The sequence below is a fragment of the Xenopus laevis genome, chromosome 6S (assembly GCF_017654675.1).
Source record: "Xenopus laevis strain J_2021 chromosome 6S, Xenopus_laevis_v10.1, whole genome shotgun sequence".
Lineage (NCBI taxonomy): Eukaryota > Metazoa > Chordata > Amphibia > Anura > Pipidae > Xenopus > Xenopus laevis.
In genome coordinates this window covers 104,415,175-104,487,263 of record NC_054382.1, presented here as the reverse complement: position 1 = coordinate 104,487,263, position 72,089 = coordinate 104,415,175, and the positions used below count along the sequence as shown (strand labels likewise).

Here is a 72,089-nt window from a genome sequence, read left to right as displayed (position 1 = left end):
GCTAGCGACTTTTTGCCAGCGTTGGCATCCACAGGGACATTGCCAATTTACTAACAGACGCCAATGCGATAGCAAACGGGACCGTTGCTAGCGGCCATTCGCAATTTATTGCCAGGTGACTTTTCGTTCTGCCATTTGTTTTCAGACATTTCCTAACATATGGAACATTAATTTTACATTGGGCTCATGTGTAGGGCATTATAATAACTCTATTGTCTTTATTAAGGTTCCCTGGACTTGTGTTTTAAAAAGTGGAATTTGTAAGTATTTGCACCAACATTTAACATAAAGTGCATACAAATTTAAATTTCCCACCCTATGCAAATTGACCTGAGCGCAAGATCGCTGGAGAGTTTTTCGCTAGGCAGAAATAAATCCTAGTGCATCTTCACTTTGAAATGCTCGCACTACCGAAGTAACGCTAGTGAAAAGTCGCCAGCATTCGGCGCTTAGGACGAAACTCCACACATAAGTGAATTGGCATAGTCTGAGTGCATTTGCGCCTGGCAAAGTGTTGCAATGGGTGCGAAATGAACGCTGGAGAAAAATCACCGGTTAGTGTATCTGCCCCTATGTCTCTTACCGCATACAGGTAGCACTTAAAAGGATCCTGTCATCAGAAAACATGTTTTTTTCAAAACACATCAGTTACCGTATGTACCCGTGTATAAGCGATGTTTTTCAGCATCCAAAATGAGCTGAAAAAGTCTACCTCGGCTTATACTCTGGTCAGCGGTACCCGACCCGAGTAGCTGAGATTGCAGTCACTTTTAATCATTTCTATACCAACAGAACACTTGGGGAGAGACTGCAATATCCCACAATGCCCTCTGTTGGTTATATGAAAGAATAACAGTGCACCCTCTGTTGGTTATATGAAAGAATAACAGTGACTGCAATATCACACAGCGCCATCTGTTGGTTGTATGAAAGAATAACAGTGACTGCAATATCACGCAGCGCCATCTGTTGGTTATATGAAAGAATAACAGTGACTGCAATATCACACAGCGCTCTCTGTTGGTTATACGAAAGATTTACAGTGATGGCAATATCAAACAGCACCCTCTGCACATGGTAGTGGGACAGTGGGACAATGCACACAGTAATCCGTTTGGCAATTCTCTGTCACCATGAACTTTGCAAAGAAGTCCGGTTCATCGCTGGGGGGGTCGCTTTGGCAGAATGTGTGCTGCTGGGCTGTAGTTGTGTCTAGGCTTATACTAGAGTCAATAAGTTTTCCCAGTTTTCGTAGGTAAAATTAGGTACCTCGGCTTATACTCGGGTCGGCTTATACTCGAGTATATACGGTAATAGTGCTACTCCAGCAGAATTCTGCACTGAAATCCATTTCTCAAAAGAGCAAACAGATTTTTTAATATTCAATTTTGAAATCTGACATGGGGCTAGACATTTTGTCAATTTCCCAGTTGCCCCCAGTCATGTGACTTGTGCCTGCACTTTAGGAGAGAAATGCTTTTTGGCAGGCTGCTGTTTTTCCTTCTCAATGTAACTGGATGTGTCTCAGTGGGACATGGGTTTTTACTATTGAGTGTTGTTCTTAGATCTACCAGGCAGCTGTTATCTTGTGTTAGGGAGCTGCTATCTGGTTACCTTCCCATTGTTCTTTTGTTTGGCTGCTGGGGGGGAAAAGGGAGGGGGTGATATGACTCCAACTTGCAGTACAGCAGTAAAGAGTGATTAAAGTTTATCAGAGCACAAGTCACATTACTTGGGGCAGCTGGGAAATTGACAATATGTCTAACCCCATGTCAGATTTCAAAATTTAATATAAAAAAATCTGTTTGCTCTTTTGAGAAATGGATTTCAGTGCAGAAGTCTAAAATAGAATAATGCTAGAAATGCTGTATTTTGTATACTAAATATAAACATGAACTTACTGCACCACAAAGCCTAATCAAACAAATAATTTATGCTTTCAAAGTTGGCTACAGGGGGTCACCATCTTGTAACTTTGTTAAACATCTTTGCAAAACTAAGACTGTGCACATGCTCAGTGTGGTCTGGGCTGCTTAGGGATCGTCATAAACAAAGCTGCTTGAGTTCTGCATGGCTGGGAAGTAAGGCGGGGGCTCTCCCTGCTGTTCATAAGTATGATTGTTTTCCTGTTCAGCAGTTAGGGACCGTATGACAATTCCTATCCACAGCAGTAAATGAAGGGAGAATTTTACTGCATACAGTCAGGTTTCTTATAAAAACGGTACACATTTTTTCATTAAAGTATATTGGAGATAGGTTTCATTTTCATTAAAGAAAGTAAAAATGGGATTTTATTTTTTTGCCTTTACATGCCCTTTAACCCTTTAAGTGCCAGCAGAATTTCACATTTTGGTTACGCGAAATGCCAGCCGTTTTTAAGCATTTTGTGCTCTCTCACTTTAGGGGCATTTTCTGAGGGGAAACCTATAGTTTACCTAGGAAAACTATACATTGTTTTTTTCGGTAGAAACTGAGCTTTCTAAATCTGCCTGAGTTTTCATGTATTTCCACCTGTGCAAAAAAATTTATAGTGCTAAATAACAAAAAAAAATGAAAAATTACCATTTTTCATTGTATATCAATTTATACCAGAAAAATATTTCATTTTACAGATGAAAATCCAACTGATTTGGAAAGCCTTATGTCTCTCGAACGTGCCAATACCAGATATGTATAGTTTTAGGGAGATTTAGGATTTCTGTACAGCAAAAACTCCCGGCAGTATATTACTGAATTTTGAAAGCACTAAGGCAGAAAACGGCATGCTTTAGATTCCAAGGCAAAAAATCCTGAAACCATAGGTTTACCCCAGAAAACCATACATTTTTGAAAAGTACACATTCTGCCGATTACAAAATGGGTAACTATGTCTCTCTACTCCCAACTACCAAACAGAAAAGCTTGTCTGAACATAGCGGTTTTTCAAAATAAAATTCAAAATTTTGAAAAATCATTTCAAAGGTTTTATTTTGCTGCTCCGCATATCCCAAACTATATTACGTACCAAGAAAAAGCACCTGAAATATGATTGCCAGGGGTCCACTGAACAGTTTGATATCCATTATGCATAGGTTTACCAAAGTATCTGGCATTTAGAGACACAAATATGAAGTTAGCGCATCCAAATTGTTCAGGACTTTACTTCAGCTACTGAGAAATCAACACATTGACTGCATTTTTTGTGGGGTAAAAACACAGAAATATATGTTTACCCCCCAAACCCATATATTTTTGGAAAGAACACATTCTACAGAATCTAAAATGGGTACCCATGCCTTTCTGCTCCAAACTACTGAGTCGCAAGGCTTTCCCAAAATTGTCGGTTTTGGTGAAATATCTGAAAATTGCCTCAAAACTTCAACTTCCCAGCACCATATCACCCATGTATCATTACGTACTAAGAAAAAGCACCCTAAATATGATTGCCAGGGTTCCTCTGAACATTTTGGTGGCCATTGTTCATAAGTTTACCAAAGTATCTGGCATTTAGAGGCCCCAAAATGAAGTTAGCGCATACAAACAGTCCCGTGAGTAACTTCATCTAATGAGAAATCAACACATTGACTGCATTTTTGTGGGGTAAAAACACAGAAATATATGTTTACCCCCCAAAACCCATATATTTTTGGAAAGTACACATTCTACAGAATCTAAAATGGGTACCCATGCCTTTCTGCTCCAAACTACTGAGTCGCAAGGCCTTCCCACAATTGTCGGTTTTGGTGAAATATCTGAAAATTGCCTCAAAGCTTCAACTTCTCAGCACCATATCACCCATGTATCATTACGTACTAAGAAAAAGCACCCTAAATATGATTGCCAGGGTTCCTCTGAACATTTTGGTGGCCATTGTTCATAAGTTTACCAAAGTATCTGGCATTTAGAGGCCCCAAAATGAAGTTAGCGCATACAAACAGTCCCGTGGGTAACTTCAGCTAATGAAAAATCAACACATTGACTGCATTTTTGTGGGGTAAAAACACAGAAATATATGTTTACCCCCCAAAACCCATATATTTTTGGAAAGTTCACATTCTACAGAATCTAAAATGGGTACCCATGCCTTTCTGTTCCAAACTACTGAGTCGCAAGGCTTTCCCACAATTGTCGGTTTTGGTGAAATATCTGAAAATTGCCTCAAAGCTTCAACTTCTCAGCACCATATCACCCATGTATCGTTACGCACCAAGAAAAAACACCCTAAATATGATTGCCAGGGTTCCTCCAAACAGTTTGGTGGCCATTGTTCATAGGTTTACCAAAGTATCTGGCAGTTAGAGGCCTCAAAATGAAGTTAGCGCATACAAATAGTCCTGTGGGTAACTTCATCTAATGAAAAATCAACACATTGACTGCATTTTTGTGGGGTAAAAACACAGAAATATATGTTTACCCCCCAAACCCATATATTTTTGGAAAGTACACATTCTACCGAATCTAAAATGGGTACCCATGCCTTTCTGCTCCAAACTACTGAGTCGCAAGGCTTTCCCACAATTGTCGGTTTTGGTGAAATATCTGAAAATTTCCTCAAAGCTTCAACTTCTCAGCACCATATCACCCATGTATCGTTACGCACCAAAAAAAAACACCCTAAATATGATTGCCAGGGGTCCTCCAAACAGTTTGGTGCCCACTGTGCATAGGTTTACCAAAGTATATGGCAGTTAGAGGCCCCAAAATGAAGTTAGCGCATACAAATAGTCCTGTGGGTAACTTCAGCTAATGAAAAATCAACACATTGACTGCATTTTTGTGGGGTAAAAACACAGAAATATATGTTTACCCCCCAAACCCATATATTTTTGGAAAGTACACATTCTACCGAATCTAAAATGGGTACCCATGCCTTTCTGCTCCAAACTACTGAGTCGCAAGGCTTTCCCACAATTGTCGGTTTTGGTGAAATATCTGAAAATTGCCTCAAAGCTTCAACTTCTCAGCACCATATCACCCATGTATCGTTACGCACCAAAAAAAAAACACCCTAAATATGATTGCCAGGGGTCCTCCAAACAGTTTGGTGCCCACTGTGCATAGGTTTACCAAAGTATATGGCAGTTAGAGGCCCCAAAATGAAGTTAGCGCATACAAATAGTCCTGTGGGTAACTTCAGCTAATGAAAAATCAACACATTGACTGCATTTTTGTGGGGTAAAAACACAGAAATATATGTTTACCCCCCAAACCCATATATTTTTGGAAAGTACACATTCTACCGAATCTAAAATGGGTACCCATGCCTTTCTGCTCCAAACTACTGAGTCGCAAGGCTTTCCCACAATTGTCGGTTTTGGTGAAATATCTGAAAATTGCCTCAAAGCTTCAACTTCTCAGCACCATATCACCCATGTATCGTTACGCACCAAAAAAAAACACCCTAAATATGATTGCCAGGGGTCCTCCAAACAGTTTGGTGCCCACTGTGCATAGGTTTACCAAAGTATATGGCAGTTAGAGGCCCCAAAATGAAGTTAGCGCATACAAATAGTCCTGTGGGTAACTTCAGCTAATGAAAAATCAACACATTGACTGCATTTTTGTGGGGTAAAAACACAGAAATATATGTTTACCCCCCAAACCCATATATTTTTGGAAAGTACACATTCTACCGAATCTAAAATGGGTACCCATGCCTTTCTGCTCCAAACTACTGAGTCGCAAGGCTTTCCCACAATTGTCGGTTTTGGTGAAATATCTGAAAATTGCCTCAAAGCTTCAACTTCTCAGCACCATATCACCCATGTATCGTTACGCACCAAAAAAAAACACCCTAAATATGATTGCCAGGGGTCCTCCAAACAGTTTGGTGCCCACTGTGCATAGGTTTACCAAAGTATATGGCAGTTAGAGGCCCCAAAATGAAGTTAGCGCATACAAATAGTCCTGTGGGTAACTTCAGCTAATGAAAAATCAACACATTGACTGCATTTTTGTGGGGTAAAAACACAGAAATATATGTTTACCCCCCAAACCCATATATTTTTGGAAAGTACACATTCTACCGAATCTAAAATGGGTACCCATGCCTTTCTGCTCCAAACTACTGAGTCGCAAGGCTTTCCCACAATTGTCGGTTTTGGTGAAATATCTGAAAATTGCCTCAAAGCTTCAACTTCTCAGCACCATATCACCCACGTATCGTTACGCACCAAAAAAAAACACCCTAAATATGATTGCCAGGGGTCTTCCAAACAGTTTGGTGCCCACTGTGCATAGGTTTACCAAAGTATATGGCAGTTAGAGGCCCCAAAATGAAGTTAGCGCATACAAATAGTCCTGTGGGTAACTTCAGCTAATGAAAAATCAACACATTGACTGCATTTTTGTGGGGTAAAAACACAGAAATATATGTTTACCCCCCAAACCCATATATTTTTGGAAAGTACACATTATACAGAATCTAAAATGGGTACCCATGCCTTTCTGCCCCAAACTACTGAGTCGCAAGGCTTTGCCAAATTTGGCGGTTTTGGTAAAATATTCTGAAAATTGCCTCAAAGCTTCAACTTTCCAGCATCGTATTGTCCATGTATCATTACCAGCATAAAGCATCCTAAATATAAACATAGGGGTCTACTAAACAGTTTGATGCCCAATGTGCATAGATATACCAAACTATGTGGGGCACAGAGACCCCCAAATGACAATATGTATAGACATTTTCACGGCTGACGCGCTGGCTGCTGCAATATAACCACCTGGTGTGTGTATTATGCGACATTAGACCACCTAACAGTACAGAGACCCCAGAAAACCATATATTTTCAGAAAGTACACATTCTGACGAATCCAATATGGGTAAATATGTGTTCCTACTGCAAACTGTCAAACTGCAAAGCAATGCTGAACGTAACGGTTTTTATCAAATTTCTGAAAATCGTCACAAAGCTTGAATTTTACCCCATTATATGCCCCACATTTCGTAACTTATCAGCATAAAACATCCTGAATATGAACGCCAGGGGTCTACTGAACACTTTGATGCCCAATATGCATAGATATACCAAACTATGTGGCGCACAGAGACCCCCAAATGACAATAGTGTATATACATTTTCACGGCTGACGCACGCTGGCTGCTGCAATATAAGCACCCGGTGTGTGTAATATGCGACATTAGACCCCCCTAACAGTACAGAGACCCCAGAAAACCATATATTTTCAGAAAGTACACATTCTGACGAATCCAAAATGGGTAAATATGTGTTCCTACTGCAAACTGTCAAACTGCAAAGCAATGCTGAACGTAACAGTTTTTATCAAATTTCTGAAAATCGTCACAAAGCTTGAAATTTATCCCATTATATGCCCCACATTTCGTAACTTATCAGCATAAAACATCCTAAATATGAGCGCCAGGGGTCTACTGAACACTTTGATGCCCAAAATGCATAGATATACCAAACTATGTGGCGCACAGAGACCCACAAATGACAATATGTATAGACATTTTCACGGCTGACACGCTGGCTGCAGCAATATAACCACCCGGTGTGTGTGTATTATGCGACATTAGACCACCTAACAGTACAGAGACCCCAGAAAACCATATATTTTCAGAAAGTACACATTCTGACGAATCCAATATGGGTAAATAAGTGTTTCTACTGCAAACTGCCAAACTGCAAAGCAATGCTGAACATAACGGTTTTTATCAAATTTCTGAAAATCGTCACAAAGCTTGAATTTTACCCCATTATATGCCCCACATTTCGTAACTTATCAGCATAAAACATCCTGAATATGAACGCCAGGGGTCTACTGAACACTTTGATGCCCAATATGCATAGATATACCAAACTATGTGGCGCACAGAGACCCCCAAATGACAATAGTGTATACATTTTCACGGCTGACGCGCGCTGGCTGCTGCAATATAAGCACCCGGTGTGTCTAATATGCGACATTAGACCCCCCTAACAGTACAGAGACCCCAGAAAACCATATATTTTCGGAAAGTACACATTCTGACGAATCCAATATGGGTAAATATGTGTTCCTACTGCATACTGTCAAACTGCAAAGCAATGCTGAACGTAACGGTTTTTATCAAATTTCTGAAAATCGTCACAAAGCTTGAATTTTACCCCATTATATGCCCCACATTTCGTAACTTATCAGCATAAAACATCCTGAATATGAACGCCAGGGGTCTACTAAACACTTTGATGCCCAATATGCATAGATATACCAAACTATGTGGCGCACAGAGACCCCCAAATGACAATAGTGTATACATTTTCACGGCTGATGCGCGCTGGCTGCTGCAATACAAGCACCTGGTGTGTGTAATATGCGACATTAGACCCCCCTAACAGTACAGAGACCCCAGAAAACCATATATTTTCAGAAAGTACACATTTTGACGAATCCAATATGGGTAAATATGTGTTCCTACTGCAAACTGTCAAACTGCAAAGCAATGCTGAACGTAACGGTTTTTATCAAATTTCTGAACATCGTCACAAAGCTTGAATTTTACCCCATTATATGCCCCACATTTCGTAACTTATCAGCATAAAACATCCTAAATATGAGCGCATGGGGTCTACTGAACACTTTGATGCCCAATATGCATAGATATACCAAACTATGTGGCGCACAGAGACCCCCAAATGACAATATGTATAGACATTTTCACGGCTGACGCGCTGGCTGCTGCAATATAACCACCCAGTGTGTGTATTATGCGACATTAGACCACCTAACAGCACAGAGACCCCAGAAAACCATATATTTTCAGAAAGTACACATTTTGACGAATCCAATATGGGTAAATAAGTGTTTCTACTGCAAACTGCCAAACTGCAAAGCAATGCTGAACATAACGGTTTTTATCAAATTTCTGAAAATCGTCACAAAGCTTGAATTCTACCCCATTATATGCCCCACATTTCGTAGCTTATCAGCATAAAACATCCTAAATATGAGCGCCAGGGGTCTACTGAACACTTTGATGCCCAATATGCATAGATATACCAAACTATGTTGCGCACAGAGACCCCCAAATGACAATATGTATAGACATTTTCACAGCTGACGCGCTGGCTGCTGCAATATAAGCACCTGGTGTGTGTATTATGCGACATTAGACCCCCCTAACAGTACAGAGACCCCAGAAAACCATATATTTTCAGAAAGTACACATTCTGACGAATCCAAAATGGGTAAATAAGTGTTTCTACAGCAAACTGCCAAACTGCAAAGCAATGCTGAACATAACGGTTTTTATCAAATTTCTGAAAATCGTCACAAAGCTTGAATTTTACCCCATTATGTGCCCCACATTTCGTAACGTATCAGCATAAAACATCCTAAATATGAATGACAGGGGTCTACTGAACACTTTGATGCCCAATATGCATAGATATACCAAACTATGTGGCGCACAGAGACCCCCAAATGGATATATAGTAGATAAAATTTACATAGGCAAAACAAAATAACACAGAACAGTGTGAAATGCAAATAAATCACCAAAAACTAATAAAACCACAAAAATCAATGCTTTTTTTTTTCACACTAGTGTAATCGGCCACCAGAATTACCGTTTGAATATTTTAGCTGGGCCAAATCGATTATACGGGCAGAAACAAGTGAACAACACAAATGCAGAGCTGAAAATGCAATAAAATGGCTAAAAATTCAATAAAATGGCTAAAAATGCACCAAAATACCCAAAATTGCAATATAACCACCAAAATAACATACAAAAGCTATTGCACAGTACGGTTAGCGAATACGCTATTCGGAACGGCAATAAAACATTTTTTTTAGCCCAAAAAGAGACGATGCGATAAGAAAAAAAAAAAAAAAAGCCACAAAGCCATATATGTACATATGCGTGTGCACAACGGGTAAATTGCATGTTATTTGCGCATGTGCGCGTGTGCAAGTGTACATGGGTGCTGTGAGTGTGTGTGACCCCCCCAATCCCCAAAAATCTATGTGTGAGTGTGTGTAAGTGTGAATGTAAGTGTATATTACTGTAATAAGTGTGTGTTGGTGTGTTTGTGTGTTTTTGTGTGTGTAAATGTTACACTTACCTGGGGTAGATGCTGCAGATCGATCAGAAAGGGTCCCACGCAGCAGATCTCCAGCTCCAACGATCATCAGCCATGTGGGGGCGGAGCTGGGCGGAAGTGCGGCGCAGGCAGCAGCAGGACGCATAGGAAACGCGTCCCTGCTGCTGCTTTGGGGCCCCTGGGCGATCGCGCCCCAGGGGCCACACGATCCCCTGCTCTGCTCGTTGTCTAGGGGCAGGGGATCGTGAAGGAGCGGAGCGAGCGGCTCTAACAGCCGCTCCTCCGCTCGCAAACCCGGAAGTGCTGCAGAACGTAGAATCTACGATCTGTGGCACTTTGGTCCTTTGATCCACAGAACGTAGATTCTACGTTCTGTGGCACTTAAAGGGTTAAGCTCTTTGTCCTGATATGGTTTCTGTGTATATTTATTATGTGATTTGTCTTCCCCGTGTACACTCTTAAATACATTGTACTTTGTACAGTGATGCGGCTCCTTAACAACGATTTACAAATAAAGTCATACATACAGACATACATACATACATTATGTGCCCTTTCCAGATTTAGCTTAAAGGGTATGTGCCCATGATCAAGCTGACACAAGTGTCCATTCATCACTGTTTGCCATATGGACCAAACATCAATACTGAAAATATGTTCTATCTTTTATTTTTCTCCATATTCACACTTTCTGTTTCAGGGTTTATGTTTGCTCCCACGGGTGCAGACCCATAAGCCAGACAGATCAGTCTACTTGCAGATACTTGCACTGCCAGTTAATACTTACACAAAAAAACACTGTATATCAACCAGAAGAATATACCCACTGGCACTTACGCTAATTATACCGCTGTTGTATAAGTAAGGTACCTTATCTAGCAAGCTCTAAATTACAGGAAGGCCATCTCTTATAGACTTCATTATAATCAAATCATTAACATTTTTGAAAATGATTTCCTTTTTCACTCTAATAGCAAAACAATGTTTTGTACTACATCCCAGCCAAGGTATAATTAAGATATAATTAATCCTTATTGTAGGTAAAACAATCCTATTGGTTTTAAGTGATTTTAGTAGGGGGTGTTTATTAAACTTGAATTTTTCTCATTATATTAAAAATAAAATAACCCAACCATGATTTGGCTTCATTTACATAAAAATCTAACCTACATGAAACTTCCCAACCACGATTTGAACGGAAAAATTGTTGAATTGTCGCCTAATAAAAAAAATCTAATTTTTCAAGTTTTTTAATGAAAACCAGCATCAAAAAGCCTGAAACTGAAGTTTGAAAGATTGAACTTCAAGATTCAGTTGTTAAAAACACGGACAGTTCAAAGGTACAATCCAAATTGTGATGGAGCCACATCTGCACAGTAGCAAAAGGGGAAGGATGTAGCATGTCCTAGTTCTGGGATCACATCACATCGATTGTCTGGAAGGAGTTTTTACAATGACAGTTTTGCATATTAAATAGAATACATTCTGGTTTTAAACAAGCACTGCCTCCATGTTAATAAGTAAATGGTGAATTAAATCCATTAAGCCAGTGTAAAACAGGGAAGAGCAACGCTTCCAGTGCCCGTGTGTAATATTATTGTATCATCGTTAAGACAGAAGACAAACACAAGGCAAGATCTTTTGCTCAATATTGGACTGATTTACACATTATCCCAGGGAATGAGACCTGGGAATGTGTAATAGGTAATTGCAGTTTTTGTTTTCCCAAATGAGACTTATTCCACAGAATGAATGATTATTATCAACTTGTCCTATAATATAATGGATGGGGTGCAATTTGAAAAAGCCAATCCCTCTTTGATGTCTGCTTAAAGAATGATTTATAAAAGCATCCTCATAAGGCTTAAACATTTTCACCATAAGGGCTTTTGCACGCTGCCTACTACAAAGTAACAGTGATTGAAATAAAGCCAATTGATTTTCAGCGACAGCAGCAGTAAGTGCTGTGAGCCATTTAGAACTGACAATTATTTTTTAAATAAACAACCTGGCACATTGTGGGTTATAAGCAGGCACACACGGCTAATTATGTTTCTTTCTATTGCCTATTACAGTTACGGGATCCATTATCCGTAAACCAATTATCCATAAAGCTCTGAATTACAGAAAGGCCGTCTCCCATAGACTCCATTAAAATCAAATAATCCACATTTATAAAAATAATTTCCTTTTTCTCTGTAATAATAAAACAGTACCTTGAGCTTGATTCAAACTAAGATATCATTTAATCCTTATTGGAAACAAATCATCTTATTTATACATGATTTTCTAGTAGACTTAAGGTATGAAGATCCAAATTACAGAAATATCCGTTATCTGGAAAACCCCAGGTTCCGAGCATTCTGGATAGGGGTCCCATACAAGTACTACTGCCTGGTGTCTGTGAAGGCATTTATCAGTAATGATTTGGTTTTCAAAGCAGGGAGCTGTTATCCAGAATGTTCAGAATCTAGGGGTTTCCAGATAAGGGATCTTTCTGTAATTTGGATCACCTTAGCTCAATTCTACTAAAAAATTATATAGGATTGTTTTGCCTCCAATCAGGTTTAATTGTATCTTAGTTGGGATAAAGTACAAGGTACTGTTTTATTATTAGAGAGAAAAAGGAAATAACTTTTAAAACTTTGGATTATTTGAATAAAATTGAGGCTATGGGAGACAGCCTTCCCATAGTTTGGAGCTTTCTGGTTAATGGGTTTCCGGATAACAGATCCCATACCAGTTCATTGATTTAAATGAATTACTAAGGGTTTTGCGTGATTCTGCAACAGAATCTGGCAGGGCAAAATGTAAAACATAAACATTGTGTAAAACATGTCACCCTATTAAAACTGACAAGCATAACACGTTCTTGCTGAAATCAACTCTGCAGTTTGTATGTGAGAATCTGCTGGTGCTGGTGTGGCTGGGGGCTTAATAAAAATATTATTTCTGCAAGCACTACCAGACGTATTAATACCACACCTTCTATACATCCATGGGGTTAAATATCTGCCTGCTTGACCTTTGGTAGTAAAAGGTCCCTTGGTGTTGCACGGCCCACATGGGAAACCTCATTCATGATTTCTTGTCAATGGGAGACTTGTGAACGTCACTTTCAGTTAAGGTGTCATTTACGTCACTAAAGAGGCAATAAATATCCGAGAACATAATTGGATGTAAGAGTCATTGTTGTAATAGCAAACTCTGCCCATTGCTCTGAAGAGCCATTATTTATTCATTGAGCAGAGGAGTTACACGCAACAGTTGTCAAGAAAGCGTCAGCTTATTAGGCAAGATCTGCGTGATCCCCGAAGAAAGTCTAAGCTATAAAACCTGGGTTCAAGACTTCTGTTTGTAGAGAATTATTTCACACTATGACAGCACCTTAAGGACGAAAAGCTAAAAACATCACAAGGAGGCACAACATCACTTACCTTTCATGCTACAGTGGGACATAACCCCAGCAGCAGCCAAGCACCTTCCCAGGGAGACTAGACGGTCTCTGCCTCTGTCAGCAAGTAAGATGAACTTTTTTGCTGTGTGCGTAAATCACATATTTATCATGTATTTATATCCATGTGACACTTCACAATATGCACACAGTAAGCAAATGCTTTATGAGTCCTTGTAAGAATTACTGATGTGCAGAACTTGTTGAATGTATTCTTTAGATACTGGGACCATATATTAACTATGCAGCGGAAATGGTAGTGACTTATTTTATCCCATGATGTTGTTCCTTATTGTTCCTTGTACAGTATCTGTTTGTTATAGAAAGCTGACGTTCTTTCAGTTTAAATACATGTAAAACTCACCATGCTTGAGTACCAAGGAAACTAACTCTGTCCTCTGTTCCTTCTCCCCAATTTCCCTTTTTTTGTTTCTTTTCCTTCTCACTGCCCTTTTCCTTGTGCCGTTCCCCTCCAGTTTAGGGATCCCCTGTGCTTCAGTTTTATCTGAGCTTCGATCTTTGGAGTGTAATATGAAGTTCCAGCTGTGGGTGTCTACAGGAATCCTACTGGTGTCTCTCCTCCCCTGTCATGAGTGCCGAGCTCTTAGTAAATCCCCAGAATCTTCTCCTGGAGCTCCCCTGCCTGCTCTGTCCAATTCCCAGCCCTTTTTACTCCGCATGGGAGAAGAGTATTTCCTACGCCTAGGCAATATCCAGAAGTATTCCCCAAGCTTGATTGCAGCCAACCAGCTTCCCGAGGCATCTGCCGGTAACTTTGTGAGAGCTGTACAGCAACTGCAGGCTCAGCAGTGGAGCAGCCAGCCGGGGCAGAGAGCTGCAGCTTTGGATGGAGCAGACAGCCCTTACAGTGCTCAGGAAGAGCCCACAGAAAGAGCAAAGCGTGCAGAAGAGCCTCCCATTTCCCTGGATCTGACTTTTCACTTGCTCCGTGAAGTCTTAGAAATGGCAAGAGCTGAGCAAATAGCCCAGCAAGCTCACAGCAACCGGAAACTCATGGACATCATTGGAAAATAGCACAGGTCTCCCTACCAAAGAGTTCTCTGCATTTAGCACAAACGGTGATGTACCATAAAGCTGCCCTGAAACCATCTGTTTTATTTTTTTTACTGCTTCAAAGTCGCAGGTTGTGCATATTAACCCCTTTGCTGCCAGAGGAGCCAGCACTGACCCTGTCCTGAGCATGGTGTTCCTGGTTCCTCGGGAAGCGATAAAGTGTTCCCAGACTACATTTGTTTTTTTCAGCATGCACAGGGTATATTTGACTGCAGTGAAAGGCAACAGATGTAGTTTGTAAATATATCCTTTTTTATTTTATTTTACAGTCACAGGTTATTCTTGTGGTATATTTCCTGAGAAACACCCATTTGGTGAGGGTTGCATTTTAAAGTCTTAAGGGATAAGCTTAATCTCTCGAAACCTAAGGGGGTTTTCCTCTGGGAGGGGAAAGAATTGTTGTAATTTATTTTGCATCAAAGTTTATTGTATACATTTCCATAATAAAACATCTATTCAGCATTGGTGCAACTTGGGTGTGTAACATAACATCTAATATCTATATTTTTAAATAAAATCTACAAAGCTTTATGTGTTTATTATAGTTTTTTTGGTTAGAAGGTGTGCTGTACATTTCTCCACAATTTTGTATGGAAAGAGATGGTCCTAAATTTTGAGCTGAACAGAGAATGACTCTCTTGCACCCACATACATGAAATACGTCATAACAAAATACTTTTGTTCATGTTAAAGCCCCACCAACAAGATTAGGAAGGAGTGACACGAGGTTCTATGGAATAAGTGACTCGTATTGAATTGTAGACATCCAATTCACAAACACTGAAAGTTTGGTAGTGTTGCTGCCCTTGCTACAAATGATGGAAAAGACACACAGAGAGTTAGACAACAGACAAGTGATGATCATGGCCACTCATTTAAGAGGCCTTTTGGCAGATTTTCCTCACTGATTTTCCTTGAGGAGTGGAGTGTTATAGTCGCACAGTATCTCTGTATGAGGTATGGAGAATATGAAGAGTTCTGTATAGCCACATCTGGAAGCTAAAATGGTTTATGGTGTACGCCACTAATGACATAGGCAGAAGGTTTGGTATGGACCTGTGCAGATTTCCAGATGCAGAAGAAGTATCATGTTAAGAAATAAAATAAAATACAATCACAACAGGGATGAAGAATATCCCAGTGGGATCCACCAGTGCAGAGTTGCATGTGTCACTTAGAGAGTCTCGGATGAGCCTAAGAGTTATTTAGGTACAGTATTGAGCCAAGTGAAGGAGAAGACATGTTTTGCATCAGCTGGGCTATCTGGTTGGTTTGCCCCTGTCTGCTCCTGTGCTTCTCCCTGGACAGATACAACAGTTTCATTCTGAAAGGAAAAGATAGAAGCATGAGTTAGACAGTGTGGGGACATTGCTGACTGTTTATTGAGTTAATTTAGTCTTTTAGGAACCCATTGTCCTTAAACATTCACCATTGTCTTACTGGAACCCCATGACAACTGTAACAGATGTTCCTCCCTACTAGTAAAGTAACCCCCCTTATTAAAACAGTAATACATATTCCATGACTTCTCCTTGTGAGAAACCATTAACATCTTAGAAGGAATTATTGAAGGGACCAAGAGGACTGCCAACCAAGCTCCCCACTATTATATAAAGGCCAAACAATCTCTTCCCTTTATTATTCATGAGGCTAACCCGTCTCTACTCTTTCTGTTTTCTCTGCTGACATGGACATGCTGAATACTGGTTGAATATTATGGGAGCATTAGTTCAACAAGAGCAATAAATCAGTCTCTCTATATCTCCTCTTATCAGGATCCCAGTGATCTCAATTGCAACTGATCATGATTGCAGTGTATCATACTACAGTCTACCTTTCATGCATCAAATTACATATATACATATATATAGGTGGGTTACCTTTGCAAACGAATATATTCCCACAGGGATTAACTAGATGCTATTCATTATATTAAACAAGCAAAAACAACTGAACTCTGTCTGAGACAGAAAGAATTGCACACAAACATGGAATGAGGATTTTTTTACACGTGGGCTGGCTTACAATGAATGCACCAGTCAGCTTAGGTTGCCCTTTATTTTTCCTAGCATCTTCATAATAGAGTCTGGGTGGTTAACTAAACAATCGCAGACAGCAATGTCTTAGTGTCAGTATTATGGAGCTGGAACGCCATTATGGGCTCTCCAGCTAATAGAATTATACATCCCATCTGTGGATAATGGAAGTTGTAGTTCTACAATAGCTTTCAGGCCCAAGTTGATCCTCTCCTCTTCATGAAGCACAGCCCCATAATATCACTCCCACTGAAATATAAATGTGACTATATTTCTCCTACTTTTGAAATGGTTTATGTAGTTTGAACCAGAGGTGACTTTTTAAACCCTCATCATTTTCAGAGTTTCCGTCTGTCATGTGACACATGTGACACTATTAAGGACTTTTTATTACTCTTGACACCAGTAAGCACCTTTGAAAAGCGTGGATTTTTCAGGTTATTTGTTGCTGGTCTATACTCTCAGGGATTGGGTGTACATGCTTGAATAGTTTTGTGTAGTTTTCTGTTGCATCAATGATCTAGTGTCCATCCTTCAATTCATTAAAATCACTTGATTCTGCCCAAATATTTTCCTTCCACCTTCACTTCTCACAAATTCTTCCTTCTCCCTCCCTGCTCCATATCTAGAAAATGCCAGATTCTCTACACCAGTGATCCCCAACCAGTGGCTCATGAGCCCCATGTTGCTCTCCAACCCCTTGGATGTTGCTCTCAGTGGCCTTAAAGCAGGTGCTTATTTTTGAGTTCCTGGCTTGAAGGCAAGCTTTAGTTGCATAAAAACCATGTGTATTGCCAAACAGAGGATCCTGTAGGCTGCAAGCCAACATAGAGGCTATAAGCCAACCACAGCCCATATTTGGCACCACAGGAACATTTTTCAAGCTTATGTTGCTCTCCAACTTTTTTTACATTTCAATGTGTCTCTCGGGTAAAAAAGGTTGGGGACCCCTGCTCTACAACAACCACTGCTAGGTGTAATTTCTCCCTTCATTTTAATCTCAGTTGACACAATTGCATAATTGTACCCTTTTCTGCACCACCCCCATTTATACTTTCATTCTCTCTACTTGCACCCCCACAGTGTGTCTACCTTTACAGTACAGTTATATACCCATGGGGTCCCTTTAAATGGGTTTTAACCACACATAGTGTGAAATGAACAACAATGGTAAAATCAAAATATTCCCCATTTGTAACAGAAGGAAGTCACACACAAATATTCTCATTTCCAAGCTGAATAGCCCACCGACCAACCATATGGATACAGTATATTGTCAGATGTGATATATAACACTGCTGTTCTTATTAATGGGCTGAAAGATGGGTCTGGAAGTGGAAATGAGATGATTTTTGCACCATTTCCAATATAGCGATGTAACACACGTGAACAGATTTTGAAGCAATTGCTTGTCTGCCCTAGCTGCAACTACCCCATGCCCCTGCTCCAGCTGTTCTAAGATGCACTGCGACTGTGCCGATATTGGAATGAACCCGTCCCCAAATATATTTTCATAGACTGTGATCAAACACATGTTTACTGCATTGCTAAAGAACCAATCATTTGAAATGATTTGACTTAAGAACAGACAGCACCCTCTTAGTTCCCTCATTGCCCCCAAAAGTGAATTACAGTGTCCCCTGTGTCACAACACATGCAGAATCAGAGCTTTATTCCCAAAATGTATAGGAAGGGGTCCCACACAAATACAAATGGAAGCATTAGTGATGTACCTTTGTGGACAGTGTCACTATACCAAGGCCTGTAGAGCTCTGTGACCCATATAGCCTTTACAGAAGCAGCATCAGACTGGAGGGGTCCAGGGACCATGGGGCTGCCACCTTACTGGCCCCCAACCCCCCCAGGCGCTCCTGCCTTAACCATGAGGCCCCACAACCCCTTTCCGCCCTCTATTTCTCCTGTTGAATACAGTGTTTTCTCTTTTTCAGGTCGTGATTGGATCCGGGGGAGGTCAGGGGACAGCATCTAGCAGTGATCCTCAACCAGTGGCTCATGAGCAATATGAATTTTGCCCTCAGTGGCCTCAAAGCTTATCCTCAAATGCATATTTTTGAATTCCTGGCTTGGAGGCAAATTTGATTGCATAAAAAAACAAGTGTAATACCAAACAGAGCCTCCTGTAAGCTGTCAGTCTACTTAGGGGCTAGCAAATAGCCAATCACAGTATTTTTTGTCAACCCAGGGGCCTTTTTCATGCTTGTGTTGCTCCCCAACTGTTTTTTCCATTTGAATGTGGCTCATGGGTAAAAAAGGTTGGGGACCCCCTAGGGTTTCAGTAGGAGGGGGTCTGGATTGGGAGAGCCCACTGGGGTTTTTACTGGCATCCTGCCAAGTCCGACCCTGTACAGAAGTAGATAGAACCTACCTGTCAGGTTCAAAATTGAAGAGGTGCCAATGCTACCTTAATCACCCAACCTTCCTACCCATAAATGCAACTCTGTAGGCCTATGTGTGGGACACAGCCTCTCCTATATGGACTAACTTAAAACACCTCTGTAATGTACAATATCACCCCTAACAGTGTTTCAAATTTGGGGGCCTGTGTCACTATAATATGAAAGGATTAAATAATGGCTCAGAATCTGAATAATAAGTATGTTTTCTAAGTTCAGTTAATGTCATAAATATGCTTTATGTTCAGCAATAATTTTTAAATAAAAATATTTGGATGGTAAAAGACAGAACTTTTTTATACTATTAGGGCCGGTTTTAAGATAAGAGATAGGACATATAGATAAAAGTACCAAGGACATATTACACTGTGTAATATATTTCTGTATATACATTAGGGATGCCAACCTTCCAACCAGAGTGGATGCAGAAAATTATAGTCTAACCACAGCTGGAGGGTTCCAGGATGAACATTACTGATTTATACATTTTCCACCCTTTTTTGATGGGGGCTGCAACTTTCCTTCATTGCCAAAGGCCCTCTATTCTCTGAATCTGGCCTGAACCTGTGAGGTACAGTATCTGGAGGTTTAAAGCATTGCTAAGTGCAGGAACGGCTATATCATTAGTTATTGTCTTTCCAGGCTTCCTTTTGTGTTCAGCATAAAGAAATCCCCACAAATCCAAGATGTGCTGTGTTATCTATCATGGGAAATAAATCTGAGCTAATTGAAACTCCATACATTTCGAAGCAGAACTATTGTTCTAACGCAGTTATTTATGTTAGTTGTTTACTTCTATCTCATTATTTTATGGGTTAAACATACAATTTCTAAACAGGATAGAAAATTATAAAAAAAAAAGTTGCAGTAATTTAGAAAATGCAGTTTAAACTATAAATCGACTGCGATATATCTATATATATATATATATATATATATATCTATATATGTATATATATATATATATATATATACATACTGTATAGTTTTGTAATACCCAATGTGATACAATTTTGTTGTAGATATTAAGATATTTCCAACTCTATTTTTAGTTCCTGATACATTTCTTATATATACATATATGCTGGTGTAGCAGAACTAGCTCATTATGTGACACATTGTGCTATTTTGTACATTAGTGAGGCGGCACTCAGAAAACTTAAACTGAGAATTTATTTGTCACTGCCACGGGAGAAAAGAAACTGCGCTTCGGCTTTTAAGCCATAAATGCAACGCATTTCTAAATGGAGGAACAGATAGGGGTCACTGTGCTTGAAATACATGCTAATACACTCTCATTTACTCCCTCTCTTATGCTTTGCTCCATCCTCATAATTCCCCTACTGAGTTTAGAATTATTTGCAAAGAAATCTATTGTGCTTCATGACCAAAATGCCCCTAAAAATGTGCATATGCATTGCGTGTTAAGAAAGATGTGGCAATATTCTGGCATAGTTTTGTACTATATAACTACAGTATAGAGGAAACTGTTACCAAGAAAATCTGTCATAATCTATATCATACCAATAAATACAACTAGGGATATATGCCATCTGTTGTTGCTACTGAGATAGTAACCTATAGAAGCTAAATAAACATGATTACATGCTATAGGTTATTAGAGCAAGGCTAACGTTGCACCTTTTATTACATAACCCTTGCATTTTGGCATAATTGAAATGTTAAATGCAAGCAGGCTTTACAAACTGTATAAACCTATACACTTATAAGATGCACCTTGGGCAATGGTTGGTTCAGGCTGCATTCTGCATCTTGCACTGGATTAAGAATATGGTGCCTCCCACAAACCAGGATTTAAACTCCTCCATGTCGGTTTATATACATAATTGCTATGCTTTTTGGTAAAACATATAATTCAGCATATCAGGGTAATGGCCAGGTTATCATGTATTTATTAGCTGTGGGTCTGCATGAACTTCATTCCTAGTGGAAATAATAGTTTTCTGCAACAACCTAGTAGGCTAAATCATGTCTGTTATACCAAAAATCAAGAAAAAAGCCTGAACGAGACCCTCCTTGGCTGGATCAAGAAAAAATAAATAAAGCAGCCACTGCATTTATGTCTCAAAGGGATGAGTACATGCAGATAACAGTACTAGGGCTAATGGAATGTCTTGCCCTTTCCTGGACCAGTAACATCTCATTCACTTTGAGATGGTTCTCTGCCTAATCCTCAGATATTATACCTCCTTTCCTTATACCCTTGTCCTGTCTCAGTGCTGCTGTTAAAGGAACAGTAACAACAAAAAATAAAAGTGTTTTGAAGTAATGAAAATATAATGTACTGTTGTGCTGCACTGGTACACCTGATTAGTTTGCTTCAGATACTCTCCTATAGTGTATACACAAGCTGCTGTGTAGCCATGGGGGCAGCCATTCAAAGCCGAAAAAGGAGAAAAGGCACAGGATACACATATGCCATATTTGTGCACCAGGAGTCCATTAGCATTAGACTCTAATTGACAGGCTGAGGATGGAACAATCAGGTTGGCAAAACAGTCAGGTTTAGGAACTTCAACTAACAATTACTTACAAAAACAAACCTCTCAGCAAAAGAAATCAGCATGACCTATAGGTAACTTTTAATGTACATTCATATTTTAAAATGTAGTTTTTTAGTGTCAGTATCACTTTAAAAAAATGTAGGTCTCTATAAAAATATAGTGCCTACAAAATTTCATATGTAAAACCCTGCTTCATGCAAATAACCCATTTTCATAATAATATTTTTAAGTATTATGTGCCATTGGGTAATCCTAAATAGAAAATTGCCATTTTAAGAATTAAGGGCCACCATCTGAGATCCTACAATTCATGGTGCACACAAATAAACCATTCATGTTAGGTCACATGAGCCAATTAACAGATTTCTGTCTTTTGCTTCCTGTTACAGATAGAGCTGCAGTAATTCTGGTCAGGTGATCTCTGAGGCAGCACACAGACCATCAGGAAATGGTGGCTCAAGGTAAAAGATGTAAAAGGGCAATATTTACTGATATATATTCTAGTTTGGTAAGATTTTTTTAATATGCCACTTAATATAATATAAACTATCTGTTGCTTAAGAATTCATTTTGGGGTTATAGTTTTCCTTTAAACAATGTTGGCACACCCATGTTAACTGATAAGGGTTGTTACTTTTTTGCTGCACAAGACATGTTTGGTTGAACATTCCTGTATCATGGTTAGTAATGAACGAATCTGTCCCGTTTTGCTTCGCCAAACAACTTTTTCTCACTCCAAATGCATTAAAGTCAATGGCCATTTTTTCTTATGGCGACTTTTTTGTCTCAACAACAATTTTGTCTCTGTGACTCTTTCGTCTCTGCGACTTTTTTCGTCCAAAAGTCAATGGGCGTCAAAATATGTTTTACGAGTGACAATTTTTACACACGAGACAATTTTCTCTCACTCCAAACACATTAAAGTCAATGGGTGTTTTTCTTATGGCGGCAAATATTTTACATTTTGCCACAGTTTCGTGAAAACATATGCAGGCGGCGAAGTACGTAATTTGGCCGTGAATTCATGGTGCATACATTCGCTCATCACTAATAACAAACAGGCTGAAGATGGGAGAGGAAGGCAGTGAAAGAAAGTGTACCACTGTGTTATTTCTAGGACTTTCCAGGACCTGGATTTTATTATGCAGGGACATTTAAAATCAAGCTATTTTATTATGGGCCTGCAGCAAAACATGCCAGAATCAGAATTGTGATGTTGAAAAGACACTGATATTGGAAATGTAGGTTATTACCTGTAATTAAAGCATCTGCCAGACAAGTTAGACCCCTCATCGGATCAGCTGTTAGATTTGTACATCATATAAAAAAGGTTATACTGCTCCTTTACATTAGGGTTTTTATGAAGGCAAAGGGAATTATATATGACTTGTTTACTAAATTCAAGGATATCTCCATAACTGACAGATGCTTAGCACAAAAGTTATTGCTTGGTAAGGCCAAACACTCTACTGTTTTTAGCATCACCATGTCCCTGGGGGCACTGTTTCATTGCAATTTAGAGATGCCATTTCTTTGAACTTTGCAGAAAATGCAATATTGCAGCTCCCATTCATGTTAATGAACAGACATATGAAAGGTTAGAAATAACCTGAACTTCATAGCTTACGGTAAATGGGGAATATTTTCTCCCTTAAGATATGAAAGTCGCACTTTCCTCTGTACAAGTGGGAATTTTCTTTCAAGCATCACAGCATTTCAGGGCAGATGGATATACAACAGATATGTTAATGAAATGTTCCTTCGAGGGTTGAGTATTTCTCACTTCAATAGTGCCCAATTGAGTCGCTGAACACACTTTTATATGGATAACTTCATTTCTTTTTTAATAATATCCATTTACTACATCCCAATAAGAACCTTATCTAATTTTGTCCTATTTAACAACCGTCTATTCTTTCTATCTGTATGAGCAGTACTGTTTTTCCAAAGCTCTTTTAAAATGTATTATCGACAAGTGACTTTTATAAATTTCTGCTTTATTACATTTTTATAAATGGTCTCACAGGTCACACCTGGTCAGTGAACTTCAGACTCTCACATATCTGTGGCTTTTTGCTTATCCTTCATTAGGAGGTTAATGCTTTTTATTTGCAAGTGAAACACATGAAGATTTGTTTCTTGTAAAGAAGTCAGACAGAAATATATCATATATCATCATATTGTCATGGAACTGTAATTAACTAGTTTTACAAAACGCTGCTGAGAAGGATAACTAATCCTGACTTGTTCAATAATACAACGACAGCATCATCTTATTTTCAATGCATTGTCTAATTTGCACTAGGTAATATAATTGCAGGAACCTTTCTTACCGTTTACTCCAATAGGCTTGTTCCCTGAATTGTCCTGGGTGCTTAGGGTGCTTAGGATTTAGTGGCTTTTGCTCACCAAAGCAAAAAGCAACTGAATTTACAGCAGTTTGGCATGTTAGAATGAGAGTCACAAAGTGAGCTGAAGTTGAGGTCTGCCAGCAGTTAATCCAAACCCACTGCCAATCTAGGGAAGGCTAACAAACTCTTTTGGGGGACATGATCATATATAAATGCAGCACTTATTGATACAATCTTCTAGCGCCTTCACATAAATGGGGTGTATTTTTCAAAGGACTGGTTGCCACCGTTCCCCATAGAAGAACTGCACAGCTCTCTAATTTATAGGATTTTAAGAGATCTCCTCTGATGAAATGTACTGTAGCATACTGTATGCCCTAGTGAGCAGCTTTTAGATTTGGTGAGCCAACCTTGGCCAACCTCTTGACCAGGAATGTTCCTGTGATCCTAAACATGTCCAACCCCTTTCCCATAGGCTAATTTTTCGCAATAAGAGGCCAGACTTGTTTATAAAGGTTCCTTGCAGATCAAAGAGGCTTGTTTTGCAACCCAATTATCTTTCTGTAAAGTCATGTAAGATGGTACAGAACTGTATTTTTTCAGACAATTTTAATGCCAACTGTATTATAGCTTGAAATAAGTGAGCCTAGGTTTCTTAATAGGGTAAACTATGAAGCTGTGGTGGATAAAAGACTGAGAGCCTTTGTTACAGACTAAGAGGTAGAAATGGAAAGTGTAGGGGTTGGATGTAGGATGGTTGGTATCGCAAGCCATCCTACAACAAGTCTGTATGAGATAAGCAGTATTATAATGTCAGTATTATAAGTATTATTATTTATTATTAGCAGTATTATAAGTACTCAACACCAATTTAGGTAGGTGCATCCAATGGGTAATGTACACTAATAATTGTAGGGCTACTGTAAGGGGGGTACAGTGTACACTTCAGTCAAGGTCCCAGTGTCAGAAGGCGGCTTCAAGATGGAAAAGAGTGATTTTGGCATAACTGTGGAGTAGTTTGGGCAGATCAGGTGCCTTTCTTTTCTTCATTGAGGCCCCTATTTAATCTGTTGTCATGGCCCACCACCCAGGAAATATAGAGAATAAAGACCTAATGGATTAAAACAGTAAAAACTCACCAGTAAACATATTGAGTTCAGCCATGGGGAGCAGAATATTGTAGAGGTGAAAAAAGGCTTGCACCCCCAGGCTGAATAAAACTGTATAAAATATTTTTTATTTAAGCAACATGTTCACCTAAGAGCATTTTGCCTTCATGGCACTTGAGAGGCCTGGAACATATAAGGCGTTTAGGTAAATATAAATACAGTTATTTCTTTTTAATTTTTTTCATCTCTATGGCCCACCACCCATGAGGGCCAGGTGACCAGTGGGATAAAATTGATGCCTCGAGTGGGCCCTACTACCTTAATAGTATGGGGCATTATGACTACTGATGATGACCCTGAATAATCTAAAAGAAAACACACACACAATATTTAAAGGAACAGTAACACCCAAAATGGATAATGTTTTAACGTAAAATATTGCCAAATAATGTTGCACTGGTAAAACTGGTGGGTTTGATTCAGAAAGACAACTATAGTTTATATAAACAAGCGGGGGGGTTGTAAAAAAGAGAAAATGCACAGGAAACATAGCAGATAATGGGTCAGCTCTGTAAAATACAGTGGGAAACTAACCAGCTTATCTTTTATCTGCTTTGTAACTTGTGCCTTTTCTAATTTTTTCAGTTTGAACAGGATACAGGAGCTTGTTTATATAAATAATAGTAGTGTTTCTGAAGCAAACTGAGCACTAGCGCAGAAAGACTCCTATAGGTGTTATTAGAGTCTTAAAGGATATCTGAGAGTGTTTTTTTTTTTTTGCAGGGCAACAATACATTATATTGTAATTACTTTAAAACTTTAAAATTACTGTGCAACTAAAACTTGATCATGATCTCTGTTCATTCAGGTTTTTATCTGCTTTAATCCTCTAAGTGCCATTAATTTAAGACTCTATGGCACCCGCCACACTGGTGCCTTATACTCTGTGTTTCGGCTCTTTCAGTTTATGATGCCTATTTTTTTTGACTAGTGTCATAGATCAAAGGACTGAGAACTAGCACAGAAAGGGTTAAAGCTATTTAAGGCATAGCAACTCCTGTAGATGTTATTAGAGTCTTAAAGGGAGATATCTGTACGGGTGGCAGAGTAGTGTTTGTTTTTATTTTTTGAACAACTTTTCAAGGGGCTTGTTGATTGAAAGAGGAAGGGGAATATATTATTTGAAGCAGCAGCAAAGGGCATTATTGGCAAGAAGATTAATTGTGTCAGCAGTGTGAAAAGGAAAATGATTGCCGGCTTAATGTGGATAATCATTTAAAAACCTGACTTGCCAAGAAAAGCAAAGCAAAATCCATGAACCAGGGTCTAAAGATTTAAAGGGCATTGTTTAAATCCTGACTGAATCGTGCTATTAAAGTACTTTTATTTGTAACATCATTTTTTGCTGAAATCCTTACAATCGACACACACCTCTAGATGTCACTCCCTCAAAACATGTTTCCCAGCTCCTGCTGAATCTTAATATTGAGAAGAACGCTCTGTTGTTTTGCATACTGCACAGCTGAAAGCCTGTATGAAATTCCAACTATAACTCCATAGACAAATTGCAAATATCAAAAGGATCATTTGTGAAGCACAGGGTCGGGTGCAAAGGCCAAAAAACAATTGCAATTGGGACACCAGGGGCCCACCCAAAAATCTTAGACCTGGGGCCCACCAAAAGACCTTAGATCAGGGGCCCACTCTCAGTACTATTATAATTCCTCTACCTACTCAACCTCTATTCTGCTAGTCTCTATTCTTTACATGCTATAATCTATTATTCCATCTATTTAGTCTCTTTGTTCTCAAAGAAATAGGGACTGGCCATGAAATAGGCCAAATGTTTTGAAGCAGGAGGGCCCACTGACAATTGGGCCCATCGGGAGTTTTCCTGGTATCCCTGTGGGCCAATCCAACACTGCAATTCGCCCTGTGGGTGGACTTCTAGAGGTGCAGGTCCTTGTGCTCTGGAAAGGAATGTAGAACAAGAATCTGTGCTTATTGCATGAATACAGCACGACCTGCATCAGTGGCACTGTACTCATAAGGGTCAGGCTAGAGGAGGCACCTAGGAAGACCCCCTACCTTTCCCCTAACTTGTGTGATAAATTGCCAGCCAGTGTCGGAACTGGCCCGGCAGGATACCGGGAAAAAACCCGGTGAGCCCCGACCCTTAACGGCCCCCGCCGGGCCAGTCCCCTCTCCCTCTTATTTTTTTCTGGGCGCCATGCAGTGCCATCTGCGCATGCATGCGGCAACAGTTCATTCATTCACACAGGCACGCTCGTCGTATCATAGTAGGGGGGCGGGGTCAGAGGGGGCCCTGGACATTAGTCCTGGTGGGCCCCGGGCCCCCCATTCCGACCCGGTTGCCAGCAGAGGGAGAGTGCAGTGAGAGTGCAAAATAGCCTTGTGTTTACGCCTGCATATGATAAACACATTTAAGGAGTTAAAGATACAATAAAGCATTTAGTGGGCAGAATAGATATATGAACTAGTTCTTTTCTTCCATACTTAGGTCTTTGGTTCAAATAAAGTTGCATTGTTTGAAGCGGTTATGTGCAGTAAAGGCACATTCTGCTGCCTGGGAAACAGAAAAATACTTTTTTAAAAATAAATATGGCTGAACTTATTGAACGAGTCTAAAGGTTCGGCATCTTTATAACAGTAATGAGTCTGGCCTACAAAGTTGTCACAGGAGTTTCTCATCTTGGATTTTGTTAGGAGTGTCTGTGACACACACATGCTCAGTGGGCTCTGAGCAGCTGTTAAGAAGCCAAGCTTAGGGGTTTGTTACAAATCATCAACCAGAAAATGAGGTTGACCTGCAATATAAACTGATGCTACAGGGCTGATTAATACATTGTGATGCTAATTGTGCTGGTTTCTGTGCTGACATGGGCCAATAATCTGAATTATTTACTACTCAACCTTATATTGTGACATTTATATTATATATATATATATATATATATATATATATATATATATATATTTATATTCACTATATTGCAAGTTGCTTCGTAAGCTCAGTAAGTGATAGCGGCCCAGAGCATGTGCAGTGAATCATCAGAAAAGAGGATGAAGAGCTACTGGGGTATATCTGGAGACACAGATATTTTAAAGTGCTAGGGTTCCCTTGGGCTGGAATAAAACCCCAAAACATAATGTACAACATTTCTGCCCTCATTTTTTAGTTAAGCTTTAGTTCTCAGTGCCGATCTATAAACCTTTTTTGCTGCTTTTTGGTTTTTCTTGTTTACAAGGATAATTGTAAACCACTTAGTTGTTGACCCAGTACTTTGATAAATCCTGTACCCGGCACCTAAAAGTAATACTGTGCCCCTTCCCTGCTTTGTTGCTTTAGTAAAGTTATTTCTCTTCAAAATCAATATAATAAAATAATTAATAGCAAACTGCAAATACCACGTTTCATGGCATTATACTGATGACAGTCCTACTGTGGACACAAATTTTAGTTACACATAGATTATGGTTTAGAAATAAGCGGTACTAACTATTGGTAAAGCAATAACTCAAGTAATGTCATATTTTATGAAAGTTATGACATTTTTTTTTCTGAAAATATAAAAATATTAAAAAAAAAAAAAAAAAATATAAAAATATTAAAAAAAAAAAAAGTGGGAAACAGGACAATGGAATGTTAGTAAATAAACAAAATATAGTCTTTGTACCCAAGACAGCAAATATCATATCCTAAATCTGATTTTAGAGATGACGCAGAATGAAAAATAAAGCCAGAACTGATAAGCAGAATGCTAACTCCTGCGAGGGAATAAGAAACATTCTTCACAATTGACATTTATACAATTCTCTTTATAGAAACAGTTGACTTTAGGCCACATTGGGGGTCATTTATCAACACTGGGCAAATTTGCCCATGGGCAGTAACCCATGGCAACCTATCAAATTGCAGCATTCGTTGTTCTACTTGCAGCTGGCTTTAAAAAGCTGATCACTGATTGGTTGCTATAGGTAACTGCCCATGGGCTAATTTGCCCAGGGTTGATAAATGAGCCCCCCCTATAGCTCCACTTTACAGTAAAATGCACACTATCAAGCTGGCAAGCCCGACAAAGAACTTCCTCAGTTGCTTTCTGGTATGTGAACTGCTTACAAGCAAGATTTGGTTTAGAATAAATGTTGTTGCTCCCTTTAAATATGGACTTTTCTTCCTATTAATATAGCAGCCCACTCTAAACTGGACTGTCACTGAATTTTGAGTCACAACCACTTGGCTAAGGACCCTTTTTTCTAGAAGGGAACGAATAAAAGAACAGTATATTGTTATTAGTGATGGGCGAATTTATTCGCCAGGCGTGAATTCGCTGCGAATTTGCGCGATTCGCCGCCAGCGAATAAATCCGAGAAAAATTCACCGGCGCCGTTTTGCGAATTCTTTGCCGTTTTGCGAGAATTTTTCGGCGAATTGGCGCAAATTCGCCCATCACTGATTGTTATTGTTAGGACAGGTTATACCACTGCAAGGGGAGCACAGTAACAACTGTTAGGTAATGTGTCCTGTCCCACTGTAGTCTCTTTTTATTGCTGAGGGCTTCCACTCTTCACCTTATAACCTTTATACCTTCAGGGGAACCACAGACCATGCCTCCACAAATCACATAGGGTAGCTATAGGGATGAGTTCTGGCAAGTTCTGGCAACTGCTGGCTATTTGCACATTCATCTTTAAGGACCTGATTGGGTCAAGCTCCATATTTAGACCTTCTGACATCTATGCACTAACGCCTTATAAAGAGATAGGTGGTAGCCTTCATTTTCTTTTTTACTGACTCATTCTGAACCATTGAAAGCCAATGAGAAAATGAATGCTAGGTTATTGGGAATGATGAACACATAACTACAGAAACATGGTCATTATACACTGCTTAAGTTGGATGTAGCAAATATCATGAAGATAAACAGTCAGATAAACAGACTTTCACTAATATATACAGTATATATGTGTGTGTGTGTTATATAAAACACTGACTGAATGATAAAAACAATCACAATTCGAGTCATTGAGAAAGTCATTATTATGGTGGATCCAGAGACACAGCTGCCATTAGGCAAGTTGAGAATCTGCAGGTTTCCAGAGGTGGCAAAAAGCTGTTCCTGTTAAGTTTTCAACATTTGTGGCTCTTCTAGTGCAGAGGGCACAATTGTGCTGCCTGGACTAGCATTGCAGCCCCCTCAACCTGCTCTGAAGTTAGACATCAGGGTGAGGGGGCAGCATCAGGAAAGCTACCTCAGGGCGGCACAGGGACCAGAATCGCCAAGGTTAAATCCTAGAGGAGGGGACCCTCTTAAAGGAGAAACAAACCCTTAATGAAAAAAAAACCTTACCCCCACCCTACATAGACCCCCCTTCCCCCCCAGCCTAGCTGCCCCCCCCCGGCAAATGCCCCTAACTCTTTACGCCATCTTCAAGCGCTTCGGTAAACTTCGGAATTGCGCTTTGGCAATTTTCGTGAGTTTTGTCAAATGCGCAGTTGTCATGAAAAAGAAAACTGCTTCAACTGCGCATGCGCTGCTTCACCGGTCTCATTCCGAAGATTACCAAAGAGAAGAAGATGGCCCCTGGGAACTCCACTGGACAGAATATTTGATATATTTCATATTTAAATAAAAAAGTCAGAGCAAACAGAGCGATTTGACCTTATTTTTTGATTAAAAAGCATGATTTAATTGGATCAGGGACAAACTCTATAAAATGGCGCAAAAATCCGAATGTACGTTTTATTCCTGAATTGCTTGAAAAGTCAGATATAGTTGGATTTTCAGGCTAATTTCAGCGGAGACCACAGAAACTTCCAAATAGTATAGGGACATCTCCCATTGACTTATATACAACCTCGGCAGGTCTGAGATGCCAGATTTTTGGATTCTGACTTTTTCCATTCTCGGGATATAATAAATCTCGAAAAATACACATTTTTTTCCACTAAAATTCGGATTTTATAATAAAAAAAAAACAAGTTTTGGCAATCGCACTTTAATAAATAACCCTCTAGGTATGTGTGGCAGAGCATTCACTCTCATTATACAATTTGCCTTTATTTCTCTCACTGACCAAGAAATGTATTTTGAGTGTTGATGGGTACGAAATTGGGTGCGGCCACAATGAAAGTGTAGTGTGCAGTGTAATTTAATAAACCATTAGCAAATATTGGTAATTGTAGATTTCTCAATATATTTTAATATAGGAAAAACACAGTGGAGGGGGAGACACAAAATGTAATGTACCGTATAAAAAAAAAATGTTATTTTTTATGTCTTTCAGTGTAGTTGATTGGGGCTGGAACCCTTCCACGCTCACTGCTGCCAGGGAATATCTGCTGGACTGGAGGTTTGTGTGTGCACTTTTCCCAGTCACGTATTTGCTATTTAAAGGGCATGTCTTGTTTTACAACACGTTCTCTTGCAACTGTTTTGGAGAAGGAAAATGTATTATGTTCTGAGAAACCTGATGATTGACAAGATGCCAGCATAAAAATACTACAAGACTTCACTCCATGGCCCATTTCCATGGAGAAGCTGTGAATGTAAAAGGATAAGGATTTTTAAATAGCCCCCTGATAAAGCAGTTCTATTCCTGACAGCATTGTGAGCTAAAGGCTATTTCTGAGTTCCACTAGGGTACTGCTGTTGGATAAGTCAAGTGTGTCCGGAGTCTTATCACGTGTAGATATTCAATATCATATTTCATATGAAATGGCTGAATTTTAACTTGTCAATGCCATGTCATGTTGTTTGTATTTTGCAATACAATGTGTAATAATGTTAATGCAGTGTGACAATTACGCGGTATGTATTAATTGGCAGCATAAACAGTAATGAAATTGCATGAATAAATTCAGTGGCTTAATGCAAATGTATTAGGGTTATGCTCTGGCCTTGTCCCAATTACCACTAGCAACCAGCAACTTAGCAGAAATATGTTTACAGTATACCAATACTGATTTGTTGCTATGGATAACTGACAAACTTTTTTTGACAAAAAAGAACTGTGGAGAGTGTAAAGAACTAGGGGTAGATGGGGTATTTATGTGCCTAGGGCCTGAGATGTTGGACAGGCAGGTGTCCAGATACGTTGGCTATATAGTACTTAACTAAAACATTATAACATGAGATTCCCAAAAATCAAACAGTAATAGTTAAAAGTACAAAAATATTTATTAGGACATGAAGAAAAAGCCTAAAAAATGTGTGCCTGTTGGGGCACTTACTCATAGGCCATTAAGTAAGTACCCCAACAGGCATGAACCAAGTTTTTTTTTCTTCTTTTATTATCTTCAGTTGAAAAAAATGCACCCTCAGACTGGGATGAACTGTGAGATTTGCCCTTATTTCTATTTTTTCTAGTTGAACTGTTACAGTTTGGTGCTTTTACTTTGTTTTACTTTTACTTTTTTCCTGCACTGCTTTATTTATTTTATTTTGCATATAGTACTTAAGTAAAATGTTTCAGTCATGTGTCACATAGAGCTTCTATCACTTGTTAGAGAGAAGCATTATTTTATGCATTAGTTCAGACATTTGACATTCGAGGCCGAAGCAGAGAGGCTAACTATAACATAGCAGGTAATGTAATAAAAGACTACGTTTGGCCCAGGTGCAGTAACCATAGGAACCACTCAGCAGGCAGCATTTACTGATAACCTGTTTAAAGGGCATGTAAAGGCAAAAAAATAAAATCCCATTTTTACTTTCTTTAATGAAAAAGAAGCCTATCTCCAATATACTTTAATTAAAAAATGTGTACTGTTTTTATAAGAAACCTGACTGTATGCAGTGAAATTCTCCCTTCATTTACTGCTGTGGATAGGAATTATCAGATGGTCCCTAACTGCTGAGCAGGGAAACAATCATACTTATGAACAACAGGGGGAGCCCCCGCCTTACTTCCCAGCCATGCAGAACTCAAGCAGCTTTGTTTATGATGATCCCTAAGCAGCCCAGACCACACTGAGCATGTGCACAGTCTTAGTCTTGCAAAGATGTTTAACAAAGTTACAAGATGGTGACCCCCCTGTAGCCAACGTTGAAAGCATAAATGATTTGTTTGATTAGGCTTGTGGTGCAGTAAGTTCATGTTTATATTTAGTATACAAAATACAGCATTTCTAGCAGTATTCTATTTTAGACTTTACATGCCCTATTGGTAGCTATAGGTTACTGCACCTGGGCAAATGTAGTACCTTTTATTACATATAGGGGTTAAATGTTAGCTTACAATGAGAGAGGAAAGCGCTAAATGTGCATCTTATATATCTCTGACAGACATACTATATTAATGTGCATCTTAAACCCTAATTTATATTAGCTATATAAATTGTCCATGTTAAGATTGTGGGCTCATTTTGTTGTTGGGGGGGGGGTCTGTAATTCACTAAGGCGGGACACAGCAGGAAGTGGTAAGAAAAATTAGTCTTGTGAATCTTTGCAAAAGCAAACCTGAGAGCCAACAAAATATTTATTTGCAAGCAAATGTTCTGTGTAGTATAATAATTCCTTTTGAAAGGCTTGTATCTATGTCACAGTGTGATACAATTGCAACATGGAGACAATCACTGACCTGTGGAATTTCTGCAGATGAGCTGGTGTCCTTACCAGCCACTGTCGAACTTTCTTTAAGAGTTACTGATTCTTTACAGTTATTTCCTTAGAAACTGATTGACCTACAGGACCCAGAGCATCACCCAACTCAACTTTGTCTGCGCTGGATTTTTACTGTGCTTGGCCCTTATACCAGCTAGGATAAAGCAAGGGATCGCTGGTTTCTGTTGGTGACAGCACTTGAGTGTTAGACTCTGAGGTCTGTTGAATATAACTTGGCTCAACCTCCCCCTTTATCGGAACAGATAAAGTAAAAAAAGAACAGTTATCTTTTGGCATGAATGAGGATACTCAGTCTTCTGAACTTAATATGTTTATACAGTGCATTGCTTTTCCATTTACCTAATGAGAATGAGCTAAAAGCATCAAAGTTATTTGAATGGTTTTAATAGGGTACCTTGTAACATTCCCATTCTGTATCCATTATAAAAATATTTTTGAGTTACTAGCAAACAGAAATTAATGTTGAGTAAATTTGATATTGTTTGGAAACTTTCAAGTGCACAGCTGGTAAAATTATTACCTGTACTAGTATTTTTTATTTATACATGCAATAAAGATGCAGTATTTATAATAGTAATAGCAAGCCTAATATTTTAGCTGCTAAATTGAACACATATCAAACTGAATTGTTTACAACAAATGTCCAAATCACATTTCAGGTGGAATAGAGCACCCCTCCCTGAAACATTGGTATGGTGCACAGAATAAATGGGGTAAGCTTCTCTTTGCAGCCTATTGTATGAATGTAACTACTTGCAATTTCCGGTTGTTGTATTTGTGACGCTTTGCCTTATGTCTAGAGGTGGTCAGCAACACTGTGGCTTTGAAATAGTATTCTTAGAGGTGCAGTCTCTCTTTACAATGTTCCTTTCATAAGAAAATTTGCTCTATTATTCACTAGGTGCAAGGGCTGTAGATTAAATTTATGGATTAACGTTATCCAAAAACAGTAAAAAAAAAAAAAAAAGCATTGCTTTAGTAGCAAATTCTTTGTAATTAATGTTTCCAATATTTCTAACATTTTCAAACTTCAAGTTATTTAGGTGCCTGAGTTTAGCCAAGCATGTAAAGGGCAAGTTTCTGTTCTTCCTACTAGATAGAAAACTAGAGGCCAAACTCGAGGCCAAACTCGAGGCTACAAAGCTAAATATGTCTCGTTCTTTTTGCTTGAAGATTTTGCTAGATGTCCTTAAATGCATAAATGCTGCATAGCAGGAGCATGTTCCTAGTCTTGATGGGGAATTTTGTGATACAGTAAACTAAACCCCAGTAACTCATGTTCATAATCTGTGTGTGTTGCACTCTTAAACAATCCTGGTAGATCTGGTGTAAATCAGAGATGTCAAGGGAAACCACCAAGATTAAAGCAGATTAGATCTATGTCGCACCTTTATTATATATAAGTGTCGTTAATTATTTTTCGTTTTGGGGATGCATTTATTTATCTTGGTTATCAATGACAAGAAGGGATTGAAGAACATGTGTCTTTAACACTGAACCCAGAGCAGTTTAGCGATTTCTGCAACAAGACCAGAAAACATGGGCTATTTGGATGTCCAAGTGACAGATGAGATTCATTGTAGACAACCGCAGGCTATAAAAGACCTATAATTGGATCTGGTTAAATGTAAGTAAAAAGACATCAAAGAGGAAGATATAATTCTGCTTCTTCATAAAGCAGTTTCTCATGTTGATTACGTAGCACATTTTGGGAACCAGTCCACAGACAACAATCTAAAATACACAGGGACTTGTTATTCCTCAGTCTGCAGACTCAGAGCAGAGTCTAGCAGCTTCACACAAGGATATGAGTATTTCTATATAAGGAAGTCAAATTATTTGGCATATTAAAGATTTTGATATTTTTTGCACTCTGCTTTGCAAGGCGAAATTATATTTATGCATCTATGCACAACATGAAAAGCCATAAAAGCTCAAAATGACAGATTTCTTTTTAAGAAACAAGCATTACACTCATTTAAATTCAACTCACTGGTAAGAATTTGTCAAAATATAGGCTTCTTCAAATACAAGATTATGTTTGGTTTGAGCATTATAATATTTATAGTATTGTTTTTCTGAACTAGATAAGTACAATAAAACATGCCACTGTGTGCTTCCTTTAAGTTAGTAACTGAAATTATTAAAACAACATAAATACAACCAACACACATGCTGTTTCAAAAAAGCTAAAAGTATGTTAAAATGATGCAATTTGAAGCCAAGAGCTGTTTTAAGGCAGAACAGGAAAAGTATTTGACTTCAGTTCCAAGCCCCACACATAATAATGGCTAGGTCTTGGAGGTCCTACAATGGTTCAGCTACAAAAGAGAAGCTTAGAGAAGCCACTTCATCATTAGTGGGATGTTCACAGGTTGGATATCCCTAATATACTCCTTTTCTCTATTGCTGGATACACAGATATTGATATTTTGCACACTGGCACAAATCATTACATGCAGAGGTTTTAGTGCCTTCACGTGTTGCTAAATTCCTTTATAGCTTTCCAAAACCTATATTTCAAAAAATGTTACTTCACACAAATAAAACTCCATATATTCACTATATTTTCTTATTTTAATGTTGTTTCTACCATTACCCCGTCAATGTTTTAAAGAATAATTTCAGAATATCTTTCAGAATCCAGTTCCTGGCTATTTTATCAAGCCACCATGAAGAATGGTGGTGTTGAAAGTCCACAAACCACTTAATATAGATAGTAGTTTACCGATAGGTAAACTATAGGTAGTTTACTGATTTAATGTCATATTTTAGCACACGAGATGAAATAATAAAAAAAAAAACATCATGGTAATCACATAGATTAAGAGGTGTATAGCAAAGGCAAATTCAATCTCCAATCAAGCCATTAAAAATGTAATAGTTCATCTTGGTCATATATTTGTCAGAACCTTGAACTGGCAATATTTGTGCATAGTAAGTGCAAATCATTATCTTTCAAAATAATTCAAACTCTGTATATATTTATTGATCCTTTAGTATTGTCTACCATAATAATTGTTGATTATATACATATATTTGATCCAGTTTGGTTAACTAGAGCTTTCAATCAGCAGTTAGTGATAAACTGTCCAGTGCAACCTGAATAATAAAATCAAGGTATACTATCTACAGGCCACTTAATACCATGATTTATTGCCCAATAATGATTGTATGATGATAAAGATGTTTATTGATTCAAAAGGAAATCTCCATGGAAATGCTAATAATATAGATGTGAAATCAATGTCAGGATAATAGGGTTCAATAACTGGTGTCAATATGGCATCCTCTTTATTTAGATTTTATTGGTTTGACACTAGGGTTCCCTATTTATTTATTATCTAATTTTTAGCACAGACAAATTTCTGAATTTAATTTATTTTTTCTAGATTTGGCTTTACCTTTGCTCTAAGTCAGTTGACACAAAACAATGTCCCTGTAAATATTCCAATGAGTAAGGACTGCAAGTCAGCAATGATGTAGTACCTGGCTCCACAGCTCTCTTATGCCCCATGACTTCCCAAATTCTAGTTCTCCTCTGCATCATCTTGCACAGTAGTTAATACAGTATACCCAACTGTCACGTGGGATCTAACAGTGAAACAATGCTCCAATAAAGAAGGCAGGGGATATTTGAGAAAGGGAGACTGATATCATTATAAAGATGGCTCTATCAGATAAAAATCATCCATAAATTCTGGTTAAAGCATGCAAAAAGCCGGATGAATAAAAATATACAGAATACTGACATCTTACTGATCAATAACTGGAGGGGGAAATAAAAAAACTGCTAAAAAAAGAGTTAAGTACCAGAGGTGATTTTCATCAGGCCATGCAGGGCTGTTGACCCAGCTCTATTTTTAAAAACATTATAATTTATAGCCATTTATAAAAATTTAAAGTAAAGTGGCCTTTTAACATTTTAGAAAGAGGTCCCCATTTACGGTATATAACTCATTCCCATATATTATTATTATTAGTAGTAAATTCTATACCATGTAATAGGATTTACCTGAGGAGCAGGAACAGATGGAGTACTGAGCTCAAGTTCTGGAGGTGGAGGTAGTCTTTCAGCTGTGATATCTGTTTTATTCAGCTGGGATGTCTGTGCACCTTTTTCTGCTACATCTTCTTCCCCCTCTGTGTGGACCCCATCACCATCTTCACCTTCTGCTGCTGTATCTTCTTCTTCCTCCTCTTCTTCCTCCTCTTCTGTTTAATAAGAAAATAAGAAGAAAATCTACTTTGTCCAATGTGTTTGTTATGCAGTCCTTGCAATGGTATTGGGGTCCATAAGCATCAGTGGAATGATGAGATACTGCAAAATGTTGTGCATCATGTTAGTTATGCTCACCAATGATCACATTAACCTTTTCCAGACCCTCTCTTAAACTGAAAAGTAACCAGGGCCTTTAAGCTTCTAAATGTTATATAATAAAAGGGACAACCTTTTGTAAAAGGTACAAAGTTTTCTATTTGTCTCTTAACCCACAGCAACCAACAACTGACCTGTAAACTCTTTCAGCTCATTGGATGCTATTGGTTACTAGACAAAGAGCACATTTTAGTACTTTATCAACCATGTAACAAAAATTCTTCTGAAATCTTAAACTTTTATTAACAGGTGGTGCCGAGCTACGAGTTTGACACTCCTGAAATACTCAAATAATTCATTTGGTGCAAGAAAAAACACCTATTGACTTTGATGTCTTTTATATGGGGAAAAATAACTCCAATGCATTTGGAGCAATAAAATACGTACAGTATGCATCACCATTTTGCAAATCACTTCTTGAATTCAAAGTCAGTTAGAAAAATGCTAATGTCTCAAACCCCCCCCCCCCAAAAAAAATCATGTTAGGTGCGAAAGTGCCCAGTAAAACCCTCTGAGCAGTTTTACATTCATTTGTCTTTAGGGTTTACATTTTCTTTATGGGTCTGGATTTGGCTCAGATGTACATTACAGAGGTTATTTATCAAAGTCAGAATTTATCTCATTACTAGACATTAAGCCCGTTAAATTAACGGGCACTAGAACATATGTAGTCAAACATTTATAAAAACCCATTTTAGAGTTTAAATTCGCCAGAGACGGTCCGTAGGGCACATGCGCAGTAGCGCAATCCCACGGACACAGGGACTGGACGCAGAGACACTTCAACTTTATTATATAGGATTTCTATTAAAAAAAGTCCGACCAACTCCGAATTGCTGATTGGACCTTATTTATCATAGAAAAAGCTCACTAAAATACACCTCCCATTGACTTATTCAGAGTTTTTGAGCCTTTCGAGCTTAACATAACTTGAAACTCAAACTTAAAAACAGCCAAGATTGTGATTTTTATAGGGGTTTTATAGTAAATGCTAGGTATTACTTTAGATTATTTTTTTTGTAATTACACAAGAAAGATTATGGAGTGGAGGATGGGGTAGACATTAATAAAGAGAATGTGACACTTATTAAGGAAGGTCAATATTAGGTCAATATTAGGCTTGCTTTTACAAGAAAAGAGGGGATTGTGGTAATAATTATACACAAATACATTCAAGTCAATACTAACGAGTCTCTGGGTTTTTTTTCAGAAAACAAGCAACCATTCCTTAGGAAGAAAGAAGAGGAGGATGTATCTTTAGCATATGAACTTGCAATAGACACTAGTGTTGGCTGTTCACTGATTTCAGTTTTTTTGTCGAAAAAAAAGTAGAATCCAAAAATACTCCAGCTAAAACCAGGTCATGTAAAAGTGAATGGCAGATGGTCCCTTTTAAATTGGAACATGTTTTTTTTTTGCCTTCATGATTGGTTGTCTTTTGGAGGACAAGTAGAAGAAGTCGCAATTTTCCTTCCTTCACATACAATTTTAGATACAAATTTTAGTAAATTAAGTCAGATTCTGGTTGGGAGATAGTTCGACCTTTAATTTTTAATAATGGGACAATTGGGAGTTTTAATAAATAGCTCCCTAGCTTTCTTCATTTGCTCCATACCATCTGTATGTTTCTATTAAATTCATGTTCAAGATTAGGAAAACAAATCCTTCTTTAAAACTACATTAGGTATAAAAACCCAAGAGCAAAGACTTAAATATTTTTAAGCACAAAACATTGGAAATATCCCATAATTATGATGAAAACCATCAGGCCACATACCTCTGTAAAAGTCTATTTCTCTAATTATCCTTTCTTCTCTGTTTAGATCCACCGTAAAATGATTCATGTTTTCATATCCAGCTTCTACTTTTTCCATATGAAGTTCACTTGATGCTTCTGTCATTCTGAAAGTAATTGTATTACTGCATGTTTAGAAGACCAGAAACAATACCGTTACTTGTGTAAAAATGTGTAGAAAGTTACTTATTATATAATCTCCCATGGAGTAAAGTGGGAATATAGGCCTGTAGCCTAACCACTGGGGCAGGTTCTAATGTGTAATCTCTGTAAAGCACTGTGGTGGATGTTGGTGCTATAAATAAAGAATAATAATGGACATTTTTATAAAAAGCATACTTACTTCTGTAGCAAGGGTTTAGAATTCTGTAAAAATAAAAATAGGTTACATTAGTTCCTGATTATTAAAAACAAACAACTTAATTTTAAACTTCTGAATAATAAAACGTGACTCATTTGCAAGATGCCGGTATAAAGTTGTGACACACGAAGCGATGAGCTGGATAATAAGGCACATTTTACATTTGTTCATAAATATTTTCCTTTTGTTTTCAACAACTTTTCCAAAAGTTTTTTTTCAAATGAAAGGTTTGTGCAATATGCAGAATGCAAGTGTAAAGGTCCATATTTTTCACAATGACTTGTACACTAGAAATGTGCAATTCAATTAAAACTTTCCCCAAAGGAATAGGTCATTGAGAGTAAGATCTGGGGATAATGCCTATTTACTCTTTTAGAAATCCCTGAAAGACCAGTCCAAATGTCAATTAACAAACTTAAATTAAAATTAAGATCAGATTTGGAGCTGAATACTTAATTTCTTCCCTAAATATTCTTGGAACTATAGGGGGTCCTACACAAAACAAGTAGTATATCTGAGAAATTGCAATTTGTTAAAAATCTTTGTATAAAGAGATGTATAAAGTGAATATATGCAGTCGGCAAAAACTAGTCTTCAGATGGTTGTTAATGTTGTTTATATACAATATCATATCTTCAAATGGGAATGTTAGGGCTTGTTTACAAATGTAAAAATAGGCACAGGCAATTTTTCATTTTCATTTTTTGCACCCTTTCCCCTTGTGAAGGATTAGGTAGGGGGTGCTGTGGGGTTAGAGGAGGAAGGTGAGTCCTTTAGGCAGGGACTGGCTGTGCCGACGGATCACATTATCCCCAGATCTTACCCTCAATGACCTGTTCTGTTGGGGAAAGTTTTAATTGAACAGCACATTTCTGGTGTACAAGTCATTGTGAAAAATAGGGTGACAAGTCGGGGTGACAAGTCGGGACAGGAGCAGTCTGGGTAGCAGCAGAATTGAGAAGGTGTAGAACAACAACAGATGGGGAGAGACAGGACAGTGCGGGTGTACATCAGGACAGGACGGTGTGGGTGTAGAATCAGAACAGGCCGGTGCGGGTTTAGAACCAGAACAGGACAGTGCAGGCGTAGAATCAGATTAGACTGGTGATAGGGGAGCAGAAGGACTGGAGCAAAAGGACATGGAAAACAGGAAAGGACGGAATAGCAGGAGAGGGGACTGGATAACCGGAGAGGGACTGGATAGCAGCAGAGGAAGGAAAAGGCAGAGCAAGATGCAGAGCGAGACAAGGAAAGATATAGACAGGGTACAAGTCAGGACAGAAAAGGAAGCAGGAACCGGAAAGGTCAGGTCAAGGCAGAATAAGATTAAGGCAAGGGTTAAAGCAGGACTGGAGCAGAAATGGGAGGGGGCGGCAAGATCAGAACAAGGCAAGGTAAGGAGGAAAGGTTCAAGGTAAGGCAAGGCAAGACAAGGAAAGGACAAGACAAGACAAGGAAAGGAGGTTAGAGCAGGAACCTTTAGCTAAGGATGATGCCACACTATTAGTATAGGAACCAATGCCCAGGCAAGGAGTGTTTGGAGGGCTGGCCTTAAATAGCCCTGATTGGCTGACTACAAACCTTGGGCACTGATAAATGCAGTGCTGCCAAATGCATAAGGGGCACGCTGGATGAGGCATGAAGGTATCTCACTATCCTGCCTGCTACTCACCCCCTGAATTGCATGTCCTTCAGACATTCAAATTAGTGATTGCTGGTGGGTGCAATGGGTTCTGTACTTGTGCCAGATTTTGGATGCCTAAGTGTTAGTCCATCCCAGGCAACATTAACTGACCCCCCCACTTATGTTTTATTTATCTCAACAGCAGCTTTAGACAATAATGTTTTTTAACTGGATCAAAGATACATTATCTGGCCATGCACAGACAATTTTCTGGTTCTTTTCATCAAGAGTAGGTGTGTATGACCATTTGGCAGGAATGTAATAAAAGTCATAAATGTAAAAGAAAGTTTACATTTCACAATGTATTAATCTTCGTTAGACAGTTATTGCATTGCTAATGCTAATTATGCAAAGTGCACTTATAAGGCCTGCTTAAAGGTGGCAAACTCTTTTGGGTTATTAAGATTTTTTTTTTCTTTTTATAAAATTAACAGGAATTGTTCATACCTGTAGGAATACTGCTATTTCTGGCTCATCCATAAACTGAATTCCTGACTCAACAAGCTTTGAAACAGTCTCCATGTGGCTGCCATATTTTTTCATTAAAGAACGGACACTTTCAAGCCTTTCTTCTTGGTCTCTGGTGATTGCTTGGGTCAGCTCCCCTTTTCTTTCTTCCAGAATAGCAAACAGGAAATCAAATCGTTCACATAGTTGTTCTTTTTGCCTTTTACTATTTTCCTAGAAATTGAAAGATATAGTGATATCAGTATCTATGTTTATACTGAAAAGTCATAATAAATACAGAAATGTATGTTGTAATGTCTAAATATAGAAACACATTATTACAATGAAATACAGAACAGTAATAAAGACTATAGGGCACATTTACTAAAGGGCATGTTGTGTTTTTTCATGGCAAAATGTTTTTTTTTCCAAAATTACCATTCGCAACGGCATTGCCTATTAGAGCGAGTAAGAATTCGCTAGCGAAAAAGCTCCACGCAAGAGAATTTTTGCTTAGTTTCTCAAATCTAGCAAAGAGAAAACTTTTCTATACATTACCCTTCTCACCAAAATATATTTCACCAGGTTCCCACTGGAGAATTGATAATATTCTGTACTCCAAAAAAGACAGAACACTGGCATTTTTTTCATATATTAATGTGGGATTATGTTTACAAATTTAACTGTTAAATACTGTAAATGTTATTTATACTCTTTTTACCATTTGAAGCTTATGCCACATTTGTTTTAGGTAGGGTTGCCACCTTTTCTGAAAAAAAAATACCGGCCTTCCTATATATTTATCTTTTTTCCCTATTAATAACATTGGGATCAACCATCATTTTTACAGGCCAGGCCGCTAAAATACCGGCTAGGTGGCAACCCTAGTTTTAGGGTAGGCTAATGTCTAGGACAAAAGAGGATCTCTTTTGCCAAGAAAATTTTGCCCTGACAAATTTCCGCTGGCGAAAGAACACCAGGGTTCATTTGCTGAGCTGAAGTTTCACATTTTGATAAATATGTGTATTCGCCACAAACTAACGGCTGCCTTGGTTCATAAATGACATTGATTTTGGCATGGTGCAGTACAGTGTCTCTGTTTGCTAAATTGTGCATAATTATAGACTCTATGCAGGAGATTTTACACTTAATGGCAGTGCTGGTCAGTGTCTTCTAAAACCTTTTGGTATACAAGGGGACATTGACTCAAGTGTAAATAGAATAAAATCCCACAAGCAACTTTCACAAAGCTGAACCTTCCCAAGTTTGAAATGGGTGGCCAGTAAGTGGAGTTAGGCTGATAAGGCCCATCTGAGTGAAGTACCAACAGCAGAAGAAGTTATTGTAGCTGAGGGAAACCAAGGTCAGGGCAGCAAAGGCTCAGAAATGTCAACAGGCAGAAGTTAGGCAGGGGTCTCAACAGGAGGCAATCATCAAATTATGATAGCTCATTACTTTTTATCCAAGGACTGGGGTGCATACTCAGGTCCTTAAATAGTCTAGAGGCAGGTGGACACAATGAAGCACACCAGAAAGCTGAGACTGATGCATGAGCAGGCGAATGAGACTCACTGAGGTGAGTCTCCTTACATCTCTGATAAGTTCTCTCCTTGATTAAGCAATACAATTTTGTGTGCCAGACCCCATGAACGAGATTAACAAGATAAAATATAAAGATGTGCAAAGGAAGAAAGGAATGGAATACGTATGATACAAAGAAAGTCTGTCTAAGCTTCCATTTCCTCTGAAGAAGAGGTACGTGCAATAGGAAATGGGTCTTTAAAAAAATGTTTTAAAACATGTGACATAATACCAGGTGATCTTTTTTTTATATAGAAATATAAAAGGGACACAAAGGCCGACCTTTGGGTGGCGGCATACCTCATACAGCTGTCTATGACAGATTCTTAAAATCTGCCATACGTATTGGCACAGGCCGCTATGGGAATCCTGGAGTTACTGCCAGCTTGAAGGTGGTTGTAACTCCAGGTTTCTCTTGTGTCAATAGGCACACTTGTGTGTGATTCAGCCCATGATTAAGTGCCTTAGAGGGCATGAAACTCATAGGGCCAATGGAGATATTTTTCCTTTTTTCATGAATCTACAAAAAATATTACAAATTTAACTTTTGATTTTGACCCCTCTTTATGTATGCTGCGATTCAGAGGAGACAGGACAGATGCACCAGCACCAAGTGCACCTAAAGGAAAGTTCAAGTAGGGTCCTTGGGCCTTTGGACCTACTGTAAGTACCTTTAATAAATGGCTTCAATGTGTGCAACAACTGGATCCATTTAAGCATGGCCACAACTGCAGCTGTGGTGGTAAAAGAGCACATATGTTTTATAATAATATGTCTTTTGTCACTGGTTTTCTTATTATTATCATGTTAAAAAAAATCAATAAAAAATTCATTGTGATTGGCATGTGGCATATATTTGATTTATTTGAAGAAGAAGCCATTTTTATTAAAGTATTTTTCTTATTGGCTTTGATGTCTCTACACAAAATTAATCTGCTGAATAAACAAAAAACCAACCATTTACTCTCAGGCTTGATCCAGAGACTGATCTGCAATAGACACAAAGGGAGTTGGAAACTGACAACTTTGTTGGAGAAGTTAAAAAAACCAAAAAAAAAACCCCAATGTTTAACTCTGAAGTGTTAAAAAATGACTTAGAAAATGATGGAAAGCAGCCATATGAATTATTGCTCTGTTTTTAAGCTCGGGGGAGCCAGGAGTGAAGGGGAATTAGGTACAGAGGGTCTTGGCTTGTTTCAGCCAAATTGGGCAGATTGCAGAAGAATAATTGATGACTTAGGTAGCGTACAACTTGGACTCATAAAGTTCAAGGGGATTCGTGACTTAAGTTGTGACTGATTGGCCTAAAGGAAAATGAAACGACAGACCTGGGAGCAAGACAGATACAGAAACAGATGATGCTCTCCTCTTGCCTGAATTTGTGCCATGTAGCAACCTGCTGACACTTTCTTTGCTTCCATTAGGAATGACAAGTACCATGCAAGGAGGATTCTTATAAAACAAAACTATGTTTATTAAGAAATAATCATCTTGACATCTCATGAACACTGAAATATTATTGCCATGTACAGTGATGTTTGTATTACTTGGCTTTTAAATTGTTTGCATATAGATTATTGCTGTTAGAGGGATGCTGGTATCAAACTCAACAGAAGTTTATTTTTGTTGAAAACTACAATCTATGTACTTGTATAATGTGGAAAGTAGTATTATTTTACTTGTTATGGTCATTTCTGGTAATCACATTAAGCTGTGTTGTATTCTTATATGCATATGCCTTTCTCTTGTTTCTTCTTAACAAATCGAAAAAGAGTTGTTTTTGGTCTATGGTATATAGGTGATATCACAATTGGTTACATTCCTTAGTCTTGGTGGAACTAAGAAATGCTCTGTGACCCAGCACTGCAGATATAGTCCATTAGATACTATATCATTCCAATAGATATTGTAGGGATGTAATAATTTAGACACCCTCACATAATATTGGCAGGCACATCCTAAACGTTTTAGACACATAAATGGTCCTAATGACTTGTGTCATTGCTCTGCTTTTGTAAGCCCCTGTAGTTCTCACAGTATATGCTAGATGGCACTGCGCTATAGTATAAAGGTCTAGGAAACCATGTGGTCTGGTTCCATTACTTTAGCCCTTATAAAGCAGGCAGGAAGGGAATGGGTAGTGGAACCTAGGTGCTTAGGCCCTAGTAAAATAGATAGCTATACTCATTAATAGATCACTCTAAGAGTGATAGATAGGTTATTTAGCTGAGCAGCTCAAGGCTCCAACGAGGAGAGTCAAAGGGATTAAGATCCCGGGTAATAATTTCCCAGAAGTAGGGACTAATTGTACAGATGCCAAGGATCTAGTAGGTCTCCTGGGTTCCACTTAGGGAAAAGGCTGAAAGCTGGGGTACCTTTGAAATTGCTGCTTACCTACTGCTGTAACTGTTCCCTGGCCTGCAGGGATCAAGTGTTCTCTGGTAATGTGAGTATAATGCTATCCTGTGTAGTATATGTTCTCTATATGCTCCTTTGTGGATTGACCTTGTAAATAAACCAAACAAATCAACAACAACTCATTATACTACAAGAGCTCCCATAATCCAACAGATGCTGTTAGGATATTCTTGTGTTGCTATGTACTGGTATTTTGTTGACCAAATAACATTGTTGACCACATTACTATCATGTGAGGCTCATGTTTTACAATAGCTTTATCAATCACAAGGGTGAAGTTAAACTGGAAATTTTCCAGGAAACTTCTCAGGGTTAGAGGAAGAGATGTCCCTTAGAAGGTTGATGGATATTGTATAGCAGAGGTCCCCAATCTTTTTTTGCGCCACGGACCAGTTTAAAGGAAGACAATTTTCCCAAGGACTGGGTGGGGACGTGCTGATGCGTGGGTGCATTTCAGGCTTACCAAAAAAATACTGTCCAAACAGTATTTTGGTCCTTGTTGCGATTAATAGAACGTTTCCTGGGCTTTGGCTCTGAGATTGCAAGTAATTTTAATTGTTTATGCGGCTATTGTAGAATGCAGCCAGAGAAGGACCGGTTCAGCACAGCCCACGGCCCGGCGGTTGGGGACCCTGTTGTATAGTATGCAAATCCCTGAAATATATATAGAATATATAGAATGTATAAATTCATATTTGGCCATTGGGATAAAGAACATCAAACCCTATTTATGGAGAAATGTCCCTAAGGGGTTTATCCTTGCTTCTTCTAAAATGCAGCCCCTTTCATTTGCAATGGGGATTAATTATTCATATTTAATAAGAACAATTCACATGGAATTATGTTGATTTCGCATTTCAATAATAGATTTTGTACATTGTTTTGTTATTCCATAAGCATTTAGGGAAGCAACAACATAAAACCATGAACTCAACCCTGCAAAATGATATGTTTTTATGGCATTTGTTTTGTCTTTCATTTTAGAAAAATACATTTTGTTTATTTCTAAGGTATGCCAGGCAATCATATTTAATGTTCACCACTATCCTCTTTGGTGAAAGGACTATTTTCACTTTTATCATGACTTCTACGTGTAATAATGTTTCATTAGTCGGTAGAAAATCCTGTTTTCTGAAACAGTAGTATGAATGTTCACCAAGTGAATGGCCTAAAAGCCACATTTAAAAGCTGAAATACGCAGAATGATAAATTCCCTCTCACCGGCACAGTTTAACCCTTCTGCTCCCTTGTATGGATCCCCTTTTAAGACTTAATATTCTGACCAATGTTTAAATGATTTTTTAGTAGACATAAACTATGGTGAAAAAGCTCCCCAACCACTACTGGAGCATTACAGCATGGTGGGATGGGGCTCTTTATAATGTTTGGGAAGTCTTCAAAACTAGACTGTTATTAAAGGACATATGACAGTATTATTAAAGGAAGGTAGTGCAAATACCATACAGAATTTTAGCCCCTATTTTGAAGTATTAGTATGCAAAATATTTTCCATAGCACTATACCATTATAGAGGGATATAAACTAAAACATCTTTCAATGGAATGAATAACAAGAACTATTAGGAAGCTGCCAGCCAATATAATAAAAGTCTGCATGTGGAAGACTATAAACAACAGCGTCACTATGGCAGGGTAGATCCATCATAACATGCACATGCAGGTACAGAACATCATCCATTCAATCAACCTACCTTTCAATTTATTTGCTAAATTGGATGCTATTTTTTTTCATTGTATTTATCAGCATTTTGCTGCCTGGAATGTATAGGAAAGACACCCAGAGCAATGCAAACTAATGCAACAGGTAGGCAGGTCAAGAAGAGGAGCCAAATGAAAAGTAAGACCTAAAGATTAGGAAGAAGATTGCTTGACCCAATACCAGACACAAGAGGTAAAGGGGCAAATCTGACAATCAGTAGGGTTCAATCCCCAGGCAAAATATAAAAGCAAGTGCGCAGCTTCCATACTTACCAATTTATTCTTGGGCCAAGAGTGTTCTTTTTTTGTTATATTGTAAGAAGATATACTGTAAGACTAAACTGTTATTTAATATTTGATATCATGGTAATTAATTGCATTGTTGTTAAAAACATACATTTTGCAACAGCACGTCAAACACATCTGAAACAGGCAGATCACACTATAGGGCTAATTTACAAGTCGAGTAACATTTGTTGAAGTTACAAATATACATCATTCAGGCTGAAAGCGTTCCCTACACTTCTGCATAGCTGCACTGGCCTCTAAGGTGTTGGTAGCTATAAGGTTCCCATAGTGGCCCCTGTCAATTGACACAGCAAACTTGTGCCTAAAGAAAGATGTCATTTTGATAAGTGATGCATTAAATCTACAATTTTAGGCCAAACCCCAAATCCTTCGATGAAAGATTCAGCCGAATACTGAACTGGATTGTGAGATGTTTTTCCTTGTGTTGCATGTGAGGTTTTTTTTAACCCTTGTGTGCCAGATTCGGTTTGGGATTCAGCCAAATCCTTCATAAAAAGCCCTAAAGCACGGAGCACTGAAGAGGACGTCCACTGAATTAAAAATCACACTTTCTTTCGAATTTTTAAAGCATAAGTGCACACAGAACATTAGACATATCCTCGGAAAACCTTCATGAAAGATTTGGCATTTGGCCAAATCCCAAAGTAGTGGATTCAATACACCCAGGGTCGGACTATCCCGGCAAGACTTCTACTGTGTCAGAACCAGCGTAAAACTGAGTGTTTAGGCTAAAACAGGACCCCTCTCCCCGCATAAACACCCCCAAAACCATTACACTGCACTGAAACCATTAATGGACACAATTGTTTTTCCAAAGACATGATCGAATTAAAGGAAAACTATACCCCCCAAACAATGTAGGTCTCTATAAAAAGATATTGCCTAAAACAGCTCATATGTAAAATCCTGCTTCATGTAAATAAACCATTTTCATAATAATATACTTTTCTAGTAGCATGTGCCATTGGGTAATCATAAATAGAAAATTGCCATTTTAAAAAATAAGGGACGCCCCCTCGGATCATAGGATTCACTGTACTCACAAACATACCAACAAACCATACATGTTAGGTCACATGAGCCAATTAACAGACAGAGTTGTGTCTTTTGCTTCCACACTTCTTCCTGTTACAGTTAGAGTTGTAGTATTTCTGGTCAGGTGATCTCTGAAGCAGCACAGAGACCATCACGAAATGGTGGCTCAATACATGGGACACAATCACAAAAATTGGAGCGCTCACCTCCCAAACAAACACTGTTGAAGTGCCAGGTGCTGAACTAGAAGACCCAATCCTGTCCTCGGGTCGCATCAATAAATGGTGGCTCAAGGCAAGAGATGTAAAAGGGCAATATTTACTTAAATATATATTCTAGTTTGGTAAGATTCTTTAATATGCCACTTAATATGATATGAACTATCTGTTGCTTAAGTGTTCATTTTGGGGGTATAGTTTTCCTTTAATTTCATCCCTTAATGAATAACCACATCACACACATGAATGTCATTACTTAAAACCAAGAGGATATCTAGATCGTTTGTCAAAATAAAAAAAAAAATTAAGCAGGTGCACTTTTGGTAATTAGTACCCTCAACTCATTAACAATGGTTTCTTTCTACAAAATGAGCTCCTGATGACACCTCGCCTACTTAACAACCTTAATGGAAAAGTTTTAACAAAGTGCAGATATGTTTTAGTTGTGAGGGATTACATTTAATACAGAAGTGAGAGCCAGACCATACATTTCCCTCTGCACTATCAATCTCTATTTAAAAGAAAACAAAGAAAATCTAGTCTTGCAGTCCCATGGCACGGCACTCAAAATTGGATGACTCATAGAAAACTGATGCACTTTTTGATGATGACTGTTTAATAACGATGGTATTTATAGTATAACAGTGGGAAGCTGTACATTCTAAACACCTGCAAAGTATTACACTTACCTCAACGGTTTTACAAGTCTCCTCCAGTTGGCTTACTACTGCCTGAATTCTGTCGTTACATCCAACCAGTATTGCAATGCCATCTGAGAGTTCAGACTGAGGGTCAGAAAATGCATCATTAGTCCCATGGCAAGATGACATTTTGACATTATCACTTATTATCATCAAGTATAAGAGTTCTAACTAGAAACCACTTAAACCACTAGTATGGCAGAGATCCTTCAGTTTTGTATGTGCCTGCACATTCAGCTATATATCAGACAGATTAGAGATCCAATCTCAGACAATAAGCAGTGCAGCTTTGCCATCATTTTACATGGCTCCTAAAAGAGCAGATTTTCTAAAAACGTCAGCCTCCTTGAACCAACCCCCCCCAAAGAACAATATATAAGAAAATGAGACCACAGGGGTGGTTTATTAATGCTATGCATGCTACTCTGCACACGTTATTGGTTGAGAAATTCAAAAGCTGTGTCTGTATATTCTATATTTATCATATATTCGTGTATTAAGCTAAAGTGCAGTGCAATTGATCCAGTTCATATATAGATAATCAATTAAAGAGGACCAAATGATTATATATGATTAGCTGACTAAAGTGTGTTTAATTAATTTAAGTACAAGAAATAGAATTATGAATTCATTAAAAATTGATATCTTAGATGAGATTAAAGTGCAGGGCAATAAATATGATTGATTCACCTAATAAATACATGTGAGTAAATAAATTAGCTACATTTTTTTTAAAGATTGTGACCAATGAATAGGATAAATTATGTAATCAAAATGTTCAAATCCATAGGGTAGTTAGGAGAAATTGTAACATCAAGATGGTGGAGTTGTCCCAAAACTTACTGCCTATTGTTTTTCTAAACCTGGGACACCACAAAGTTGAAGGCAGGACAGGGTAACCAGGACTGTGGCCTTGTATTTTATCTTGCCCCAATCTTTAAAGAGGCTAAGCTACACCTTAGGGCTAGTCCACACGGGGAGATAGCGACGCGTTTGCGGTCGCGGCGACATAGCGCCGCGACAGTCGCCGCGACCGGCGCAGGCGACAGTTTTGTATGGGCGCCTATGTAAAAACGCCTGTGCTAACCACACGAGGCGATGCGCTTTTCAACAGTCGCCTGAAAAAGCCTGGCGAGGCATTTTCAGGCGACTGTTGAAAAGCGCATCGCCTCGTGTGGTTAGCACAGGCGTTTTTACATAGGCGCCCATACAAAACTGTCGCCTGCGCCGGTCGCGGCGACTGTCGCGGCGCTATGTCGCCGCGACCGCAAACGCGTCGCTATCTCCCCGTGTGGAATAGCCCTAAAAGCCACAAATCCATGGCCCCTTAGAAATGAAGGAAGAGATGGGAGAAGCAAAGAAAGGAAGATTTGTAGCAATGGTCACTTCAACCCACACCCGCAAGACCAAGACCGGACTGATAATTTAAAAAGTTAAATAGGTTTAAAACCAAGAAGAACGAGCAATCGCCAAAGCACTTAGAAGCTTTCTCAAGGCGAAATAAGTACCCCTTTTTTTTAGCTCATTTATTTATACTCACATTTATTTATTAGGTGAATCAATCAATTTATTGCACTGCACTTTAATCTTAATCTCATCTAAGATATACATTTTAAATGAATTCATAATTCTTTTAATTAATTTTAATTAAAAGATAATTAATTAAACATGTTTTAATCAGCTAATCATATATAATCAATTGGTCCTCTTCAATTGATTATCTATATATGAACTGGATTAATTGCACTGCACTTAAACTTAATACACGAAAATATGATAAATATAGAATATACAGACACAGCTTTTGAATTTCTAAACCACTGACTGTCAATAATTTATTTCTTTATCGCTATTTGATATACTAGTTACAAGCGGGTACTTTCTTCCTAAAATACTCTTTTGCAACTAATTCATTCTGACATTCGTCAGAACTCTGCAGTAACTATTAGGATTATATTATCTCTGTTAAATAAGTAAATAAGGGTATCCACCCATTTCTTTTTTCACTCTGCACACTTTATCATGCAATTCACCAGGTTAAAATCAAAGGTACAAGGGTGCACAATCCAGGCAGCAATAACTGTATAGGTCTGCCATGCTAATCGCACATTCACCCTTGGATAGCCAAAGCCCATTTCTTTCTTTTCCTTATCTCTCTCAAAGTTCTTTTGCAGTACCTTTGCACTTTGACTGTGTCTCTTTTGCCCTATATTGTCCTACCATCCATATCAGCTTTCTGTTCTCAGCTAGGATAATGTTCTTAAAGGAGTGGTCCACCTTAACCTACATTTTATTACAGGCAAGTTATAGAATGGCCAATTCTAAGGAACTTTTCAATTGGTCTTCATTTTTTATTTTGTATATATTTTTTTATTATTTGCCTTCTTTTTCTGACTATTTTCAGCTTTCAAAATGGGGTCACTGACCTCTTTTAAATAACAAATGCTTTGTAAGGCTACACATTTATTTTTATTGCTACTTTTTATTACTAAGCCTTTTGTTTATACCTCTCCTATTCATATTCCAGTCTCTTATTTAAAATGAATGCATGGTAGCTCGGGGAATTGGAGAGCTGCTCAGTGTCGGACTGGGACACCAGAGGCCCACCCAAAAACCTTAGACCAGGGGCCCAATCTCAGTACTATTATTCTTCTTCTCCTCACTCAACCTCTATTCTCCTAGTCTTTATTCTTTACATGCTAAAATCTATTATTCCATCTATTTAGCCTTTTTGTTCTCAAAGAAATATCGAATGGCCATGAAATAGGCCAAATGTTTAGCAGCACAAGGGCCCACAGACACCTGGGCCCACCGACAGTTTTCCTGGTTTCCCGGTGGGCCAGTCCGACACTGGAGCTGCTGAATAAAAAGCGAATTAACTAAAAAAAACACAAATAATTAATAATGAAAATCAATGGCAAATTGCCTCAGAATATCAATCTCTACATCATACTAAAAGTTAACTCAAAAGCGAACAATCCCTTTAAAACCCAACAGCTCTAAAGTAATGTACTCCTTTCATCCTCAGCCAGATAATGCTGATATGTTTCATATACAGTGGCTGAATTTAGAACACCTTAGCGATGTAATTTAATAGGGCTATTGACTTAATTTCAATAGCAGCGACATAGCACTGGTAACAAAACAGAACTGCACCAGACCAATCACACATAAAAGCAGTAATCATTTTAATCATCTTTTGAATAGGTGTGGCATTAAAGACCTGCTCCCCTTAGATCTCAGAGCAGTAGCTGGTCACAATGAACTAGTACTCAGCATCTGATTGCATTTAATTAACATATTATGTAGAAGACGTATTTAAGATTTTTGATTTAATGTCTAAAATAATAATTATTTTCATTAAATAAATCCATATGTATAATTTATATCTACTGAATACAGACATAAATACAGCACACAATGCATTTGTGTCCCTTATTTGTTTGCATAAGTATTTATATATGCAGTCACTGATATATACATTTTGGTTCACTCATTTCTCAGCTTCAAGGTATTTTTTAATCCAGAATTTATTTCCTCAGGTCAATGACTGATAGACAAGTTCTAAAGTATCCTTGATGGACCTGTTCCTATTAGGTTGGCCAAGATGTACAGTACATTTCATTTGTAATACATGTTCATTTTCCCTGTGATAAGAAAAGAATATCTTAAATTCTGTCACTTCATCTTTTTAGAATAATTCTAAAGACCAGACTTTCTACAAATTAAACCTTAGCTCCTTTAGACCAGAGGAACATAACTTTCAAATGAAACAGAGTAGGTGGTTCTTCACAGTGAAGACAATGAGGTTGTAGAATGCCCTACTTGATGATTTTGTGATGGTAGATTTTATAAACGCCTTTAAGAGTGGCTTGGATACCTTCCTGGATAAGGCTATTGGGATTTTAAATGCACTAGGGTTCAAAGAGCTGAACTTGAAATTAACTACAACATATGTAATGATGTCAGCTAATGCTTTTGGATGCCTTGGTCTCCTGGTTAATGTTCTTAAAGGGGAAGGAAACCTAGTTGGCACAAAAACCCTCCCCCCCGTCCGTGTGTTGCCCACCCTCCCTCCTCCCCCCTGGCCTACCCGTCCCGCTGGGCAAATGCCCCTAACTTGTTAATTACCCTCCCGCGCAGGTCCAGTCCAGGGAGTTCACAGACGACATCTTATTCCACGCGATCTTCTTCCTGCTTTGACCAGCGCATGCGCAGTAGGAGCATTTCGCCAGTACGATCTACTGCGCATGCGCCAAAAGTACTTAGTGACTTTTGGCGCATGCGCAGTAGATCCGTACCGGCGAAATGCTCCTACTGCGGATGCGCCAAAACACCGTTCAAAGCAGGAAGAAGATCACGTGGAAGAAGATGTCGTCTGTGAACTCCCTGGACTGGACCTGCGCAGGAGGGTAAGTAACAAGTTAGGGGCATTTGCCCAGCGGGACGGGTAGGCCAGGGGGGAGGAGGGAGGGTGGGCAATACACGGGAGGGGGGGGAGGGTTTTTGCACCAAATAGGTTTCCTTCCCCTTTAAAGGGGTTGTTTTTACCTTTAAATTCACTTTTAGTATTATGTAGAGAGTGATATTCTGAGACATTTTGCAATTGGTTTTCCAGCAATCTCCCTGTGCTGGTATTAAATATACTCTCAGATCTTGCTACTAACAAGCAGCAGCAGGACTGAATTTAACAGGTCAAATGGACTTGGCAAAGAAGCCTGGGGTTATTGCCTAGCACAGTTGTATCATCTAATCCAGTGATCCCCAACTAGCAGCTTGAGAGTAACATGTTGCTTTCCAACCTTTTGGATGTTGCTCCCAGTGGCCTCAAAGCAGATGATTATTTTTGAATGCCAGGCTTAGAGGCAAATTTTGGTTGCATAAAAACCAGATGTACTGCCACCTTTAGGCTACCAGCGCACACAGGGGATACCAAATAGCCAATCACAGCCCTTATTTGGCACCCCAAGAACATTTTTCATGCTAGTGTTGCTCCTCAACTTCTTTTACTTCTGAATGTTGCTCATGGGTTCAAAAGGTTGGGGATCCCTGATCTAATCTATTCTTGCAACAATGTAAAATACAAGGAAAACAGAAATATAAACTGAGTTAAGTAACAGGAGTACCTTTTGTCTTTGGAAAACTTGTGTCAAAGGAGCAACCTCACAATCCTTGTGTGCTCCAAACACTTTGCACATGGAGCAGGTAGGGACTTCACAGTTAAGACAATATATGTTAATTTTTTCATCTTCGTGCTCATCACACATTGGGTGGTCCGACTTCCTTTCAGGCCTGTAAAAGAACATACAAGAGTGAGTCCCCTGGTTTTCATTCAGCACTTATTTACTATTTAAAAATATTTTGGCACAAAGGGCTAAACATAATTTTTTTTGTTCAAGGGAAATTTTAATTTAAAATGGCGTGGCGCAGAAATCTCAGTAATTACCAGATATGGTGAGGGTTTCTGGTGTATCTGGTGTCACTGTGTGTCCTGTTTCTTTGGACTTCCACTTCAGGAAGAAGTGGATGCTGCTGGAGAGCCAGAAGCAGGAGGCCTCATTAAGGTATGGTGGTGGGCTTGAGGGTTTGAAAAGAATTAAACCTAATGTAGCCTAAGCCTTGGAGAAGTTGAGGATGCAGGGACCCATGAATGAGGACCAAGTAGTGATAGCGAAGCTCCTGTGATATTACATTCCACAGGTTTCAGAACAAACAGTGGCTTCACCAAGGTAATTGCTCATGACATTGTCAAGCAGCGACATATTTGTTTTGTGTAAACACACTACTCCAGACATTTCAATTCACAAACAGAAATATTATATGGTAGCAAAAATTAAGAAAATATTGTTTCAAACTGGTAGTCGGTTGCCAATGTCAAAAACAAAGCATTTTTCAAGAAATATTTCCTTGCAGATCAGAATAGACTTAAGGTCCACATAACCATTAAAACACAGTCACCAAAGTTTGTGGGCAACATTGCACAACAATGTTGTAGTACCCTGACCCCCTGGAGACAAAATACAGGGTTATGTGAATAGTCTAGCTCATGTTCGTTTACAGGAGAAAAACATTTGAACATTTTGTCATGACACAGCAACTGCCTTTAATTTAATAGATGCTTCTTCAGTGGACTTGGCACCAGCCTGTAATTACTGAAAAACTAATTGATAATACATTACTGCATGTATTTATTGTAAAGACCAATCCATCATGAGAATGGGGAGCCCACTGGCACCAAATAGGATTGTTCAATACAAAATTCCTCAGCACACCACTTACTTGAATTTTAATGGTGTATACACTTCCTGTCTGCTTCAGAAACCAAATGGTATCCAGTGACTTTGTATGGAAGGAACACTCCTATGGCCAATGCCTTTTCAATCCATTTATTGCAGCAGAAAAAACAGCACTGGTACTCTTTTTTCTGCTGCAATAAATGGATTGAAAATGCATTGGTCATAGGTGTGCTCCTTCCATACAAAGTCACCAAATAGGATTGGTTGGTGTTGCTGCTCTTTTTGATTTGCCCCTGCATAAATGTATTTCTTAAAGGAAAACTAAAGAATAACAATCCACATATCTAGAAATAATCAAGCAGAAAATGAGGCATGTCTGTCATAAAAGCTGATGCTACAGGGCTGAGTATTAAATTATGAAGCAGAATTCACTGGTTTCTAATCTACCATGTAATGTGAATTTGAATCAATTGCTAAAGCCTTGTATTGCGAATTTGATATTATTCATGCACTGTATATTGTGTCAGTTCCTAAGCTCAGGTTACTAAGTAGGACAGAGAACGTGCTGTAAATTATTAGAAGATGGGAAGCTACCGTGGGCACCTTCTTCACTGCTAAAGGGCTATGCTTGCCTTGTGTATTAAAGAAGCCAAAGAAAGATGTCTAGTAAAGAAACCCAAAAGCTAATTTGTAGCATTTTGAACCTCTTTCTTTGTTAAGCTCTAGTTCACATTTAGCTTGGAGATTTAGCAAAGACTGTAATGTTTTCAACAATTATATTGGTGATTCTGCCTCCTTCATCCACATTAACCATTTAGGACTGGTTGATGTTCCTGCGCTGAATTGCTTCTCTATGTCTACATGAAACTATGAGCTATTTACCAGAATTTCTGTAAGTACTGCTTTATGTCTATTATGGACATTATGTTATGTGCAGACCCAGAGAGTGATCACATGAACACTGACGTGTAAAACAGTACTTTTAATTTGTTTTTCTAAAAAGATCTTGTGAGTTTCTGCCTAGATGATTAGTTGACCTACCACTTTGCCCAATAAAATGCATGGTAGGGTAGATATTTTTCTACCCCAGCTGCTCATCTTAATGCATGGAAAGGGTTAAGTTCCCCTATGGTCTGAAAATCCCACATGGTTGGAAACCCCTTGCTATGGCCAGCTAAGTGTTGCACCTAAAGTGGATCTGGGATGGGAAGTGAGTAATTTGTTCCATGTACAGTGAGCCCCAGCAGATTCAAGATTTGGCAAGAAAGTGTCACTGCGCGAGTAGTATAAAAAGCTGAGCTGCCATGTGCTCAGAGGTTCATTCAGTTTCACTTCAGCTGGGAGTGAATGGCAGCAAAGATGCAAGCAGCCTAAGGAGTTTGAGAAGCCCTGTAGGGCTTGGGGTATGGGGCTCTTGGGGAAAAGGGACTGCGACTCTGTTTGTCCACCAGGAGTGGAGTGTGGGACTGCGCCTGGTAAAGAATGAGTCATAATTGGGACTACCACACGGGATCCACAGGGCAGGGGTATTGATGTGTATTTGCATTTAATTTCTTTGCCAGTTATACAAAGTTCATTCTTGGTTAACTGCAATTGGTGTGTTAAATGATTTGTTCATAGTTGGGCGACTCGTAGGTGTATCCCTGGATCCCACTAAGTGGAGATACTGCCATTGAGAGGAATTCACAGTTCTGTGCAAAGTTTATAAATGAGTCCCAGAAAGTGCACTGTGGGGAATGTAACCACATTATTATATGTTTTGCCAGACAAGTAAAATGAGACATAAAGCTTAACTAAAGAAGTAGGCTACAAATGTTGTATATTATGTTTTGAGCTTCTGTACCAGCCCAAGGCAACCACAGCCTATTAGCAGTAAAGATCTGTGACTCCAAAGATGCCCCAGTAGCTCCCCATCTTCTTTGCTGCTCACTTACTGCACATGCTCTGTGCTGCTTTCCCTTACTGAGCTTAGGGACCGACCCACAATGCACAGTACACATAGAATGTACATGTCACAATATAAGGCTGATTAGTAATTAATACAGATAATTACTACATGGCAACACAGAGACCAGTGCAATTAGCATCAGAATTTAATAATCAGCCCTGTAGCATCAGCTTATATTACAGACCAACCTCATTTTCTGCTGGATAATTAGTGACGACCCCTAAGCTTAGCTTTTCAACAGCTGCTCAGAGCCCACTGAGCATGTGAGTGTCGCAGACACTTTCCAAGATGGTGAACCCTTGTGGCAAGTTTGAAGTCCTGAAACATTGCTGTTGACAAGCTGAAACTTTACGCTGGTGCATTAAGTACAGTATATAAAACATGGAATTTTTATCTATATTAATTTTTAGGGTTTAGTTCTCTTTTAAACAGTTACAAAATCATACAGTGGATGCATAACTCTCTAACATATGAACAAATGTTCATTGCATCAAAATTTTCTGAACGTTCCATTATGCAGTATCCCGGTAATGTCTGTCCATATGTAAATCAAGTGAAGATGGAGCAGTTTTATTTCCTCTAAAGCTGAATAGACTTTCTCTACTGCTGGATTCAATATTTGTTTATTGCTGAACTCCAATCTGTTTGTCACTCACACTATGAAATGTTCCCTTATGGCAGCTTACAAAGGTATAAAAGAACAAATGAACTGGTTGAAAGGATAAGAATAATGTATTATTTATATATTACAAATAGCTTTCAGGATTATATAATTTTATTAATGGATGCAAAAACAGGGCAGGTCAAACCCCGGTTAGCACCTGTCTCTAGATACCCCCATTTCCTAAGAGAGTCATGCAACATTCCAGAATTACATTGACTTATGATAAACATTTGTGCAACGGCGAAAATGTACACCTCCGATTCAGATCACCATCCCATTACCACAGTGATTTCCTGGCTCATTTCTACTGTATTAACCTCACTCGCTAATTGCATCTTCTTTATTTGAAATAATGACATAAAGACCTAGGGGCCCATTTACTTAGTGAAGGAATAGAGGAAAAAACCTTTGAATTTCGAATGTTTTTTTTGGCTACTTCGACCATCGAATGGGCTACTTCGACCTTCGACTACGACTTCGACTTCGAATCGAACGATTCGATAGTCGAAGTACTGTCTCTTTAAAAAAACTTCGACCCCCTAGTTCGCCACCTAAAAGCTAGGTCCCCATAGGCTTTGCTAGCTTTTTTAGCTCGAAGAAAAATCGTTCGATTGATGGATTAAAGTCCTTTGAATCTAACGATTCGATGGACTTAATTGTTTGATCAAAAGATTTTTCGCTTGATCGTTCGATCGAACGAATTGCGGTCAACTCTTTAATTCGGCAGTCGAATATGGAGGGTTAATTAACCCTCGGTATTTGACCTTAAGTAAATTTGCCCCCTAGAGTGGGTTATATAACATCAATGATAGTGATGGGCGAATTTATTTGCTAGGCGCAAATTCGCAGTGAATTTGCGCGTTTCATCGCCGGCGAATACAATTGCGAATTTGTGGATTACTATTAACGGACACTCATTGACTTTGACAAGGGGCACCCAACCTTTCTTACTTGTCACATTGGGGTGCCAATTATGGGCTGTGATTGACAATTGATAGCCCCTATGTGAACTGGCAGCCTACAGGAGGTTCTGTTTAGCAGCACGCCTGGATTTTATGCAACCAAAACTTGCCTTCAAGCCTGGAACTCAAAAATAAGCACCTGCTTTGAGGCAACTGTGAGCAACAGCCATGGGGTTGGAGACAAACATAATTCTCACAAACCACTGGTTATGGATCACTGACATACACATACAGTATGAAAGTCCCTACCATCTCAGATCAACACATAACTCCTATAAATCCATCTCTATGAATCACATGCTAGGTTGTTAGTGAATGAGGAGTTTTCTTGAATTTGCTTGTTTTTCAACCAAGGTAGAATAGAAATGCTCCATTTGTGGTCTACAGGAAGAACTTTCGTGTGATACAAGCTGATCAAAAAGGGTTGTTCCGCAATGAAAATCTTTTACAATTGAGCCCCACTGGTTTTTGTGGGAGCTGCGCAACCTATACCAAAGGTTTAACTTGTTAGGCAACCAGTTAGATTGATGCTAGTGATCTGTGAGGCCAGTCTGCATTCTAGGTTTAGGAACATTGGCTGAACAATCTGTATGCACAGATGGATAGATTAATGAAAGACTGGAATTCAGCAGCCCTCTAGGAGTTTTTTAATTATAAATATCTCTACCCCCAACAACCAAATTCTATTATTAGTAGTGTGATAATAGGGTATTATTCAATAACAACTAAAGTGAAATAAAGTTGCTGAAAACTCAATAATAAATAACCGGAGAGCGACCGTGAACACCTTGCCAACAGACTATATAAAAAAGCATAAAGCAAGCTGTTTTTAAAAGTGCAAAGGTTGCAGCCTGGCTTCTTGCATTGCTTCAGAGGTCACATCTATTTGTGGTATGATGCTTCACAACTTTCTAATTTGCAGTCTCCAAAGACTGAAAATACAGCGGGATCTAATGCAGATAGCAGAAATCAAAGTGCCGGCTCAAGATTCAGGGGCACATTTACTTAGTTCGAGTGAAGGATTAGATTAGAAGTTTTTTTTTGGCTACTTCAACCATCAAATTGGCTACTTCGACCTTCGACTACGACTTCGACTACGAATCGAATGATTCGAACTAAAAATCGTTAGACTATTCGACCATTCGAAAGTCGAAGTACTGTACTTTAAAAAAAACTTCAACCACCTACTTTGCCACCTAAAACCTACCGAGCATCAATGTTAGCCTATGGGGAAGGTCCCACTAGGCTTTCTAGCCAATTAGGGATCGAAGGAAAATCGTTAGATCGATGGATTAAAATCCTTTGAATCGTTCGATTCGAAGGATTTAATCATTCGATCTAACGATTATTCCTTCGATCGTTCAAGCGAACGAATTGCGCTAAATCCTTAGACTTCGATATTCGAAGTCGAAGGATTTTAATCCGATGGTCGAATATCGAGGGTTAATTAAACCTCGATATTTGACCCATAGTAAATGTGCCCCATAGTGTCAATGAGATTGTCTGGACAAATGGTATTGGAGTAAGGAAATGAACCCTCTTAAAATAAAATTGTCCTAGCACATCCTGTGGTTTAATAAAACAGTTTCTCTGAATTGGTTACCATTTTAGGAATTCAGTATGTAAGTTCATGATAAAATATTTGTAATTACATTTTCACCACTAAAAATAAAAAAGCAGGGGTCATATACGAACAGCTGGGCAGGGTACAAAGGTAAAAAAACAGGCACACCATATTTAGGCAGTAAGTACATGGCTTCCTTGAGCCCACTAGCATTGCTCTGTGGATTGAAGGTGCAGCATTGCCCTGAGTGCTCCATCACTAAAATGAACCTCGGTGCAGTGGCGTAACTATAAAGGAAGCAGACCCTGCAGTTGCAGGGGGCCCAGGGAACAGGGGGGCCTGACTGTGACTGCTTCCGCTATAGCTAATAAGAAACCACCAAAATCCCCAGCTGCTCTATTACCGGCAAAGAAGGGGTCGCAAGTTGAGGCAGGACTTAGGTGGTGTTGGGGGTGGGACATGGGCAGAGTCTGGGTGGAGTGGGGGCAGAACAGGAGGTGAGCGGGAGGATGGGGATCAGAGTGCACTGGGCTCCTCTGAAGGTTTTTTTGCAGGGGGCCCGGCACACTCTAGTTATGCCACTGCCCCAGTGCCTTTACACACTGCTTTTTACACTGTTTTAATTATCATTTCCCCCAAAAACATACTAAAATCACCCATTCACTCATTCACTGAGATTCACTGGTTAATTCAGAACTAGGGAACTGCAGTATACTTTTCTTTGTGTAAGTTTAAAGCTTTAATTGGCTCAAGGTCATCTGCATGCTACTGTGATTCTGGGAAATCAAAGTTAGAGCACTTCCTAAAAAAATGATGATGATGATGATAAAGATACAACTCATCATGAATAACACTGGCATCTACCACTGATATTCTTCAACAAATATGTAACTGTTAAAGGTAATAAACATTTTAGTCACATGCAATATATATATTATTTCTCAAGGGCTATAACCTTTGGCATGTTTCTTTAAAGGATTTTGAAGCATATTCACTTGAGAACATCACAAAAAATATGAAAAGTAGTTTAAAGCTTTAATAAGGAAATTGACATCGGATACGCACAGCGTGCTACAGTCTAGCCCTCACTCTAATCAGAAGAAGGATTTGCTTCCAGACTCTTAATAAAACATTCCTTCTCTTCAATGACAATTCTTTGTTGTTTCCTAATCAAGCTCTGCATGCCTTAAATAGCTCTTATCTTCTTCAAGGCTCTCCATGTCTACACACCCATCTCAAGCCTTTCCTTATAATGACAGCTATTTTATCTTGCTATTCCCGTCTCTTCACAAATAGCAGTTATTCTGCATAGCATTCAGGTCTCATACATGAAACACAGAAAGATATCACCAGCGATTGGTCTAACCTATGCGGTGGCGTTGACCAGCTGCTAGAAGCACCATTGTGCCAGCGCTAGGTCTAACCCACAATCTTGAGTTGACCCACTGCTATAAATGTTAAAAGCAAATATATATATGCACTGGCAATTTCTTTCTGTGTATCTATTGACTATAGCTGCCATTCAGTCTTTAAAACAGGGAATGATTTACAAGTGTATGTTCATGGGATGGGGCTTAAAGGGCTCTTACTCACGAGCGGTTGTAGCTGCGCTCCCCTACATTCCATTTTTCTGCGTTCAGCCGCAGGGGAGCGCAGGAATAGACGCATTAAATCTTTTCCAATGAGGCTGTACTCACACAGGCGCGTGTAGTCGCCGAACGCAGGTTGAGACGCAACATGCTGCATTTTTACTGCGTTCGGCGCCTACACGCACCTGTGTGAGTACAGCCCCATTGGAAAAAATGTAATGCGTCTATTCACGCAGCTACAACCGCTCGTGAGTAAGAGCCCAAAAGCTCCCTGCTTTCTCACTAGAGCTTCTCTAAGGGTAAGTGCACTGTTGTTCTTACTACTCAAACACACTGTTTGCTGGGGGACTTAAGTTTAAATGTACTACATACTTAGAATGCTAATAGATAGTGCAGGACTCATGTCAATGAGGGGCCTTGACGTGGCACGTGAGATTACATATTTTGGCCAAAGTGTGGTACTAACACAATGTTTCTTTCGCTTCATGTCTGATACATGTTTCATTTAACATTTCCTGTTAAAACTTAGAGGTGTCCACTGATATGTACGAACAGCCATCAGTTATGTTAAATAATGACAATATTCACACAATTATATGGACACAGCCTCTGATACAAAAAATCATCCATTCCAACCATCGAAACATTGTAAAATGACCCACGAGTGGGACAAATGTGTAACATCCAGTCAGATATTCTGAAAGTATTTAGACCATGAGTGTTACTCTCTATTCATGGTCTGACTTTATTATATGGTACAGTTGGGTGGTTTGGGCCGCATTCATTTCTACATGTCGACACTGAAGTAAGAAAGACTGGATTCAGTTAATTGTTATGATTAACAAAGTTCAGTAATAAAAATGGTGCTACTGTACTTGGATCACTTCCAGCACAAATGGCATTCAACAAAACCCAACAACTACTACAGTGCATCCAGGGCCTTCCAAGTTCTTTTTCTGACCCTGACTTCCAGATCTGCATCGGTAGCAATTTGAGACAAGATGTTTGCATCATCATTAGTGAAGTCACTGCACTTTATTTAAATCCAGTGTTGCAATATGTGATTTTCCTAGAGGGATGATCTGTATTCATTCTTACCTTGTGTTTGTCACTTATTGTGTGTTGCCAACTGACATCATGACAAATATATTTGGTAAACCAAGTCTACTTATGGACAGGAATGTTATTGAAGCCCATCTGATAGACTCATATTTCCTCTTAGGAGCAGCTGCTGTTCCCAAAACCTTGCAACCATCTGCTCCAGCTGGGATATTTAGGGGCTTGGTACATATTCTGCTTGTTTACAAGAGTTGTTCATAAAGTATTGGCATGTATAAGAAACTTCAGCACTACACAACTATAGGCAGCAGACTGGGATGCCCGGAGCCCACCAGAAAACCTTAGATCATGGGCCCACTGTTTTTCCTCCTGTCCTCTCTCAACCTGTTTATTGTCTTCTCTTTACATGCTATAATATTCTTCCATCTATTTATCCTATTTATACTCTTTACATGCTATACTATTCTTCCATCTATTTATCCTATTTATACTCTTTACATGCTATACTATTCTTCCATCTATTTATCCTATTTATACTCTTTACATGCTATACTATTCTTCCATCTATTTATCCTATTTATACTCTTTACATGCTATACTATTCTTCCATCTATTTATCCTATTTGTTCCAATATAGTTGAGAATCACCATGAAATAAGACACATGTTTAGAAGCAGAATATTAGTTTATTTCTAATATTGGGCTCCACAACAGAATATACAGACATCTAAGTGGATACTGGGGGATAGAGTGGAGGTTCAGGTATGTTGTGTAAGTAGCCACTCCACAGCTTATGATAATAACTACTAATATGATCAATGGGCATCCAAACTACAGTCTTGTTACAACTGATGTCGGCCATCAAAACCCTTCATGGGTTGGTTAATGCTAACATACTACATTAATTAGCTTATATGAATCATTCATGCCATTTTGCAATTAGAACTTATTAAACACCTCAGTAACTTGGTGGCCCGTGGTTCAGTCCCACTGTAGGTCACATCTATTAGATGCAAGCTAATCACTGCAACCTCTATCGGCTAAACTGGCTCTATGTGTGCATTCTGTAGATACTGTAGATCTGTAACTGTCAAGAAATGGCTGATAAAAGAGGCCTACTGAAGCATTGGCACCACTGTCTGAAGTACTGAACTCAATTAAAATGCTGACACCAGTTGGGATCTCATTTCCCTATCTATTTTTCCATGCAATGAGAAGTGGTCTATGAAGCAGGAGGGGGGCATGTCCTATACATTTGTTGTGGGTTATCTTTTTTTGGTCATTAGTTAACCCTTTCAATTAAAAATGTGAAAATATGAAATAGATAGATATGAAACACTGCCTATAATTAAGAAGTAACCCTAGCCCAATAACCAGCAGCTACAATCTATATTTGAGATACACTGGTCTAGTTAGAATAATGGAAGTTGACATCTCAATTATACATGTCTGGGATATTAGATAGTGCCACTAACCAACCCTATGCAGTATATAGTTGCTTTTACACAGCATATTTGAAGGATATTTCCTGTTATTGAGATATTAAAAAAAAGTAAATATCTAACTACTATTACTGTTGATAGATACAGGTATGGGATCTGGCATTTGGAAATGCATTATACAGAAAACTCTGAATTACAGGAAGACCGTTTCCCATAAACTCTATTATATTCAAATAATTAAAATTTCTAAAAATGATTTGCTTTTTCTCTGTAATAATAAAACAGTATCCAAACTAAGATATAATTAACCTGATTGGAGGTAAAACAATCATAATGGGTTAAATAAATGTTTAAATTATATTTTAGTAGACTTAAGGTACGGAGACCCACATTATGGAAAGACTCCTTATCTGAAAACCTTGAGCATTCTGGATAACAGGTCCCATAGCTGTACATAAGTTTAGTACACTGGATAAGGGTTGGCACAGTGACCAACAGCATTTGGCTTTTAATGGACCACTGCAGCAAAATAATTGCAAACATCTGCACGGTTGCTTTGGACCCTCATGAGCAATTCTTGGGCTACAGTTCCCTTCAACCGAATTCTTAACTCTCTTGAACTTGGATTAATGGTGGGGGTTAGGGCTCAAGAAGAACTGAATAAATTGGCTCTTTCAGTTACTATGGGCAGTTTTTGCCACCCCAGTAAAGTTTCTCCAAGACTCAAACCCTGCTTCATGGGAAAAATTCTGGACATACTTGACTGACCAAAACTTGACCGAACTTTATCCATGTCACTACATAACCCTGTACAGTAACACAGAAATCCCTTGCTGTCCTTTTCCTGTCCTTACACAATGCAATGCAATTGTACAAACACAGTGTGGATTGTAAGCCCTTGCACATAGGGCCTATATCACTTGCTATATTGGTTTGTCTGTATGCCAGTTGTTATGTACTATTATGTACAGCGCTGTGGAACACCTCTCCACTTTTTAAGTAAATGTAATACTATTTAAAAATAAACGAATCCATTAAGTTTGATCCGTGTGCAAAATTTCAAGTTACTGTATCTTAACATCTGTATTAAAAACATTAATTTTGCCAGTTTCTGTGCATCGTTAAAAGAGAACTTAAGTTTAACTGAAGAAGTAGGTAGAAATGTTGTACATGATGTTTTGGGCTTCTGTACCAGCTCAAGGCAACCACAGCCCTTTAGCAGTAAAGATCTGTGTCTCCAAAGATGCCCCAGTATCTCCCCATCTTCTTTTCTGCTGATTCACTGCACATGCTCTGTGCTGCTGTCACTTACTGAGCTTAGGGACCCACTCACAATATACAGTACACATAGAATAGAAATGTCACAATATAAGACTGATTAGTAATTAATACAGATAATTACTACATGGCAGCACAGAAACCAGTGCAATTAGCATCAGAATTTAATAATCAGTCCTGTAGCATCATCTTATATTACAGACAACCCTCATTTTCTGCTGGATGATTAGTGACGACCCCTAAGCTTAGCTTCTCAACAGCTGCTCAGAGCCCACTGAGCATGTGAGTGTCACAGACACTTTCCAAGATGGTGACCCCCTGTGACAAGTTTGAAGTCCTGGATCATTGCTGCTATTGACAAGCTGACACTTTAGGCTGGTGCAATAAATACATTATTGCAAATATCGCTTTTTTACCCATATTCATTTTTATCTTTTAGTTCTCCTCTAATGATAGCAGTAGAACAGAGGGCCCAGCCCTTAGGTAAAATGCAGACTGATTTGCTGGTAGGAATACATAGGAATAAATATGAATCTATAACAAGGTAGCTAATATGATTCTCTCTAACTCTAACTGTAACAAATGTAAGAACACAAAGGGCATCTTGAATCCAAAAATTCTGAAAACTTCTTTTGGATTTACTGTAATTTAATCAGAACATAAAGGGGCACGTTACCTTGTAGATTCCTGTTTATAAATGTCAATAATATTTTCAACCAGTAAGTTCCTTTGTAGTCCATATACCCCATGTCTGTCCAAAACCACTTCATGTCTACATGATGGGCAACGAAAACGTCCACCTGATGCTACTGTGTTCCCTCCTCGTGTTGGCAAATACGGATTGGAAGCCTGAGGATTACAGCAGAGATTTAGTATATAATGTATTAGATAAGTACATGTCCTGTGGGTGCTCATACTCAGTTGACTGATGTGGCACTTAGACTGAAAGTATTCCCAGCATTTACACTAAAACTGACTACAATCAATAGTTACTATGTGTGGTAAATACAGACGGTTGTAGTAGCATTCTGGTCTTCATTATAAGTAAAGCTATAGGATCTACTATCCAGAATGCTTTGGACCTGGGGTTTGGATTTTCAATAATTTGGACAACCATACTTTAGGTCTGCTGAAAATCATTTAAACATTAAAATCCAACCCAATCAAGTACAAAGTACTATTCTATAATTACAGAGAAAAAGGAAATCATTTTTAAAAATTAAGAATTTAAGGTTATTTGCTTAAATGGACTGCTTAAATAGCCTTCCGCTAATTCAGAGCTTTCTGGAGTAAGGGATACCTTACCTCTGCAACACCTTCAATACACACACACAACATATACTTAATATAGTAGAACTAGTCATTGGCGAATTTGGGGCGTTTTGCTTCTCAGAAAAATTTGCGAATTTCCCACGAAATTCGCGAAAAGGCGAAAAATTCGCAAAACGGCACCGGCATCTCGTTTTTGATGCCATCATCCGATTTTTGGACGCCGGCAAATTTTCGCTGCAGTTTTGCGAATTGCAGGAATTCGCCGAGAATTCTTGCCTGGCGAATAAATTCGCCCATCACTAAGTAGAACATATCTATTATACTGTATATACATATCCTATTGGGATTATTTAATGACTGACTGTTATAGTGGGCTTACACTACTGCAATCCAAATAATGGAAAGAGCCCTTATCCAGAAACTGCTATTCCCAAGCATTCCAAACAATAGGTTGTATACTGTTATCTTCTTATAACTGGTTTGTATTTTTGTATAATAGATGACTAAAGCTGTAGAATTATTGTAGACCCTCATTTAATGGGCTCTGCTGTATTTTCTATATGTTGTACAATTGTGGCATCATACAGGTCACAATACATGCCTGCCACGCAAACCAAGTTTGTACTAAATTTCCCAGCAGCCAAGGCAGCCACCACCTGGTGTGGGATTCTTCATATAGTACTCAGTAACAGCTGGAGAAGCTCTGAATGGACACACTCTATGTGCTTTTGTATTGGGTTACATATAGTAGCATCTCAAACTTACTGTTTAATGTAATCTACAATATGTTTTAAGGCCATCGGGGGAATGTAATAAAGGTCGCTAACGGAAAAACTGTTCACAATGCGAAAAGTTATGCCTTTACGCAACAAATTTAGCTTTAGCTTTTGCGAACCCAGAAACTGTTTAGCGACCACTTCCGACAGTGGAAGACCGTTCGCGAATTTTATAGCTTGCGCCAATGCGCAGTCAATTTAATAAAACTTCTTACTGAAAAAGTTGTTTGTTTGCTACAAAAGATTACGACACCTTCAAGCACTTCTTAAGAGTGCGCAATTAAAATTCGCAATTATAAACCTCAATGCAATAACAGTTTAAGGAACGATTTTGCATTGCGAGATGTGGATTTTTATTCTTATTGGTGCGAATTGATTTGCTCTTTGCGACTTTAGTTACATTCCCCCTTATATGTTTTAAGGCAAAAAATATATTTGAAGTTTTGCTGAATGCAGGGGGGTAACTACAGATGAAGCAGACCCAGTCCCTGCAGGGGGGGGCAGCAGGTATAGGGGGCCCCATAATAAGCCCCTATTTAATGAGCAATTTCAATATATATTGGTAAAAACAGGACAACCTCTAGATATTTTGGGAGCCCTAAAATAAATTTCCTGTGAGGCCCAGTAACATCTACTTACACCACTGGCTGAATGCACACTTTCCCAGAATTGACATTGTGTCAATCCAGAGGACAAAATCAAGGTTGTGCTGGAATTTATTTTATACAAGACTACTATATAATTAGTGCTGACATCACAATAATATTTACATATAGCACATAGGAGCCATGCTTATTATTTTCATTGATGACATTCAGTAATAAAAAATTGGTTTCCTTACCTGGAATATATCGCTTGCACATTTCCTACACAGATTATGCTGGCAGGGAAGTATGACCACAGGTTTGGAGAACATTTCCAGGCATATTGGACATATGAGTTGCTTCTCTAGATTATCCATAGTTTGCTGCTCTTTGGAGAATGTCTTGTACTGCAATGAGGTGCTCATGTCCTTTCTATTCTGAGTAGCATAAACTTGTAGGAGAACTAGCCTGTGCTGATCGGTTTCCGGGTTCCTACCCTTCAAATAATTCCTGGACTGTGTGTGTGATCAAATGTCCAATGAGTTTCCTCAGCTCAGCTGGGTGACATTGTTTAAAAGGATCATCTGCAGAGTGCTCGGGCTGTTTTTAGTAGCAGTCTGTCACATGCTGCCATACTGCTCTGTCCATATATGAAAGTGACACCCAGATGGATTCGGACAGGTGATGGATCCCAGGCATGTCTGGTCTGCATTCCTGTGTGTGGGAATAGGAAAGAGTGGGGGCAGCTGGGTAGAATGACATCTGGAAAGGAATCTGACAGTTGTCTATATATATATATATATATATATATATATATATATATATATATATATATATATATATATACATACAGTCATATGAAAACGTTTGGGAACCCCTCTTAATTCTTTGGAGTTTTGTTTATCATTGGCTGAGCTTTCAAAGTAGCAGCTTCCTTTTAATATATAACATGCCTTATGGCAACAGTAGTATTTCAGCAGTGACATAAAGTTTATTGTATTAACAGAAAATATGCAATATACATCATAACATGTGTGTGTGTGTTATAGAAAAATCTGCATATATAATAAAGGACAAGGAAAGTTAAACTAAAGAAGTAAGCTAGGGGGCAAAGATGTTCCAGTAGCTCCCCATCTACTTTTCTATTGATTCGCTGCACATGCTCTGTGCTGCTGTCACTTACTGAGCTTAGGGACCCACTCACAATATATAGTACACATAGGGGTAAATTTATCAAAGAGTGAAGTTCCGCCACTAGAGTGAAATTCCGTAGCTCTCCATTCATTTCTATGGGATTTTGAAAGGCGTATTTATCAATGGGTGAAAGTGAAATTTCACCCTTGGATAAATACGCCTTTAAAAACCCCATAGAAATGAATGGAGAGCTACGGAATTTCACTCTAGTGGCGGAACTCACTATTAACTTCACTCTTTGATAAATACTGTATACCCCATAGACAATAAGAGGCACATTTACCTAGGGTCGAATATCGAGGGTTAATTAACCCTTGATATTCGACTGCCGAATTAAAATCCTTCGACTTCGAATATAGAAGTCGAAGGATTTAGCGCAATTCGTTCGATGGAATGATCAAAGGAATAATCGTTCGATCATATGATTAAATCCTTCGAATCGAACGATTCGAAGGATTTTAATCCATCGATCAAAGGATTATCCTTCGATCAGAAAAACCTTGGAAAGCCTATGGGGACCTTCCCCATAGGCTAACATTGGCCTCGGTAGGTTTTAGGTGGCGAACTAGGGGGTCGAAGTTTTTTTTAAAGAGACAGTACTTCGATTATCGAATGGTCGAATATTCGAACGATTTTTAGTTCGAATCATTCGATTCGAAGTCGAAGGTCGAAGTAGCCAATTTGATGGTGGAAGAAGCCGAAAAAAACATTCGAAAATCAAATTTTTTTTTCCTCTATTTTCCTCGATTCCTTCACTCGAGCTTAGTGAATGGGCCCCTAAATGTCACAATATAAGGCTAATTAGTAATTAATACAGATAATTACTACATGGCAGCACAGAAACCAGTGCAACCAGCATCAGAATTTAATAATCAGCCCTGTAGCATCAGCTTATATTACAGGCCAACCTCATTTTCTGCTTGATACTTTGCTTTAACCCCTAAACTTAGCTTCTCAACAGCTGCTCAGAGCCTTTCCAAGATGGTGACCCCTGTGACAAGTTTGAAGTTCTGGATCATTGCTGCTATTGACAATCTGAAACTTTAGGCTGGTGCAATAAGTTCACTATATAAAACATGGCATTTTTAGCCCTATTCGTTTTTAGGGTTTAGTTCTCCTTTAAAACATACGTTGTGTGTAGGATGTGTCCTGCTGCCAGCACAGTATATGCAATAGAATAGGAGGTAAGCACACCCATATTTCAACAGTGAATTACACAGTACATCCATGGAATTAT

At 38.7% G+C, this 72,089-nt stretch overlaps 2 protein-coding genes across 3 annotated transcripts; one reads left to right on the top strand and one right to left on the bottom strand.

The window, feature by feature from the left end:
* The first annotated feature begins 13,207 nt into the window (after positions 1 to 13,207).
* Positions 13,208 to 15,085, top strand: crh.S (corticotropin releasing hormone S homeolog). 2 transcript variants are annotated; one of them, XM_041567058.1, is made up of 2 exons: positions 13,208 to 13,549; positions 13,959 to 15,085. In XM_041567058.1, the coding sequence occupies exon 2, from the start codon at positions 14,014 to 14,016 to the stop codon at positions 14,515 to 14,517; it is 504 nt and encodes a 167-aa protein (XP_041422992.1). In that variant the 5' UTR covers positions 13,208 to 13,549; positions 13,959 to 14,013; the 3' UTR covers positions 14,518 to 15,085.
* On the bottom strand, positions 14,788 to 70,243 carry trim55.S (tripartite motif containing 55 S homeolog). Its single transcript, XM_018223761.2, has 9 exons — positions 69,916 to 70,243; positions 67,703 to 67,875; positions 55,411 to 55,576; positions 50,273 to 50,368; positions 42,305 to 42,538; positions 40,156 to 40,178; positions 39,795 to 39,919; positions 37,655 to 37,854; positions 14,788 to 15,880 (listed from the first exon to the last, which is right to left on the bottom strand). Exons 1-9 carry the CDS (start codon positions 70,081 to 70,083, stop codon positions 15,758 to 15,760), a joined length of 1,308 nt encoding a protein of 435 aa, XP_018079250.1. The 5' UTR covers positions 70,084 to 70,243; the 3' UTR covers positions 14,788 to 15,757.
* Positions 70,244 to 72,089: the final 1,846 nt, after the last annotated feature.

What these genes read in the sequence shown, in the direction of transcription:
- crh.S (XM_041567058.1), top strand. Translation starts at nt 14,014, where the DNA reads ATGAAGTTCCAGCTGTGGGTGTCTACAGGAATCCTACTGGTGTCTCTC.
- trim55.S (XM_018223761.2), bottom strand. Translation starts at nt 70,083, where the DNA reads ATGAGCACCTCATTGCAGTACAAGACATTCTCCAAAGAGCAGCAAACT. An exon ending in AGACTTGTAAAACCGTTGAG is followed by an intron (nt 42,539 to 50,272) that starts GTAAGTGTAATA and finishes TTCAATTTCTAG; the next exon opens with GAAAATAGTAAAAGGCAAAA. An exon ending in CATCTGTTCCTGCTCCTCAG is followed by an intron (nt 15,881 to 37,654) that starts GTAAATCCTATT and finishes TTTTCCTTTCAG; the next exon opens with AATGAAACTGTTGTATCTGT.